Below are 72,089 nucleotides of genomic sequence, written 5' to 3'. Positions count from 1 at the left end.
TCCTCTGCAATATTTTGGAAGAGTTTCAGAAGGGTGTGTTAACTCTCCTCTAAATGTTTGCTAGAATTCACCTGTGAAGTCATCTTGTCCTGGACTTTTGTTTGTTGGGAGTTTTTAATCACAGTTTCAATTTCATTACTTGTGATTGGTCTGTTCATATTTTCTATTTCTTCCTGGTTAAGTCTTGGAAGGTTGTACCTTACTAGTAATTTGTCCATTTCTTTTAGGTTGTCCATTTTATTGGCACATAGTTGAGTGTAGCAGTCCCTTAATGATCCTTTGTAATTCTGAGGTGTCCATTGTAACTTCTCTTTTTTCATTTCTAATTTTATTGATTTGAGTCCTCTCCATTGTTTTCTTGATGAGTCTGACTAAATGTTTATCAATTTTGTTTATCTTCTCAAAGAACCAGCTTTTAGTTTCATTGAACTTTGCTATTGTTTTCTTCATCTCTATTTCATTTATTTCTGCTCTGATTGCTATGATTTCTTTCCTTCTACTAACTTTGGGTTTTGTTTGTTCTTCTTTCTCTAGTTGCTTTAAGTGTGAGTTAGGTTGATTATTTGAGATTTTTCTAGTTTCTTGAGATAAGATTGTATTTCTATAAACTTCCCTTTTAGAACTCCTTTTGCTGAGTCCTGTAGGTTTTGGATCAATGTGTTTTCACTGTCATTTGTCTTTAGGTTTTTGTTTTTTTTTTTTTTTGCGGTATGCGGACCTCTCACTGCTGTGGCCTCTCCCGCTGCAGAGCACAGGCTCTGGACGCACAGGCTCAGTGGCCATGGCTCACGGGCCCAACTGTTCTGTGGCATGTGGGATCCTCCCGGACCGAGGCACGAACCCACGTCCCCTGCATCGGCAGGCAGACTCTCAACCACTGCGCCACCAGGGAAGCCCTAGGTATTTTTTGATTTCCTCTTTGATTTCTCCAGTGACCCATTGGGTATTTAATAACATATTATTTAGCCTCCATGTGTTAGTGATTTTTACAGTTTTTTTCCCCAGTAATTGATTTCTAATCTCATAGCATTGTGGTCAGAAAAGATACTTGATATGATTTCAATTTTCTTAAATTTACTGAGGCTTGATTTGTGACCCAAGATGTGATCTATCCTAGAGAATGTTCTGGGTGCACTTGAGAAGAAAGTGTATTCTGCTGCTTTTGGGGGGAATGCCCTATAAATATCAATTAAGTTTATCTGGTCTAATGTGTCATTTAAGGCTTGTGTTTCATTAATTTTTTGTCTGGATGATCTGTACATTAGTACAAGTGGGGTGCTAAAATCCCCCACTGTTATTGTGTTACTGTTGATTTCCCCTTTTATGGCTGTTAGGATTCACCTTATATATTGAGGTGGTCCTATGTTGGGTACATATATATTTACAATTGTTATATCTTCTTCTTGTATTGATCCCTTGATCATTATGTAGTGACCTTCCTTGTCTCTTGTAACAGTCTTTATTTTTAAGTCTATTCTGTCTGATACGAGCATTGCTACTCCAGCTTTCTTTTGATTTCCAATTGCATAGACTATCTTTTTCCATCCTCTCACTTTCAGTCTGTATGTGTCCCTAGGTCTGAAGTGGGTCTCTTGTAGCCAGCATATATAGTGGTCTTGTTTTTGTATCCATTCACAGCCAGTCTGTATCTTTGGGTTGGAGCATTTAATCCATTTACATTTAAGGTAATTATCGATATATATATTCCTATTACCATTTTCTTAATTGTTTTGGGTTTTTGTTTTGTTTTGTTTTTTTGCAGTACGCGGGCCTCTCACTGTTGTGGCCTCTCCCATTGTGGAGCACAGGCTCCAGACGTGCAGGCTCAGCGGCCATGGTTCACGGGCCCAGCCACTCCGCGGCATGTGGGATCTTCCCAGACCAGGCCATGAACTCGTGTCCCCTGCATCGGCAGGTGGACCCTCAACCACTGCGCCACCAGGGAAGCCCCTAGGGTTTGTTTTTGTAGGTCTTTTTTCCCCTTCCTCTTGTTCTCTTCTCTTGTGGTCTGATGACCATCTTAGTGTTGTGTCTGGATTGCTTTTTCGTTTATGTATGTGTATCTATTGTAGTTTGGTTGGTTTGCATTTCCCAGGAGGTTTTAATAAAACAGTCTATAAATATGCAAATGCAATTCCCGTTTCCTGCATTTGTACTCTTCTCTCCTCAATGTTGCTGGTTTTGCTATCATATTTGTGTATGGATGATTTCCTGCTTTTACTGTTTGTTTGTCTTTACCAGTGAGCTTTCCCATTTCTGATTTTCTTGCTTCTAGTTGTGGTTTATTTTTTTTCTTTTTCCCCTGCCTAGAGAAGTTCCTTTAACATTTGTTGTAGGGTTGCTTTGATGGTGTTGAATTCTCTTAGCTTTTGCTTGTCTGTAAAGCTTTTGATTTCTCCATTGAATCTGAATGAGAGCCTTGCTGGGTAGAGTATTCTTGGTTGTAGGTTTTCCCCTTTCATAACTTTAAATATGTACTGCCACTCCCTTCTGACCTGTAGAGTTCTGCTGAAAAATCAGCTGATAACCTTATGGGGAGTTCCTTGTATGTTATTGGTTGCTTTTCCCTTGTTGCTTTTAATATTTTTTCTTTGTATTTAATTTTTGTTAGTATGATTAATATGTGTCTTTACGTGTTCCTCCTGATCCTGTTGGGACTCTGTGCACTTCCTGGACTTGGGCGACTATTTCCTTTCCCATTTTTGAGAAGTTTTCAACTATAATCTTGTCACATATTTTCTCAGGCCCTTTCTCTTTCTCTTCTTCTTCTGGGACCCCTATAATTCAAATGTTGGTGTTTGTAATGTTGCCCCAGCAGTCTCTGAGACTGTCCTCATTTCTTTTCATTCTTTTTTCTTTATTCTGTTCCACAGCAGTGGTTTCCACCATTCTGTCTTCCAGCTCACTTATCAGTTCTTCTGCCTGTTATTGCATTGTTGATTCCTTATAGAGTATTTTTCATTTCAGTTATTGTATTTTTCATCTCTGTTTGTTTGTTCTTTAGTTCTTCCAGGTCTTTGTTAAACATTTCTTGCATCTTCTCAATCCGTGTCTCCATTCTTTTTCCAAGATCTTGGATCATCTTTATTATCATTACTCTGAATTCTTTTTCAGGTAGATTGCCTTCTCCTCTTCATTTAGTTGTTCTTATAGGTTTTAATCTTGCTCCTTTGTCCACAACAGATTTCTCTGCCGTCTCATTTTGTCTAACTTATTGTGTTCATGGTCTCCTTTCTGCAGGCTGCAGGATCATAGCTCCTCTTCCTTCTGGTGTCTGCCCCAGGTGGGTGAGGTGGGTATTGAGCGAGGCCTCCCCTTTGCTCTCTGGTTGCCACCTCCCTGTCAGAGGCATCGTGTACTCCCTAGTTGTTGAAGTAAATGTCCCAAGATCTGTTTCTTAGCTATGTTTCTGATCTGCAGTGTGAAGTAGGTGGGATTGATAGAGTTTCTTCAGCAGTAATTTTACTGTGGTAACCTGAATTGAAGCTTATGAGATGCTCAAGCTCATTTCCTCATACCTCTTCACACATCACACTTCAGCAAACAGTTGTTCCCATTCAAAGAAAGGAGAAGTTGGGGACAACTGCAGCAGTGGAGGAGGTGATGACCTCTTCGGTCAAGCTGGGGGCAGAGAAGGGAATGGCTAGCCTCAGCCTTGAATCACAGCAAAAGGAAACAGCACACCAATAAGAAGGCAGTGAGGAAGACCTCATAAAACCCCTATTTCTTTTTTTTTTTTCCTTGCCTAATTGCTCTGGCAGGACTTCCAATACTGTGTTGACTAGTAGTGGTAAGAGTGGGCATCCTTTTCTTCTTCCTGATCTTAGAGGAAAAGTTTACAGCTTTTTAACCTTGATTGTGATGTTAGCTGTGGGCTTGTCACATATGACCTTTATTATGTTGAGGTACATGCCCTCTATAACCACTTTGTTGAGAGTTTTTATCATGAATGGATGTTGAATTTAGTCAAATGCTTTTTATGTATCTATTAAATGATTATATGATTTTTATCCTTCGTTTTGTTAATGTGATGTATATAATTGATTCATTTTTGGATGTTAAAACCACTCTTGCAGCCCCAGAATAAATCCCACTTGATTATGGTATATGATCCTTTTAATGTATTGTAGAATTTGGTTTGTTAATATTTTGTTTGGGATTTTTGCATCTAAGTTCATCAGGGATATTGTCTGCTCTTAGTCATAAGTGGTGACCCCAGCATGATTCCTTCCATTGGAAATGAGGAAGAGCCAAGCTAGTCCCATGCAAGGGAGCAACAAACCCAAGCAGCTTCTTTTCAACTCTCCAAGGGCAGAGCTAATTCTTACCTTGCTCCAAAGAGAAATGTGGTCTGAAAAGAGAAGAATCATTTGAAAAATCTAGCAGTTCATGCAGTGAGTGATGTCATGCTGACCACAGTGTGTGAAATGGCCTAATGAGTGTGTGACATGTGATGCAGTGGCCTCCCTGCAAGGATGATGGGCTCCCCAATGGATCAACTTCATCCTTAGATTCCCCCTACAGCCAAAGTGCACAGCTGCAACCATCAGCTTTGCCCATGCAGCCCCCTAGATACAGCCTGTTTGTACAAACTGAACACTAAACAGAGAATTTGGTACTGCAGAGGCATGGCAAAGGCCTGCTGCCTCCTAAACAACTAAAGTGTAAAGTCTCATGGGGTGGATGCCCTGCATTGGCAGGGTTTTTGTTTAACAAAACTAGCCAGCGGAACAAAACTCTCATCAACTAGAAACTTAAGCAAAAAGGCCATCCAGCAGTTTTGTTGCCCGGGACTTTCCTGTAATTAGAGAGGGATGGAGAGGATGAAATGATCTGGGTGGAGGGATTCTCAGACCCAGGATTGAGGGTCAAACGAAAAGCAGAGACATGTGACATTTTCACGCAGCTTTGGGAAGACAGGGAGAAAGGAGAGGAAGAGAAAGAAAGAGGAGGTCAGAGGAGGAGGCAAGAATAAAAGAGGGAAAGGGAAAGGAGAAACTGACCCAAAGGACACCAAGAAATGTGCATGCCTGCCCTGCCTGAGGTCCAAACTCGCCAACCCTATCGACCACTGGCCTATTGATGCGGCTCCCAGGGACCTCTGTCAGGAGCACAGTCTGTGGAGTCAGATCTGGGGCAAGTCACTGAATCTCTCTTTGTCTCCATTTCCTTGTTTTTATCTCAAGGGCAATAATAACAATAACACGCACCTCCTATTATGGTTATGAGATTCATTGAAGTGGTGTATGTTACATGTTTAGCACAGGGACTGGCTTACACTTAAATGCACAAGAACTGCCAACCCTCACCAATGCTGTCTGTCAGATGTGAGATAAAGCCTGGTGTCCCTGGAGTCCTCCACTCTTGCTGGGATGCAGCTCCCTCGGGAAAGCTGGTGTTTCCAAATGGCACCCCTGAACAAATGGCACACAAGCTCAGGCTGCTTTGCCACATCTGTGTGCAAACCTCTAAGCAATTGCTCTCTATAGTAAGGTAGAGGGGCTGGGGTGGAAAGGCCAGAGACCAGAGACTGTGAATCCTGCCCCTTTCCCCCAGTAAAGCCTGCTTTGCACCTGAACCTGCTGGTGACAGGGTGGTTAATGCTTCCTGCCAGGCAAGACAGCTCACTGATCCCTTGCTGTTTTCCTTGAGGTTAGAAGGGGAGCAGAGGTCCTGCTCCCTAGAGGCACTCTGGGAGGAAGACTGGACCCTGGGCCTCCCTGCCCTGCCTGTTTCCCTTTCCTAAATGGTGACACAGAGCCACAGGGTGTCCAGGCATGAAGAGATGTCACAGGCTGGGACAGGGCAGTCATCCTAGAGGTAATCATTGTGAAATCTGGAGCCTTGATGCCATGTGGGACCCAAGGCTTCCTGCATAACTCTTGCAGAATACATGGGAGGCAAGGATAATGTCTGAGGTTGACCGTCTCCTCATCAAGATGGTGGATGCAGGGGCCTGCCAAGGCTAGGTTTAAGTTGATTTCTTTTTTTTTTTTTTTTTTTTCAGTACGCAGACCTCTCACTGTTGTGGCCTCTCCCGTTGTGGAGCACAGGCTCCGGACGCGCAGACTCAGCGGCCATGGCTCACGGGCCCAGCTGCTCCACGGCACGTGGGATCTTCCCGGACTGCAGCACGAACCTGCGTCCCCTGCATCGGCAGGCGGACTCTCAACCACTGCACCACCAGGGAAGCCCTAAGTTGATTTAAAGAAAATAAGAATTGTTATACTTATTGTGAGCTTGCAGTTGTGAACTATGGTTCATAGTGTTACACATCCAACAACTGCCCTCTCCCTCCACAGCCGTCTTCAGTCCAGCATAGTAGGGGCCAGGGCCACCTAGCTCGTCTCCCCACTTCCTCTTTCTCTCCTCCAACCCATCCTCCATGTAACAGCCACAGTGGTACTTAAGAATGCGCATCTGATTGTGCCTCTCCCCTGATAAGAACACGGAGGTCCTTGCTCACCTGGCTCAGAGATCCTCCACTGTCAGCTCTACCTGACACCCTCCCTCTCCACTCACCCCCTCCACCTCCTTTTATTGAGTTCTCACCACGGGCCAGGTACTCTTCTACATGTTGCATCACCTCGTTTAGTCCCCACCACTTATGTGTATCTTCCATTATCATCTTCATTGTGCTGGTAAGCACACCGAGGCACAGGAAAGTTAAATTACTTGTCAGGGGTTACCCAGCCAGGAGCCCCAAATCTGTTCCTTACCCACCTTAGTAAATGGCACCACCAGGCACCCAGAACCTCAAGCCAGAAACCCAGGAAACCCATCCTTGATCTGCTTCTTTCCATCACCCTCCACATGTACTCCAACAGCAAGGCCTGTAGGTACTACCTTCAAAATGCCTCAAACCCACACACTTCCTTCTCCCTTTTCACTGCCCACCAGGCTGATCCAAGCAACAACCACTTCTCACCAGAATGACTCCAACAGCTTCCTCACTGGCTTGCCTGCTCTAACTCATGCCCTTCATGCATTTCATCTCCCTCTTTCTTTCTTTCCTTCCTTTTTTCCCTCCTCCTTATTTTCTCCTTCCTTGTTTTTTCCTGTCTTCCTTTTCTCCCTTTCTCCCTCCAATCCTTTATTCTTTCTTTCTTTCTGTTTTAAAATGTATATTTTATTATTATTCAGGTACATGAGGCCAACATATCTGATGATTGCCGTTAAAATAACAGTCGGTTACATTTCCCAAGAGGAGAGGGCATGTCATACCATGCAGGGCCACACGGGGAAGCAGTAAGGTCAGTCAGGAGGCAGGGTGAGTGAGGGAATAATGTGAACAAGAGCCTTTATTGTGAAATCCATGGAAAAGAACAGAAGAGGCAGGGTAAGCAGGTTTGGGGTTGGCTAGTTTTAATAATTTCGGTGGGCTCTGGAGTGTAGAGGCTGTCCCTAGTTTCCTGGAAGCTGGCCCTGGGTGATGAGGGCAGGGTGATAGTGGCCCAGAATATGAAAGCCTGATAGAGGAGGAGGTTGGGCTCTGGACTGAGGAACTAGCAGTCTCTCCAGCGTCAGCAAAGCCCCCAAATATCAAAGTATCAGAAATATAGAAAATGTAGAAAATTTAAAAGTCTTGATTAATACTCTTGCCTTTCTTCCTTTCTTCTTTATTTTTTGCTTCAGAGCTTTTTAAATGCAAATAACCTTCCCCAGGTACAGTTGAAGCCCATGCTCTACCCTTCCACTACAAAATTACTTTCCTTCTCCATAAAAATATCCAGATGTTTATAAAGTTTGCATAAATGATGTCATAGTATATGATATAAATGTGTGTATAGAGAGTCTCCAAAATATACCGAAAGTACCAAAACACAAAAATAAAGAGAATATGAGTAAAACAGTGTTTCACTGAAGAGAGTTTCCAAAATTGAAGAAAGTGCATCTTGAAGGAATAGCAGCATAAACAAAAATAAATCCACACCTGGACACCTCATAGTGAAGCCAGAGGGTGCCACAGGCAGGGAGAAATATTTTAAAGGGCATCTGAAGGTAAATATTAACCACAAATGAGTGACCATTGATCAGAGACTGCTGACTAGTCTGGAAATATTTACCATAGACAGTGTGATAATGTCAGCATAGACATAAAGGACACCTTAACGTCAGCTTAGAGTTCTATGCCCAACTAAACTTTCCAGACCTTTGCTTAAAAAGGAAAAACAAAAAACTGCTGAAGGATATGCTTCAACCCAAGGAAACATGAATCTAGAGAGAAGACCGGGAAGGGAAAAACAGTAGTGAACATAAAAATTGATAGAATATGTATGATGGTTAATTGCATGTGTCAACTTGACTGGCTCCTGGGGTGTCCAGATATGAGGTTAAACATGATTTCTGGGTGTGTCTGTGAGGGTGTTTCTGGATGAGATTAACATTTGAATATTAGACTGAGTGGCCCACACTGGGGAGGGGTGGGGCTCATCCAATCCATCCAGGGCCTGAATAGAACAAAAAGCCAGAGGAGGGGAGAGTGTACACTCTCTGATTGATTGCTTGAGCTGGGACATCAGTCTTCTCCTGCCCTCAGGCTTGGGGCTTATACTACTGGCTCCCCCGTTCTCAGACCGGGCTTTTCTAGGCCTCCAGCTTGCAGACTGCAGATCGTGGGATTTCTCTGCCTTCTTTACTGTGTGAGTCCGTTCCTTATAATAAATACCTGGATGTAGATCTAGATGTGGCTACAGATGTGTATCCTATTGGTTCTGTTTCTCTGGAGAACCCTGACTAGTATAATATGTTTAATTTATCAGTGACTGTTGTAAAAAATCTATTTTCCCTAAATTAGGAAAAGATAAAACTAAAACATGGACAAGGGGAAGGGATGTTCCATGAAGAGTTAAAGCACATTAAGGTCTGTTTAAGAAGAGGATGAAAACACACAAAATAGCTTCAGGAAATTTATAGAAATAAAGAACAGGTGAGCGCTTTCCAATTTTCACCATATAAGCCATGTTTTAAAAAACATCCTTGTACATGTGTTCATGTTTTGGAGACACAGATTCCAGTCACATTCACAGTGAGGTTTGCCTATAGAGGACCACACAGTATGTGAGCATATCTAGTCATCAGCAACAAAACATCCTTAGGGATTTAGGGTTTTCTGCTCTCTGTAAAATATACCTTCCATGGGGGAAATTAGATGCATGCTAGTTAAGGGCACTCCTAAATTGGATCCCTCCTGAATGCATAGGTTCTATGGCAATGGTCAGAAACATCAGACAACAAGGTCCTACTGTATGGAACATGGGATTATATTCAATATCCTATAATAAACCATAATGGAAAAGAATATAAAAAAAGAATGCGTATATATATATATATATATATATACACACACACCTATACATATATATATAACTGAATCACTTTGCTGTACAGCAGAAATTAACACAACATTGTAAATCAACTATTCAATAAAAAAAAAAGAAACATCAGCCTAGCGGTTATATATGGCCCACAGAGAAATTTTGTTTAGCTCATTCAGTTTAATCTTTTAAAAAATTATTTGCCAACACATAAAACAAAGGAAATTCCACATAGAAATCCATATTGCCATCTTCCCTTGGAAAACTGTGCTATTATATTTAGCAACCCTGATTCCCTGAGAGTCACCCGCCACAGGGCAAGGCTGACGGAAGCCAACCCTGGGGAAGGACTTGCACGCTTTTCTTTGTTTCAATCCATTTCTTAGCAGCCAGGCCCAGAGGGCATCTGAGTGCGCCAGTGCTGTGGGGTCTATTGTATTCATAACCATTTTTATTTGAGTATTTCCAAGCCTCCTCTCTGGATCTAGTTACTGTAAAGCAATGGTTAAGAGCTGCTATTCTGTCTTCTTTGGGAAGAAGTTCACCATCTTCATGGTCTTTGTGGATACTCCCCATTCCGGGAGCGAACAGCTGCTTGGAAAACACCGCCTCCCGCCCCTCCCCCCCCCCCCCCCCCCCCCCGTGCCCCAGTTACATTGTGTTCTATGGCAGCTACGGGGCCCACATTCTCCCCCAGGGCTGAGAGAGACACTTCACTTTTCTGAAAATTACTGACTCACTTTGTTCAACCTTTGGAGGCTGGGTTAATATTAGAATTATTTAATTATTTGAAAAGGTAGTATATTTGCCTGGTTGAAAATTTTAAAAATTATAAAATGATATTTAAAGAATTTTCTTTCTCCCATCTTTTCTACCATCTACCCAGGTTCTACACACCTCTTCCCCCACCAAATAAATGGACAGTTATTACTTTTTGATGTATCTTTGTAGAGAATTTTTTATTCCGTATACATACAAAAGCAATGTACGGTCTCCCTCCATCTTTAACTCAAACGGTAACATGCCTCCATCTTTAACTCAAATGGTAACCTGCCTCACTTGTTTTCACATTTTTTTAAAGTATACGTGGAGAATTTTTCACGTGGCTAAAGAGAGGACTCCTCATTGTTTTTCATAGTCACTGAAGATTCTGTTGCATGGATGTTCACAATTATTCAACCCGACCCCAATTGATGAACTTTTAGGTTGTTCCATATGTTTGCTCTTACAAACATTGCTGCAACAAATAACCTTGAGCATACTGAATAATATAGTTGACATCTCATCAACTAGCAACTCTCCTGCAGAATCTAAACCAGCACAAATTCCCTGACCTTGTACAGTAAATAAGCCTCATCTCCTCTGTTGGTCATCTGCTCCTCCGCATTCACAGAAACGCCACCACACCACCACGGAATATCCAGACGCTTGAAGTCTAAACAACGTACAGACCTCTCGCCTTTTATGCTCTCCAGTGACTCTTGCAGATTAAAAAAGCAAAACGATTTAATCCGTCTCTCTCACTCCCTGGCAGTGTTATAAAATGTGGGTTCAGGAGAACATGGAAAATTAGATGATTTTCTTATGTTAGTTGTCTTTTGAGTTATTAAGCAGTATTAATATAGTACAATATGCACATAATTAACAAGCCTTCTGAATTTATTACATATGCTTTTTCTTGTTCCTTTTAATTAGCCAGCACTCTAGTTGGAGGTGGCATAGTGATTCAAATGATGGCTAAATGTGTCAGATGGTGACAAAATGCACTAACCTGCAGAAGGGAGAGAAGAAAATTCTAGAAATACCATAAGATATTTTTATCCCATTAAATGCATAAAAGTTTCTCAATGTATTATTCATAGTATAACCATAGCACAAACAAAGCATGACTTATTGAGTATTTTAATACAGCCTGTTAATGCTATGCAATAAAGTCTATTTTAATATTTAATATGATCTGTGAATTTTGAACTTTTTTCAAGAATGATCTTGTAGTTTTAAACTAAATTAAATATAGTAGGTGACAAATGAGTCCCTTTGAGCTTCCTTGCAGGCAGTCTGGGCCTGTCAGAGCGGGCAGGTTCAGAAGATGGCTTCAGCTTTGGTGTTCAGACTGTTGTGGAGAAAAGGGTGATATAGCTGTTATTCTGAGAAGTGTGCTGACTCTGGCAGCTCGTCTATTCACATTCCAGGCAACTGTGAAGTCAAGGTCTTGGGCTCAGTTCCTGGATGGGTCCTGTAGCCACCATCATGAACAATTATCTTTTGGTTGCCAGCGTTCATTCTTGTTGTTTTGGTAACAGTACATCCATGTAATTAAACCTCTCCCATTAGATGGAGCTTGGTGGGACTACCGATGTCCTGCTCTCATCTAGGGGTGAGCATGTGACCCAAGTTAGGCAGTGGGAGCCCTCCTGTATCAGTCTGGCTAGGTTTGATGATGCTACAGTAAAAAGCAATTCCAAATTCTCAGAGGATGAATGTAACAAAGTTGATTTCTTTCTCAGGCCACATACCTGTCCCAGGTCAAAAGCGGGGCTTTGCTAACTGCCGTCCCTCAGTCCAGGTTAATTCAGCCTGCCTTTCAATACCTGGTCCTATGATGACAAAGGAACAAAAGAAAACTCTGCAGGGCCTTGTCTCAGTATAAATGCTCCAGGCTGGCACATGTCATTTCTGCTCTAAACCCATTGGCAAGAACAACACATACAGCCCCAACCAACCACAAAGCGTCGAGAAGTAAAATGCTGTCACAATCATCCCAGGGATAGAAAAGGAATATGTGGGCAATAGAACTGATGGCTGACTGCCACACTTTCTCTGTGCATTCTGAATTGTGAGCAGCGAGATAAAAAGAATACTTCTTTTTGGAATCTATTTATCCCATAGAGCTGCCTGGACCACCCTCCAGAGCAGTCTCTGCCATTGAAACTCCCTGGTGCTGCCCTTTCCTCTAAATCCATGCCCTTCAAATGGATTCCCCTTATTCCTGAGTAAGTCTCAGTTGGCATCTGTTTCTCACAACAAACGAACCCCAAGATATCCAGCTAAAAGTGCACTGTGGCTCCAGCCAGCCAACTTGTCATCATGGCTTGGTGTGGTCCTTCTGCCCCTCCCTCCAAAGCTGGTGCCACAGCCATCTGAGAGCAGCAGCCAGGGCACTAACTGAGCAGGGGGACACCAGGGATGACAGGGTTTGCCTGCAGGACACTGTTAGAATCTGTCCAAACCACTAAGATCTACCTCCCACAGCTGCTGAGAAAATACCTTTCAGACACAGGGAGGTCCCTGCACAGACCTTGCTATAGAAATTGAAGAATCTTTGAGCCAAAAGGGACCTCAGAAGTGAGCTTACCTGATCCCTGCCTGGTGGGTGAAGAGGGAAAACACTTACCCAAGGTCACATGATTATTTAGTAGCAGAATCCCTAGCTCACATCCTCAGTGGGCGTCCCATAGAGAAAAGTAGAAAACCAACAACAGGGACTTCCCTGGTGGTCTAGTGGCTAAGACTCCATGCTCCAGCAACGAAGTTCCCACGTGCCGCAACTAAGACCCAGCACAGCCAAATAAAAAGAAAAAAAAGAAAACAACATCACCCATCTGACCATACCTGGGCTGCCCAGTGCCCAGGCAAGGGCCGAACAGGGTCCCTTGTGTTGTGCCCCCCTCTGGGTGAGCTGGTCCTACTTTGTTTTTTGCTTTCCCAAGAGAAGATCCAACGTGCGGCCACACAGACCACCGGGCAGAACCTCTGTGCTAGGGAGCACCCCTGCTCCTGGAGGAGATACAGCGTGGCCCCCAGGGCAGTGCAGGCAACCCTTCAGCCCTTCTCTGCTCTGGCTGGCTTTCTGCTGGGGGCATTTACACACCTCTTGTCATCCCTTTGCTTATCCAAATTGCTCCCCTCCAAGAAGCCCTAGGGCACTTGTCTACCTTACACTCATTTTAACTTCCCGAGTTTTCCAAAGTGCACCCCTTGAAGTACTCCTCAGAAAAGGGTTCCTGTGTAGGGTTGTCAGATAAAATATAGGCTGCCCAGTGAAACTTGATTTCAGATAAACAATAATTAACTTTTGTAAATATGTTTATTTTCTGTAGGACTTTTCAGAGGCATTAAATGACAATGAGCATTGCAAATTCCTGAGAAAGTTTATGGTCTGCAGCATTACTTCAGTTTACTGCATCACAGGGCTAAGTGTCTCAGATTAAGCAAATAAAAATACAAATAAAAGTTTGAATTTCTGACAAATTATTTTTTGGAAAAGTATGCCCTAAACTTTGCATGAGACATACTTATACTAAAATAATATCAGTTGTTTACCTGAAATTCAAATTTCACTGGCTATCTTGAATTTTATCTGGCAACCCTACTTAGAGGTTATACAGATGCCTGGTGTTTTGATAGGTGTGGGTTAGAGGCTCAGAAAATACATTTGTAAGAAAGACCCCAGGTGGGTAGACCTGATCAGTCTAAGAGTAATGAAGTAGAAGAGGAGTATGTGTGTGTGTGGTAGAGGTGGGGGAGGCAGGGTCTGAAGTGAGGGATTGCCCAGAAATCCAGAGCTTTGAATCCACATCTCCTAACTACTTTAGAATTACTGAAATCTCAGGCTCCTTTTCCCAATAATTTATTCCATGCAGACTTGGGCACAGTGCGTCTTTTAGGAGGCTGTTTGACAGCGCTTAACCGCTATCCACATTGTACCTGCTCATAACAAAAAGACAAGTCCCATCTATCATTCTGTAACTCAGAAATGCACAAGTTATACAATATCTGGAATCCACCCAAGAAAAAAATGTCAGTCTACAAATCTAGAATGCTGGAGGCAGAAACCATGTGCTCGGAATCTTTAAAATCACATTTCACTTTGCTACAATGCAGTTCTGTTCCCCTGTGGACGGCCAGATATGTTGGCTGGGAGAGATCCACGTTTGCGGTGCTGAGCCAAGGGGCCACACACCTTTTGGTTAGTACCTATCCAGGTTTAATACCTAATTACTGTCCTCAGATTGCCTCTCAACACTCATTACCAGCACTCAGCAGTTCCTGCTAAGGTGATGGGATCTACGATTAGGACAAAAGAATAGTCGTTTTTTTTTTCAAGTGCTGGTCTCCTTGGAACATTATCATTCAGCAGGATTGGGAGGCACAATTTCCCTTTCCTACTGAAGGCTCCTGAAGAATCAGACAAAGCATTAAGCATTTATAAATAAATTAAACTCTCCCTATGTGAGCAGAGGGCTTCAGCCTGCTTGGTCTCTGTTTCATGCCTATGATGAATTTAGCTGTTCCTCTCCAACACCCAGGCCCAAAGCTGTCCTGACAAATGCACTCTAAGCTACAGTAATGCTGGATCCCAGAAGTGACAGGCTTCTTTGGATGACCAGATAAAAGCTGCGTTCCTGTTGGTCTGTCCGGTGCCCCAGGCCTATCCTGGGACTCCATGGGAGGACTCTGTCACCTCTGGTCCCACCCAGGATCGAGTGAAGAGACTTTTCTTACTCATGATGATGGTCATTGTGGGTAAACCAGGTGGGACTATCTCCCCTGTCTGCCTCCTGAGTTACCTGCTTCCCAGGCAAGCAGAAAGGGAAGGATAGGGGAGAGAGGAAGGGGAAAGGGAGAAAGGAAAGGGAAGGGAAGAGAGAGAGAGAGAGCGAGATAGAGGGTGGGAAGAAGGAGAGAAAGACCACAAGGAAAGTAGGGGAGTGAGAAGAGGAAGGGCACAAGCTAGAATATAATGGATAAGCGAGAATTTAGTCATTATCAACTTACCGTGAATTCCAGATAGAGTGTTTGGACGCTACAATCATATTTCTTACTAGGAATTCATTCATGTAACAAATGTTCTACTCTCTGGGACACCTGCTAGGGATAGGGCACTGTTCTAGGGGCAACAGTTTGCATTCCAGTGGAGAGAGGAGAGGCAAACAATGACAAACAAACAAGACAATTTCAGACAGCGTCAGTGTTGGAAGGAAACAGCATGGTCATGTCATAGAGAACCAAGAGGGCAGGGAGATTTTAGATGGTAACAGAAGACAGGGGAGGCCACTTTAAGGAGGTGCCAGTGAGGGGAGAGCAGAATGATGGGAAAGAGCTAGCCATGCGAGGCAGGAAGGGAGAGGCTCACATAAAGCCCCACCCCCCCATCCCACTAGCTTCGTAAGTAGGACAGCGGGACAGAGACCAACATGGCCAGAGAGTGATGAGCAAAAGGACACATTACAAGGCAGGAGTCCAACCTTATGTAGGCTTTTAGGGGCTGACAAGGAGTTGGGATTGCATTAATTTGGGAAAATCTGTAAAATGCTCTTGTGATCAGACATATATCGTTGGCCCTTCTTGACAGGAAAACATGGGGCTGTACAACGCATCCCCCAATCCAGGATTTGCTTCTGAATGGCCGTCATGGAGCAGAGAAGAGAGGCTCAGGGTAGCCCCAACATGTGTCTCTCCTCTGAGCTCCAACATCATCCTTGTGGAAGAGGGAAGGCTGATCTGAGTCATGTGTTATAGGAGGTGAAACCCACACTTTTCCTTGCCTACATGACTGCTTTCAAATGGACATCAGGGGGCTGACTAGCTGCCCCAGCAAGACCTCAGAGATGAGACAAAGAGGGTCCATCCCTGTTGGGGTCATGATGACTGGACCAAGTTCTAATTCTCATCTCGGGGGTCCTCATGCCTGGTGAAATCCTTCAGCTTTAGGGCACCAGGCCCCAAATGTTTGGTTCTCTTGGATCAATTCATAGGAGGCTGATTGAGATCAGAATACCATTGTCTAGCATCCAGGACAACCCCACCTACTCTAAGGGTAGCTGGGAAACCATGTGGGGATTGGAAGGCTGCCAGACAGCCCAGAGCCAGCCAAGAACTGGCAGCCTCACATGATTCAGTCAGGTCCAAATGGGCAAGAACCTACTCACCAGTAGTGTCCATCCCCTTCGTGGATGTGCCATCTCTACCCCAAACTGTGCTTCATAAATACCTACATATCCACGTTGCCCAACCTCCTTTTTTATCATCCACCACAGGCACCATATCCTCCTAGAAAATATGTCCTGATGAGGAAAACACTGAATGTGGAGTCAGAAGCCTTGGGGTTACTTTTGATATTCACCTCTTACTTGCCGTGTGATCTCAGACAAACAATTCACTCGCTCTGAGCCTCATTTTCCTCAATGATAGGTTGGGTCCAGCAATATCCACCTCACAGAACTGAGTATAAAGATTAGCACCAAATACAGCGTTTGGTGTCACAGAGAGTATTTTCTAAGTAACTGCAGTGCTCTGCTTCGATATGGCGCCCGTATTGCAGAGCCCCGAGAACACCCAGCCAAGGAGGCTCTAGGGTGCTGAGGATGAAACAAAGGGTGTGCTCTTCTCCAGTAGAATTTATGAGTCCAGCAGGCCCCTGGCCAATACAGGCAACTCATTCTGGGGGAAATTAAGTGTCAAATGCATTCGGGCACCCACTGGCAGAATTTTACAGTCATTCTGGCTCTTGGTCTTAGCTTGCTTGTCAAAACATTGACTTTCTTCTGCAGCTCCTAACAAGGCAAGAATCAGGCAATGCTCATAAGTAATGCATCTCTCAACACCTCTGCTTGAAAAGATGAGACACCTCAAACTCCGGCTCTATTGGAGTTTGGGGGCAGTAATATGACACTGAAGTCATTTGCTCCTTGTCACATCAGGAGAACTTTACGGCTTTTCAGTCTGGCCAAAGACTTTCCCCAGATGAATCAAGCTTCCAGAGTTGAGATGTCTAATATCATACTCTGGAAGAGAGAAGAGATATATGGGCAGATCCATTACATGAGTCACATGTCCCTGCAGAAACAGGAGCAAGAAAGTCAGGGAATTGTTAGCAAAGCTGTGCAGAATGGCTCCGAACCAGTGGGCAGCCACAGATCCCAGTTCAGCACCATAGGTAATTACTGAAGGTCATAGAACACACAGCCTTTGAGTAACTGCTCTCATCTGGGTCCCCTCAAAGCAGACCCCAGACAAAGACTTAGGTGCTGGTAGTTGATTTGGGAGGTGATCCCAGGGAACAGGAGGGGAGCAGATAAGAGGGGACACTAGGGAGCTGGTCATCACTGTGGGCGCTGAGGGCGCGGTCCTGCTGGGACCTTCTGAAGAATTTGCAGGAATGGACTTCAGAAGTGCTCATTTGAAGGATGAGAGGTTGGGGCATGTATTCCCTACACCTGTCCCCTGCTGGAAGAGGTTTGTCCCTGAGTGTGTCAACCCTCCTGCCTTTGCAGGCTGTGCCTATGCTTGGTCTGATCGCCCCCATAGCTTCAATGAGAGCTGTATGTCAGAAAAACAGAGATTCCACAAGGCTTGCTTGAGGAGGGATCCTGGTGTTGGAACCCTGGCCATGTGCCTGGCACTGCACACTACAGCTGTGTTGATGTCAGCTGGGCCCAAGAATGTGGCACAGGGCACAAGTCACCTGTGGTAGTACCTGTACTCCCCACCATACTGAGCATCATATGAGGGCAGGGGACAAAGAGAAAACCATTGCACAGCTGCATCAACTTCCAGGAAAATTTGAGATAGATGGGTGACCCACAGAACCCCAGCTCAGCAGCCCAAGTTCTAATGGAGTAACAAGAAGAGAAGATGCTGTTACTGAAAACAAAAACTGACTGTAGTGGCTACGCTACTCTAAGAAATAGGTCAAGTTCTTCTTAGGGGTGGATGGCCTTTCAGCTTAGGGAAATACTTCAGAGAATCTTTCTGTGTGCGCGAAAATATAGGCCCCAGGGCACAGCGGGGAGGAGAAAGAGAGAACGAAGCTCTGTTGTGAGTGGAATTTTTGTCTCATTTGTTTGAAAAGGCTTTGGGATGGGGAGACGAGAAAAGACAGGGCTAAGGAGATAAAGGGGGGCTCCAGGCAAATGGCAGAGAGGGATTCTACCTGGAAAGGAAGACAGCCAGAGAGACACAACCTGCAGAGGAGCTGTCAGGGACGGTACGGCAGCCACAGCTAACGAAATACCACTTGATGCTGTTGCCCGTTCCGTAAGATGCTGGTATTCCTTTCTCATGTCACTAAACCTTCAGCATGAAACATCTCAGCCTCTTGTCAGTAGTGCTTTGGAGAAGAAAGAAAGAACATTTGGGGTGATCTAAGGTAGAGAGAGAACAAGAGCTGTGGGAAAGAGATAGAATGTAGAACAAAACTCAGCACGGATGAGTGTCCAGGGATTGTCCCTGAAGAATTCTTGGAGAAGTTGGGAAGGCACAAGACATCTCACAGTATGGGGAATGGTTTGAAGTTAAAGAAAACTATGCCCCATACGCCCAAAGAACATGATTTGAATGAGGTTGGCACTCAGTTACCATGACCAAACACCCAGCTGTGCCAGGTACCCTGCTGGACAGAGGGAGTTCAGAGGTGACAGGGTGTGGCCCCTGCCCTCAGATGGCTCCAACGTCCCGGGGTGTCCCAGTTGTCAGCAACCAACCTGGCTGGGCAATGCCCTGAGGGCCAGGCGGAAGGCTCAATAAACCCTGACAAGAGAGCTCACAGAAGATCCCTAGGAGAGGGAGAACTAGTACGCTGACTGGAATAAAGAGAAACATTTTGATAGGTGGAGAGTGGGACAGAAGAAACTGCGTGGGCAAAGGAATGAGAATGTTGTCTGCGGTGGAAATTCTCTTATGGGGTTCTTCCACGGTCACCAGTGACACACAGATGTCTCCTTCCGAATCAGTCAGGGACCTGGGGGCAGAGGCATATCCAAAGAGTCCTTGAGGAGAGCTTAATGAAGGGCCTGCTTATGGAGGGGAGGGTTAAAGGGAACCACGAGGGACGTGGGAACACACACTAGGTGACAACAGTGTCACCACTTGCTCTGCTGTGGAAGAGGTCTCAGGAAGGAGCTGCAGTTTTTCCACAGAGGAACTCAGCCTGCTGGGGAGGAAGCAAACACCGGATCTCTCCCATCCCTTCTAGTGCTGCCAAACCCAGCTGGAAGCCAGAGGCCACGAGAGCCTGGCCCGTGCTGTCCTACAGACCGAGACTATGGTCAAGTGCGGGGCCAGAGGGCCTTACTAACAAATTGGCCACCTGTCTTCTCCAAGTTGTCCAAAGTGGGCTGGCCTCACACACTGGCGTTTCAGAGAGGTGCTCAGCAGACTCGTAGAGTCAGGAGAGACTGTGTCGGCCAGCTCACGCTGCTATGGCTTTGCCTGACTCCGGATCACTCAGGAGGGCTCAGCAATGAACCCATAGATTGTGCTTGTAGACAGAAAACTGGGTCTATGACAGGAAAATAAACCTGTGACACGCACGGATCCCAGACGGCCTGGCACTGTAGAAGTCAAAGCAGTATTTTAAAATCAACCGGACGTTCTAGTGGAAGCCAACACAGCAGCCCACTAGCTGGGAGGCTGCACCTGAGGAGCTAAGCTTGTGAGCAAACTGGGGGCCGTCTCACACCCAGAATCAGCTCAGGGCTTACCTCGGGTTAGGCTCTCCTAGAAGAAGTCTCTGAGATGGCAACTTGTGGCGGCTGATTTGTCAAGGAAGGAGAAACAAGTGAGGGTGAGAGAGAGGAGGGCAGGGAAAGGGGGAGAAGCCGAGCCTGTGTGAGGTCCTGGCCACAGCCTGAACCCCTGGGGAGCTCTGTGTGACTTGCCAGGCCACAACAGCGAAAGGCGGTGCTGATGCTAAGATTTCCTGACTTCTTTGACTGCAAGGGAATCCATTGCAAGAGACTGGAGTTTGTCCTAGAAAGTCATCTCCCTCCCCTCCCCCCCCCCACCATCATCACTCAGGAGAGGTTACCAGAAGTATTTTGTTACAACACAATCTTTACTCAGGGATTCACTCAAAAATGCACATTGCAATCACTCAAAATTTGCTGAATTAGAAAAAGAGAATGACTTAGTAGGACATCCCTAAAATATAAAGTGACTTCTTGAATACCTAAATACAGATGATGTCTACAAAGACAAAAATGTGTGAAAATTCTACCAAAACTGGGCTGAAGTTTGCTTCTGTGTTTTGCATTTAAAAAGGATTTGCTAAGAAAATTGATGGTTTAACAAAGACAGCAGGATGACAGTTAACCCACTTAAAAGAGAAGCTCATTTCCTGGCCCTGGGGCTGATCTCATTCAGCAGACATCTCCTACTCAGGACAGAGCTACAGGGGGCTAGTGGATCAATGACCTTGTGGAGCATTGCAGAGTGACTGAAGAGTTCAAGGCTGCCTCTTAGAATGGCTGGTACATAAAGGCCACTCTGACTAAAGTTGAGCACTCAAAACTGTGAATAATGAGGGAGATTTGCTGGTTCAGCAGCAGGAACCAGAGGTATTTAGGATCTGGTGGCCAACAGCCCACTAATGACGGTGATCAGAAGAGCAGTTTTACTGATAGGTCCTACTTAGGATTTTACTTAATCTCAAGATATGGGACAGCCTCGGGCATGTGTTGAAGTGAAATGGGCAGAAGGGCACCCCTACTGCAATCTTTCTGCATGTTGTCAATGAAGTAAAAAAAAGGAATATGTGCATTTCTATTTAGCTCATCAGATTGGCTGTATTAAACTGCACATTTACTGTAGTCAGGCCTTGGATATTGCCTACTAATTAAAATGAATTGCTACCAAAATGTTCAGAGAAGACCATAGATTAAGCATATTGACTGTGTTTCTTCTTTAAGTAATAGTTAAGGGCAATAACAATGACAGAGCAGTCAAGTAGATATTTTCCCACCTATTATTAATAACAGCCCCTCAACCGACCGATGGATGGCCATCTCTGTGATGCAGTGCCGGCAGCACTCGCTCTGCAGCAGATCTGTTACTGGGAGGGCTTGCGAGATATTTGATTTGAGAGGTGTCTGCCTGCTGATTGTTGTGGAGGGCCTGGGAGAAACACAGCAGTGTGAACACCAGGACCATAAAAAGAGAAGAAGAATACAATTCTTTTGTACTTCCCCTTCCTTCTCCCACTCCTGGTAGAGCCAGAGAGAGGCAAGCAGAGAAGGACCATGGGGGTCACACCATCTGCATGCAGGTTCCTAGTCACTAAAGCCACAGAGAAACATGGACTCAGGAGATGGTGCTCTATGCACCTGTCAGTTTCAGGTAAGGAGGCTCTGTTCCACACAGTCACTCAGGATCCAGTCTGATGGAGCCTCCACCATCTTGCAGCTGTTTCATCTGGAAGGGCAGCCTCCAGGGGCTGCCAGAATGGAAGGAGAAAGTAAGAAAGCAGTCCAAGGGTTTTCACTGCCTCAGCCCATGAATGGCATGTGCTCCTTTGCTCACATTTCTGGCCAAAACTAGTCACATAGCTCTGCCCGAGGAAACTGGGAAGTGTTACCCAGAGTAAAGTGGTTTGCACAGGTTGCCCCACTTCCTCACCTCCCATTCCATCTTCGGTTGCTCCAATGTGGGCTGGTCTCCACCACTCACACCACCACAGCCTCCTTATTCCCAAGGCCAGTGGTAATTTTCACATTCCTCAGTCTCTGAGCAGCATTAGTCCCCCATATTCTAGCCTGCTCTGAGCTCCCACGATGCCTCCTTCTCTTGGTCCCTCTCCTCTCTCACACTGCTCTGTGAGTTTCTCTTCACCCAGCCCACCTCTAAATGTTGATGTTTTCTCAGGACAGGTCTTGGCCCTACTGTTTTCTCACAGCTTTAGATGCATCTATATGCTACAGCTCAGACATGGACCCCAGCACAGCCATCTTGAGAGATCCCTCTACACTTTTGGATTCAGCTCCTTACTTGACATCACACAAGGACATTGCACAAGAGACGCAAGTCTCCTACATCTGAGTCAAAGGGTCCAAATCAGAAATTTAGGAGTGGTGCATTCTTTTTTTCTTTACATATCATTTAGGTTTATTCACAGCTATTCACATAACATTTACCTTACTTAATTGTAAGTAATTTTTTTAACATCTTTACTGGAGTATAATTGCTTAACAATGCTGTGTTAGTTTCTGCTTTATAACAAAGTGAATCAGTTATACATATACATATGTCCCCATATGTCTTCCCTCTTGCGGCTCCTTCCCTCCCACCCTCCCTATCCCATCCCTCTAGGTGGTCACAAAGCAACGAGCTGATCTCCCTGTGCTATGCGGCTGCTTCCCACTAGCTATCTGTTTTATGTTTGGTAGTGTATATATGTCCGTGCCACTGTCTCACCTTGTCCCAACTTACCCTTCCCCATCCCCGTGTCCTCAAGTCCATTCTCTAGTAGGTCTGTGTCTTTATTCCCGTCTTGCCCCTAGGTTCTTCATGACCTTTTTTTTTTTTTTTAGATTCCATATATATGTGTTAGCATATGGTATTTGTTTTTCTCTTTCTGACTTACTTCACTCTGTATGACAGACTCTAGATCCGTCCACCTCACTAAAAATAGCTCAATTTCGTTTCTTTTTATGGCTGAGTAATATTCCATTGTATATATGTGCCACATCTTCTTTATCCATTCATCTATTGATGGACACTTAGGTTGCTTCCATGTCCTGGCTATTGTAAATAGTGCTGCAATGAATATTTTGGTACATGTCTCTTTTTGAATTATGGTTTTCTCAGGGTATATGCCCAGTAGTGGGATTGCTGGGTCATATGGTAGTTCTATTTGTAGTTTTTTAAGGAACCCCCATACTGTTCTCCATAGTGGCTGTATCAATTTACATTCCCACCAACAGTGCAAGAGTGTTCCCTTTTCTCCACACCCTCTCCAGCATTTATTGTTTCTAGATTTTTTGATGATGGCCATTCTGACCGGTGTGAGATGATATCTCATTGTAGTTTTGATTTGCATTTCTCTAATGATTAATGATGTTGAGCATTCTTTCATGTGTTTGTTGGCAATCTGTATATCTTCTCTGGAGAAATGTCTATTTAGGTCTTCTGCCCATTTTTGGATTGGGTTGTTTGTGTTTTTGTTATTGAGCTGCATGAGCTGCTTGTAAATTTTGGAGATTAATCCTTTGTCAGTTGTTTTATTTGCAAATATTTTCTCCCATTCTGAAGGTTGTCTTTTGGTCTTCTTTATGGTTTCTTTTGCTGTGCAAAAGCTTTTAAGTTTCAGTAGGTCCCATTTGTTTATTTTTGTTTTTATTTCCATTCCTCTAGAGGTGGGTCAGAAAGGATCTTGCTGTGATTTATGTCATAGAGTGTTCTGCCTATGTTGTCCTCTAAGAGTTTGATAGTGTCTGGCCTTACATTTAGGTCTTTAATCCATTTTGAGTTTATTTTGTGTATGGTGTTATGGAGTGTTCTAATTTCATTCTCTTACATGTAGCTGTCCAGTTTTCCCAGAAGGAGTGGTGCATTCTTAATAGCTCCCTTTTTCTCAGCCCTAAATATAAACCATCCATATGTCCTGTCAGTTCAACCTCCAAAATAGATCTTGTATCCATAGACCTTGTCCTGTCCGTACCGCTGCTCTCTCAGCACCTACACCCAGGCCTGGAGGCACAGGTGGCACACTGGCTCCTCACCAAGCACTCTCCCAGCAGCACCCAGGTTTCTCTTTAAAAGGCAAACCAGATCACGTCACTCCCTGCTTAAATCCCTCACCTGCTTTTTATCGCTTCCCACTTCACAAGAATCAAGCCAGAGGTCCTCACCACAGCCCGCGTGGCCCATGTGGCCTGGTCCCTGCCGCCCTCCCCTGCCCACACACGTGGGGGCCTGACCCATGTTTGGACACAGTCCCTTTCCCTGCACGCATTGTTCTGTCCTTGGGTGTGGCTGGCTCCTCTGGCCTTCAGATCTTGGCTGAGATGTCGCCCCCTCAGTGACACACAGGGAAATTAAGGAGGATGGCTGTGTCTTCCCACAGCTGCAAAGCGCATGGCACCGGCAACACTCACTCCACCCGGAGACGCAGCATCTTGTCACGTGGTGGTGGCCTCACAGCCACCAGCCTCTACCACCAGAGCAGGGCAGTGAGCCAGAGTCCCTGGGCGCCTCTCTGACATGAAAAAAGGGTCTTTGACTGCCCTCCTGCAATCCACCTGCCAAGTCACATAATGTCCCTGTGCCCTGATTCCTCCCAGGACCTGCCTGCCCTGTGTTTGAAACTGAACGCTTGCCCCTAGTGCCAAGAATTGCTTTTCTCTCAGGACTGCAAGACCTGGTTTCCCACTGACTGGAAAGGCCAGGATTTGGAAATTGAGGTAAAAAATAAATTTCACCTTTTACTCAGCTTTTAGGTGGTCCGAAGAGAAACTCTGTGTTGGGATAAACATCTTGTTTGTAACAGTGTGGCAACCTTTGGTATGTAGGGCATTTCTAAGTACATAAATCAAATGTTCACGCAGAAAGATGCCCAAAACCTGTTCCCAGGGATATCCTGGGCTCCCCGTCCATACCTGCAGATGCGAGGCAGCTGCCACATGGTCACAAGAACACTGTCCACTTGCTGCCAGCCTAGCCTGCAGACTAGATGTCAGTTCCCCGTGTCAGGAAGCTTCCCCAGAAGCTTAGACTTGCTTCCTGAGATGGGCCAGCAGGGGCTGCAGCTCCGCCCCAGAAGGCCTCAGGCCAACTGGCATTCCCAGGACTCAGCTCCCCAGGGACAATGCATCTCCAAAGCCAACAGCGGCGCTACCAGCAGGGTGAGAGTCCTCGGAGCTGCGCAGACGCCACCCTTTGTTCTTCCCTGCTACACATGGAGAAGCAGATGGTGCAGACCAAGGGCCCCGAGCCTGGAGCACAGGGCACTAGGCGCAGAGCGTCTGAGGGCTCCAGCCCTTGAGGGCGTTAGCCCCTGCCAGCTTCCTGGCTCCCACCTTCCGGTCCTCTAGAAAAAGCACTGGTTTCCCTTGCGAACCTCCCCTCCCTTACTCCCCTAGGGTGGGCACATGTCCCAAGACAGGTCATCAAGGCTAGTCATCCCTTGACCACCAACACTCAAAGGATAGGTACTTGCTCTCAGGACAAAAATTTTCTCTTAATTGAAATCTCTAGCAGGTGGCAATTAAGGCTGGAACTGCCAGCATATGTCACATGGAGGGAGCTCACCTGCACAGGGAGCCAGCAGAGAAGGGGTGTGAGCCAACAGATAGGAAGAACCGAGTCCTGACCCATCACTCAGGTCCCCGGAGCCAGCCAAGCCTGGCAGTATTTTGGTGACATGTGCCAACACACTCCTCCCTTCTGCTGAGTATCCAGACCCCTTCTACCCAAAGAGCACTTCTTGTATGCAGGGCAAAGCCGGTCTTACACCAAGGCAAGCAGGAGCGTGAGCTGGGCAGCCAGGGGAGTCTAGGTGTGAGGCCTTGGGCCTGGTGTAAGAAAGACCCACAGAGAGTGAAGCCAGGGCAGGCAGGCAGGATCTTGTGGTGGGAGCAACAGCCTGAATCCCCGGCTGGGGCCTCAGGTGTGTGGCCAGGACCTTGCATCCTGGCTGGGGCTGGATGACCTGACTTTGAAGGGCACTGAGGCTGCTCAGACCACCTGCCCATCCTCTGGCCTCTGAGCTGCAGGAACTGGTGGTTCCTGAGCACCACTGGGAGTGACACAGGCAGAGCTGCCTCTAGGTACCCAAACCATCTCCCAAATCCCCCTAACCCCAGACGCGCATTCTTCCCTTTATCCCCTTGCTCACGCTGGACTCCTGCCAAGTGCCTCCATCCTCTTTCCATCCATCTCATGGTCCCCCATCCCTCAAGGCCTGGCTGGAGTGCCCGCTTTTCCGGGAAGCCTCCTCTGACTGGCACGGCCCAGAGAGTCCTTACGATCTAAGTCACTGGGTCACTGGAATGATCACCAGAAAGTGCATAGTCCACATGGATTAGAGTCTCTCCTAAGCTGGTTTAGGCTAGCCACCCTTTCCCCACAGCAAGTGCCCATTGCTAGCCAGCCAGGACCAGAGAGGATTTGTGTTTAAAGGAGGAATAGTTCTGATCATTCAGGGAGAAGTCAGTAGGCAGGTCTAGAATCATTCCCAGGCTTTTCATTCTGTAAAATATTATGTCCTGGAAGCAAGTTGCACTGAGTGAGGCAGGGCAGAGAGGAAAGAATATACCCACTGGAGTCAGGCAGGCCTGCATTTGAACCCTGGTTCTGCCACTAGCTACCCGTGTGACCTGGGCAGGTCACTTGGCATCTCTGAGCCCAGTTTCTCATCTGTGAAATGAGGATAATAGTGACTTTATCATAGGCTGAAATGAGAGAGCACGGCATGAACATGGTAGGTACCGAATAAATGCTCAGGTTTTACTACTACTACTGGGAAACAGTATGGGATAGTGAGTAAAACAATAATAACCACACCTAACCATCACTGAATAGATTCTATGTGCCTGGCACTATGTTAAATGTTTTACATTGTAGCCCCACTTAATCCCCACTGCAATCTTATAATCAATTTCTTATTATCTCCAGGATGCAGATGAGAGACCTGAAGCTGAGAGTCAGGCCCAAATTCAAACCCCTAACAATGGCAGAGCTGGCTCCAACCCTGAGCCAGTACCCCACCCATCCTCTATTCGGTGGCCAAGTGTAACCACAGGGCCACCACTGCAGTGGTGCGGTGGTTAAGAACCTTAAGTCCACATTGCAGATCTGACATTTACTAGTGAATTCCTTAATCTGTCTGTGCCTCAGATGTTTTCATTTTCCATCTATAAACTGGGGATAATAATACTGCATTTCATTGAATTTAAGATACAAATTGAATGTAAGATGCAACATTATTTACATACCACTAGAAAAGAAAACAATGCCTAACATGGGGTCTTCAGTAGGAGCCCCCACATAAAGCCAGAACATCAAAGGTCAGCCCTTCTGTATTAGTCAGGGTTCTACAGAGAAGCAGGATATATAGAGAGATTTGTTTGTTTGTTTGTTTTCTGGAACTGGTACAAATGCTTATGGAAACTGAGAAGTCCCATGATCTGCCGTTTGCAAGCTGGAAACCCCGGAAAGCCGGTGATGTAATCTGGTCTGAGTCCTAAAGCCTGAGAGTGGGCGGCCAGGGGTATAAATCCTGGTCTGAGCCTGAACACCTGAGAGCTAGGGGTGCCAATGTCCAAGGGCAGAAAATGGATGTCCTAGCTCCAGCAGAGGGAAGGAATTCGCCCTTCCTCCACCTTTTTGTTCTATTCAGACCCTCAATAGATTGGATTATGCCCACCCACACTGGTGAAGGTGATCTTCTTTACTCAGTCTACCTATTCAGACGCTAATCTCTTCCGGAGACATCCTCACAGACACACCCAGAAATAATGTTCTACGAGCTATCTGGACACTCCTTAGCCCAGTTGAGCTGACAGGTAGAGTCATACCCTCCACGTGTGAATACATGAGAAATAAACCCACTCAATAGAAAGAGTGGCAAACAAACTTGCTTGTCTCAACCTCGGCACCATATAAAGGTAGGAAAAAAATCCTCTCCTGAGAGTTTGAACCATAAGCTGGTCTTCAGGCAGGTCTGAAGTTTGAATTGTCACTACCCGGTGTAGTCCAGAAAAGCTGAAACAGAGAGCTTCATTTAAAGAGAACTCGATCTACTTAATACTCTGTAATGGCCTATATGGGAAAAGATTCTAAAAAGGAGTGGATATATGTATTTGTATAACAGATTCACCTTGCTATACACCTGAAAGTAACACAACATTGTAAATCAATTATACCCCAATAAAATTATTTTTTAAAAATTAAAAAAATAAATAAATAAAGAGAACTCGAGCTTGTAGTGGCCCCAGCCAGTGGAAGAAACAAATGCAAATTCATTCTCTTGGAATTAGACCTCATCCCAGGACAACAGCAAGTGTAAGTGTTGGGAAGAGTTAACATCCAGCCTAATAATTTCAGAAATGTCCAAAGGTAGAAAGAATATGTGTTGTACAGTCATTAAAAGGTGGTAATAGCTAGCTATAAAACAATGCTAGCCATTGTAACAAAGTATCCTCAAGTCTCAATGGATTAACATAATAGACGTTTGTCTCTTTCTCAAGTAAAGCCCAAGGCAAGAGTTCTGAATGATGGGTGTTCACCTCCACTTCTGACTCAGGGAGCCAGGCTCAATCCATCCTGTGGCTCCACCTGGCTTCCATGGTCTCCAGGAAGGGGTGAGAGGTGGGGGAAAGTGCCTGGGTGATACCTGTCACCTTCACCCACTGTGCATTGAGCAGAATTCAGTCACATGGTCATGCCTAATTGCAGGGGGGCTGGGAAATGTGAGCTAGCTGTGTGCCTGGGAGGAAGCAAAAAGAGATTTAGTGAGTAGGCAGCTGACCCCTGCCATCCCTCCTCATGGGACCATTTGAATACTCTTAGGAAAGAGCTGTTAGCCGCAGTAGATTAGAATCATGCCTGACACCACATAGGAACTCAGTCAATGACTGCTCCAGTTATGATTAATAAAAACATCTTTGATTTATCAAAGCAATGTAGTTTTGAAGATAGTGCTCACTTAACAAAAGAAGGCCCCCTTGGTGTTCCCTTGTGACTTCCTAGAGTCAGTTTCAAATAGGGATTTGAATTTCAAAAAAAATGATCTGTTTGCAGGAACGTACTTATGGTAGGAGGCTAATATTTGTATTCACAAATATTGCATTCTTTAAAACCAGTCATCCTCCAATTCTGTTTCAGCAGAAAGCATGATGCTTATAAGTGGGAGTTCTAGAATTAATGTCAGGCTGGGTTTGACGTTTACCACTCCACCGTTTACCACTTCTGTGACCTTGAGCTAACCCCATGGCTCTCATTAAGCTTTGGTTTCTGTAACCACGACCTAGTAACGGTGCAGCTACCTCAGAGATTGTTGTTGAGAATTACCACAGACAGTAAAAGTGATGCGCACGGCACAGTGCGGGACACGCAGGGGCTCAGCAAGTGTAGCTGTGCTTTTTCTTGTTGACACTGGTACTAATGCCCTGGACGCCTTCTATTTAAGCCCCATCTCAGCAGCCATGGTTAGAGTCAGGTAGAGGCCTGTGCACTCCCCAAAGGCTCAATACAAATATACACTGAATAACTGAGCAAACAGAAAATAAATGAGGCTCTCATTTGGACATCCTCGCCAAATGGGGGTCCACACATTTAAATCTCCACTTTTAACAACTCTATGAATAGTTTTATGATGAAAAATCATTCAAAGGGTTATAGAAGCCTTCATGTGAAACCTCACATCACTCCTAATTCTCACTGGCCACTGGGGCCAGCGTTGGCCAAGTCCATCCTGTCACTTTTTCTTAGTGTCTAGCTGAGGCCCACAGAGATGAAAAAATGCCTCATATTTATAACCAGATGTAAAATGAAGCTCCATCCTCTCTGAATGCAAAACCCACAGCTTAATAGATGGACGACCACACATTGCAATAGCATCAGGAACAATTTTTGAGCTCTGAACATTCAGTGTTCAGTTATGGCTCCAGAAGACGTTTCAGCCATAGATCCTGGGACAGGAGCCAGAAGTGCTGCCCTGCAGAACCCAACAGGAAAGAGTCACTGGCAGCTGGTAGCCCTTCTTTATTCTCAGAGCTTTGTTGGAGGCAGTGGGGCTGATTCCACCCCTAGTTCCAGACAGGCTCAAGCCACCCACACGCACCCCACCATGATGATTGGTCAGGGGTGGGTGCAGGACCCAATTAGAACCAAGCTGTGCTAATCCCGGAAACTGGCTGGAGCAGTCAGGAGAGAGAACCTTGCTCTGCCCTGCTGGAGGGGCTGCATCTGTGGCAGCCATCTCTTCTCCTGTCCAGAGCAGTGACAGAATGGCTCCCATACAGAGTGAGTCAAATCCAGAGATGAAGGAATGAGGGATGGAGGCGGGGAGAGAGAATGGGAGAGACAGAAAGAGAGACAGATAGACCTGGTCCAAATAACACTGAGTCCCTCATCCAGATGAGCCTGGGCTATGTGGACTTCCCTGTTAAGTGACCCAGTAAGTTTTCTTAGAGGCATCTGTTGAGTTTTCTGCCCCTTGCCTGGAAGGAGTCTTGCCTGGTCTGGTGCAGGGATTTTGCTGGTTACATTGGCTCTTGCACCTTCAGCAGTCCTGAGCCCCCATCCTATCCAAACACCTGCCCATCTCTCTACTCACATCAACAGAACCAAGTATAAGGCATGTACTGTGAGCCTGGCACTGTGCAAGTTCTGGAGGATTCAGAGTTCTCATTACCCCTGCTCTGGAGGAGCTCAATACACTGACTAAAAGACAAGTACAAGCAGTGCACTGAAAGCAGAGCCAGAGCTGTGCACAGGATACTGCTGGGACAGAGGAGGCCCTTGGAATCCAGACTGGGGGTCAGGGAAGGCTTCCTAAAGGAGGTGACACTGACCTACATTTAAGAATATATGGGAGTTGTGCTGGGAGATGGCAGAAGCCCAGGACAGAGGCACACCGGTGAGCGCCATCCCACAGGGGGCCCCTCTTCTGGCTGAGCGTCTGCAACTGATGCCCCACTCCTGTAGGCATCCTGTTTGATTCCCTCTGAGTTTCTTGGAGCCTGCCTGGTCTCCCCAGATACGTCCTCTGAGCTTCCTGAGCCTAGGTGCACATAGTATATTTGAGAGATAGAAAGGCAGCCTCAGGCCCAGATGTCCAAGCTGTGGGCTCTCCGGCACTCCACAGACACCAGCTCTGAGATTTAGGAGTTCAGTCCCCAGTGAGGGGCAGCCTTTCCCTGCCTGCTTCACAACTCTGACTCTTTTCCTCTCTTTCAATCAGAAATCCAAAATGTATCGAGTTAATGGAATAAACAACCATGTGCCTGCCATCCATGATTAACAAAAGAAAACGTGCTCTCGATTTTACTAAAAATAATGTTCTGTGAAAGGAATAAAACTTTACGGTTTTCATTAAAATGCCTCCCCCTGCAACCATTTTTACATTTTTATAACTATTTTAATTTTACTTTGGTGAAGATTATGAGAGATGCCTAGGCCTAATTTTAAAGGGATGGATGGATGGACAGATAGATTGATAGATAGATGATAGATAGGTAGATAGATAGATAGATAGACAGATAGATAGACAGTCAACAAATACATTGCCTTGTGCGTCTTTTAATTTATATAAATGCTATCACAACTTATTTCTCAACCTACTTCTTCTGTCAACATTAATTTTTTAAGATAGGTTCATGCTGCCACACCTGCTGTATGTCCAATACTTGAATATACCATAATTCCTGAGTCCATTCTCGCACCAAGAGCCATTAGGTGGTTTCTTTTCTTTTCACCGTCACAAACAATGCTACAAACAATGCCCTTCTGCATGTGTATGGGAGACACTCTGAGACACAGTATGAAAAGCAAATGTCTGGGTAATAGAGGACGCACATTTTCAATTTTATCAGATGTTGCCGGAGTACTGCTGAAAGTTTTCCTTCTCACCAGATGTGCAAGTTTTCCTGCTTCTCTACTTCTCCATACTTGGGATGAATCATCAGACTTTTTGAGCTTTGCCAACTGGATGTGTATAAAAACAGAATACAACATTTTTATTTTACTTTGTGTTCCACTGATAAGCAATGTGGCTAAGCAGTTTTCATTTACCTTTGGCCATTAATGGTTTCTCTTTGTTGAAACTCCAGGTCTTAACCTTTCCCCACTTTTCTACTGGGTTATTTGTCCTTTGCCAACACAATTCACATGCAGGACTTCTTGACCTGTATCGGGCACAACTCCCTCATCTGTGTAGCAATTGTCTTCCTCTATTCTGGCTGTAAACTTGGTTTATGCTGTCTCTTGCCAAAGAGATTGTGTGCATGTATATGAGCGTGCGTGCGTGTGCATGTGTGTAACAGTAATAGTAATAGTAGTAGTTGTCACAGAGTAATCTTTTCCTTTATAAGCTGTGCTTTTTGTGCCTCACCTAAAAAGCCTTTTTCTAGCCTGAGATGATGAAGACCTGATCCTCTATTACCTTCTCAAGGTTATAAAGTTCTGCTTTTCATATTTGGACCTTAATCCATCTGGAGTTTATTTATAGGATGAGGTAAGAATCTAATTTTAATTTTTTTTCCTCTAGGAAAGCTAAGTCCCTCCTTTTCCCCTGATCTGTCATACCATCTCCATCATACACCAAGTTCTCATAAATGCTTGGATCTGTTTCTAGGCCAGGGATTGGTAAATGTTTTCTATAAAGAGCCAAAGCCTAAATATTTTAGGCTTTGCTGGCCCTATGGTCTCAGTCACAAAGACTCACCTATGCCATTGCAGGGTGAACACTGCCATGAACAATACAGAAGTGAATGAGCATGGCTGCTCATCTAGTCAACTGATATATTTATCTTGGAGGCAATATCACACTCTCAACACTTATTATAACTTCATAATATGTCTTGATGTCTGATAGAAAAAGTACCACCCCTTTTCTCTTCATTTTTAGATTTATCGTGATTATTCTTGGGCTTTAATTCTTCCAAGTAGATTTTGGAAGTGATTTTGACAAATTACACAGAATTTTGTATTGGATTTTTTATTAGAGTTACATTGAATTTCTAGATTAATGGTAGGGGGGCGTCCATCTTTACCACATATGTTTGCGCATTCAACAAACCTTTGCTTAGGGACACACAGCATTCCTCTACCTGGCATGTGTGGTTCAGGTGGTGTCACCACCTTCCCCATCACGTAAGCCTGAAAACTCAGTTATCCTCCATCCTTCCCTCTCCCTTCACCCAACCAGTCAGGTAGGTTTCTTGTTTCTGGCGTCTTCTCTGCTTCTTCCTTTGATAACTGCCATCACCTCAGTGGGTCTTCCTCCAGGCTTCCCCTGTCCATTTCATCTCCACTATGCCCCGCACAGCTCTCTCTTGTCACCCACATGCCATTTGCCAGGACAAAGGGCGCCGTCCTTAGCATGACTCATAGGACCTTCTTCTGCTTTCTGTTTCATTCCACCCCTCATCACCCCTACCTACCACCTCTACGGCACCTGATGCCCCAGCCATGCTGTCCCATCAGCTCCCCAAGTACCCCACCCTCTCTCACCTGGAAACTCCTCCTCCACTTTCACCCTTCGATTTCTAGTCAGGAGCCAGCTCAAGTATCCTCATCTTTACGAGCCCCACCCTAACCTCACCCCATCGCTCTGCACCCAGCACTGACTTCAGTCACTATACATGTTAGGGAACCACTGACTGAAACTGCCTGCCCTGACCAGGCACAATAATAACCACTTGCATGAGGTGTCTCACAACAGGAGATTCCGATAAGGAACATGGAACTGACAAGCTGCTGCCAACTAGAAGAATTTGGGAGAGGCCAGAAGGAGGGAGGAAATGCCAGCCCATAATATGTCCTGCCAAACTCCCAGAAACCCTTGCTCTGGAATCCATCTTGGCTGAGAGATGCAAGCCACCAGGAAGTTCCCTGAGTCAGACCAAGTATGGGCCAAGCAAGATGACTGGCCAGAAACAACCCAGAAGGCTAACCCCACCACCATAAAACCTGAGACTTCTAGTCACGTGGCAGAGTTCTCCTGGGTTCCCATACCCTGCTGCTCCCCACTCAAGCACCCCTTTCCAATAAAGTCTTTTGCTTTGTCAGCACATGTGTCTCCTCGGACAATTCATTTCTGAGTGTTAGACAAGAGCCCATTCTTGGGTCCTGGAAGGGGACCCCACTTCTGGTAACATACACACCCCCCCAGAAGAGAGTGGACTCTATGAGGGCAGGCAGCCATCCTATCTGACTTAATCACGGCAGAACCCACAGCAGGAGCCCCAAGACCTGGCATGCTGAAGGCACTGATCAGCACTGGTCGCATAAATGAATGAAAGGACAGACGTCGTGAGTGGGCAGATCAGGCCCAGAGAGCAGGTGTCCACGTGCCAGGTGCAAACATGCATTCCCCCAGGGATGAGGCTGCAGGAGGGTGCAGCCCCGCCTTCTGTGCAACCCGCCTTCTGTGCAACCCGCCGACCTCTCCCTCGAGCCCTTGAGTGAGGGCACTGCCCAGGGAGCTGACGGGGCAGAGATGAAGCAGCCATCAAAGGAGAAGCCAGACACAAATGCAAACGCACGCCGTCCTCCCCTCCCTCTGCTTTCACAGCTTTCATACCTCCCTCTCAGACAGATAAAAAGGAAAAGTGCCAGTGAGGACTGAGCCCCTCTGGGTAAAAAAGCAACAGCAAAGTGACAAATGCCATGTGGATTTAAGCAAAGTCCCCCACGATTACAAACCCACAGGGAAATAAGGCTGACAAATGCGCGGCCCTGCTCCTTGCAACCTTTTCCTTTGAGATAACTTCACCCTGAAAAGGGAGAAAGAAGGAAAAGATTTTAAAAGCAAAGTTTCTGTCTGCAAACAAAATGGGCTGAATTTTTATAGGCTCGTTTGGAAAAGCATAAAAAATCAAGTTGTCAACGAGCCTCTCCCTCCTAGAGCCTCAGAGAGGTGTGAAGGGACTGCTTGGAATCTAAGCTCCTCTGCTTTCCTCTCCCACCCCAGAGCTGAGCCTGTCCACCTCTGCCCCCTCCCCTGCCCTGGGGCTGCTGAGCCCAGGAGGGAGGGTTCCTGTCACAGGACGAAGGCGTCTGGGAGCCTGTGGAGGGCACTGGGGGAAGACAGGGAGCACCCCACCTCTAAGGAAGCTCCTGAGCATTAAGTGCACTAATCATAGCCTCCTCCACTGAGCCTTCACTATGTGCCAGCACTGCCCAAAACCCTCTGAGGGAGGCATTATTATCATGCCCCGTTTTCCAGACGAGGAAACTGAGGCAGAGAGACATTAAGATCGCACAGCCTAGAAGTGGAGGATTCCAGCACGGGCAGTCTGGCTCCAAAGCCCACTGCAGTAGATGCTGTGGGTCTCACTCAGCTTCTCTTTGCCAGACCTGACACTGGTCCCCCGCTGCTGGCTGCTGTGATCATGAGCTGCTAAAGGCTCACAGCTACCCCTTTCCCAGAGAATCCACCTTGCCCCGAGATGCCTGGGAGATCATGGGCCACTCCCCAGGGGGGCTCAGAGGGGCCAAAGATAGGGGGTTACAAAGCTCAGCCCCCTTACAGGTGCAGAAAACTGTGGAGACATTCACCCTCCTGAGCTCCCCATGAGATCAGGCATGTTGCAACTCCAGCTGAACCCATATCTTAGCCTGGCTTCCCACCTGCCCTATCCTGCTTCCCTCACTCCCCCTCAGGTTTCTTCTGAAAGTAGTCCCTCGAAAAACCCCTCCGCAAGAATCCTTGTCTCGGTTCTGCTTCTAGAGAACCCGACATATGTCACGTAATCAATCACACATTTTCATGGTAAAGTGAGACCGCTCCACAATCATGTCCACACCAGTGGTGACAACCACTTTTATTCTGCTCACTCCTTCGCTGGTGCAGTGTGGGATCCAGCTCAGCACACCTCCAGTGACTGGATGCATGGACACAAAACCCACCAACCATGTCCATGGCATCCCCTTTAGTGCCTTCAGGAAGTTGGGAATGAGAAGTAGGAAAGAAAAATAGAGGTTGAGGATATTATATTTTCCCACAAATTCTTCACAATTGATAGATAAGTTTGTGCTTCTGAGAGCCACAAGTCTGTAATGGTTCTCTCCTCATCATCCCAGATGAAGGACCTCCTCACCTTCCCAGAGGAGACCTTTCCCTTATTACCAGCCCTGACTACAGGTGAGGGTTTGGAGCAGGCCGAGAACAGGGTGGCCGAACAGTGAGGCATCAGCCGACTGAGGCTTCAAAAGTGAATGTCAGAGACCCTGCTGCAATTCCTTTTTTTTTTCCCCCACATCTTTATTGGAGTATAATTCCTTTACACTGGTGTGTTAGTTTCTGCTGTATAACAAAGTGAATCAGCTATACATATACATATATCCCCATATCTCCTCCCTCTTGCATCTCCCTCCAACCCTCCCTATCCCACCCCTCTAGGTGGTCACAAAGCACTGAGCTGATCTCCCTGTGCTATGCGGCTGCTTCCCACTAGCTATCTATTTTACATTTGGTAGTGTATATATGTCCATGCTACTCTCTTACTTCGTCCCAGCTTACCCTTCCCCCTCCCGACAGATGAATGGATAAAGAAGATGTGGCACATATATACAACAGAATATTACTCAGCCATAAAAAGAAATAAAATTGAGTTATTTGTAGTGAGATGGATGGACCTAGAGTCTGTCATACAGAGTGAAGTAAATCAGAAAGAGAAAAACAAATACCGTATGCTAACACATATATATGGAATCTAAAAAAATGGTTATGCAATTCCTTTTTGATCAAGTCTGTGCACAGAAAAGAGAGAGGGGAAAGTCTCAAACCCACTCCTCCCTGCATTCTGGGTGCTTGACTAGAGTCAAGGCATGGAGAGGGGTATTCAAGAAAATATTATTTATGATACTTGTTAAAGAACTTATTTTATTCAGGACCATAGTGATAGATGTAGGGACTGTTACAATGGGATTTTTCAGTGGGGGAGAGAGATTGGCCTCAACTCCAAATACAACAAGGGAAAGTGGGAATTTATAGCCAAGGAGCTGGTGGGGGTCAGTGGATGGAATATGGTTAAGAGGAAACATCAGAGGTAAGGGGAATTTGGGTTAAACCAACTTAACAGGAGTCTTGCTAAAGGCAGCCCATGGCAATCAGACATCACTGGGGGAAGATAGGGGATGAGGAACCAGATCAGATATCAAGGGTACAAGATTCTGGCTTAAGCAGGATTTTTACTAAAATTGGTCAATACAAAGATGAACACAGAAGCCTGAAAGTCAGGGCCTAGTTGAGAAGAGAGTTCAGAGGAGCCTGACTGGAGTTTAGTGAAGGAGAAAATCTTTGTCAGAGGTCAGCCCCTCCCAAACACCTGGGCTGAGAGTGAGGGACATGTGACTCCAAGAAAAGTCACCAAAAAGAGAAGAAATGGGTGCTGAGCGAGAAGGGAAATGAGGTGCTTACTGCTGGCACACAGGAGGAGGCTGCTTCAGAGGATGCATGAAGAGGCAGAAGGGGAATCTGAGAGAATCCCAGAGCAGCTCCACCACCTTCTCTTCAGCCAAGGAGAGAGCCTTGTTCCCAAGTCACACCTGATCTTTCTGAAATCACCGACCAGCCCAGCGGCCAAGCTACGTGCTTCCTTGATGGTAAAACTGAGTGCTTGAACATCTTTATCTGAGCTGGTTGGAGGAAGGAAACCGTACTCTCAATTCAGCTGGATTTCTCTTTATTCGGCAATTCTGTCTGCTATGCCACTATGTCCAGGCACTGGCCAGAGGCACTGGCCAGAGGACACAAAAGTGGCTTTTAGGAGATGGAGCCACAAAGACCTGAGGCTGAGTGTTGACCTCAGAGAGCCCAGAACCCAGGAGGAGAATGGAGCTGGGATCAAATGCGCATAGCTAGAGGAAGCATGAGCCACTCCAGGGAGACTCAGACACAGACAGGTGGGGCACAGATAAGTGCAACTCTAACAAGAAAGGTAAGACAGTTTTGAAAGGTCTAGTTGCCCAGCCGGAGAGTCTAGACTTGGCCCTGTAAGCATAGGGAGTCTTGAAGGTTATGGAGTGTGAGAAAGGCTTGATCAAAACTCTGCTTTAGGAACATGAATTTGACATTGACCTATAGAATGGAGTTGTGTAACTGGGGTGTGTGTGGTATGTGTGTGTGTGTGTGTGTGTGTGTGTGTGTGTGTGCGCGTGTGTGCTGTGGAATGGGGGTAGCACCAGGAGAAAGAATTGGGAAGCAAAAAGAGTGGTCTGGAAGCTGTTCCAATGTCCAGAAACAATAAGGTCTGTTTTAGAGCCCTTGGAGTGGGAGAGGGGGAAGGGGAAACATGCTGTAATATGGTCTGAATGTTCTAGAAATGCTTCTGCATCCATTCTTATCTCCAATGATGCAAAAGCCCTGGGAAGGAAGAAAAGAGTAGTATATAGAAATCCCATTTTACAGACAAAAAATTGAGACCAAGAGGATAAAAGTAACATACATTTGCAAGGGACAGAACTGGAACACATCCAGGCCACCATCCTCTTGCCACCCCGTGGACTTGTGCAGGTGCACCTGAGCCCCAGTGGATCACTGCTGTCCTCACATCAGGTAAGAGTGGGGAGCCCACCCTAACACTGCTGAAGTGCTACCAAAAAAACACTCTGTGCTGCTAATACTCAGTATTGATTATCTCCCTACAGGAATCCTGAGACCGTTGTCTATGGGCTGCTAAGGCTGGTGACAGCAGCTACTAAATTGTTTTTATGGGGAGCTTTTTACCTGAAGGGGTCATAAATCACTCTTGATCAATAACTGATCAATCCACCTGCTCTGCACATTGAAAATCCTTCAGATCTGTCCACTGAAAGGAAAGAGAGAGGAAGGTCATCTGTTCATCAGATAAAAATGACAGAATAACAGGTTAATGCAACTACTTAGGCTGGCGATTACCTAGGTTTCTTTTTTTTAAAATTTAAGTGAAGTATTTTGAGTGATTTGCTGAGTCAATTAAAGTGAAAAAACGAATGGTCTTGGCTTGAAAGGGTCAGGTAAGAAGAAGATCTGGTATCCATTGAGCACCTACTGAGTGCCTTGCACTGTACCCCTTCATTTACCCTCACAGCCCTGTGAAGGAAGTATCATTACTCCCACTTCCAAGAAAAAACCTGCAGCTCAGTGAGGTTAAGTAGCTAGCTCTAGGTTGGTGGTGCAGCTGGTAACGAAAAACAGTCTCTGCCAGTAAGAAACAAGAAGAGTCCAAGGGCAGCTGGGCTTAGAGAAGCTGAGTCCCATTTCAAGATGAGGCTGTGTTGTACAGGAACTGCACCTGGTTGCAGGGCACACTCCTGAGAGGCTAGTCTGGGGCCCTGCTCACTAATTGCTGATGGAGTTGCAGTGTCTGTTTTGGATCTGACCTCCAAGATGAATTAGATAGTCAGCCATCCAGAGGCACCGCAGATTTCCTCGGGCCATGCCCTGCTCACCAGCCCCCAGTAGCCTCCCAGGGTCAAGAGGATGATGTCACTGAGTACCCCAAGCTTCTTTGCCAACCTCTAGGAACTTCCCTGCACAGATTCACAGGAGTCAGCTGAGTCCCTCCCCAGGAAACCCTGCCTGGCCTCAAAGCCTGAGCCCTCCCAACATGCTCTCTCTTGTCTCCTGCCAAGGGCCAAGCTCCCCATCTCCAAGGCAACCTTTGGAGCAACCCACATGAGGAGCGTCTGCTGGGTGCTTCACCTCAGTATGTCTCGTCTGAGCTCCAGCGCCTGCTCTCTTGGGGCTCTGCCTGGCAGGGTGGAGTGGAGAAGGCTGGACCAGGGCTGGTCGGTGCTGAGGGCACCTGCACCCTGGTCCTCATGGATGGGGGTGCCCAGCAGAGCTCCTGGAGGCCAGCATCTCCTTCTGTCTTTGGGCCTCATGGCACATATGAAGAGGCATCTCTCCCTAAAGTGACTGACACTCTCATGGACCAGGCAGTTGCGGTGCACTCCCCAGATGCAGCTTCCTGCCCCACTCCACTCTCAGCCACCACAGGCAGAGCGTCAGTTCTCAGAGACAGGATGGTGAAACAAAGGATGAAGCCTGGGCTCTTTTAAAAACTAGGAGTTTCACTCGAGATGAAGCTGATGATCTCAGCTGATAACCATCTTGGAAGAACAGCATTCTCGTAGGCCTGGGAAGGCCGCTGCGATTGGAGGCTGCCAGGGCTCCAACCTTTCTGTTGTCAGAATGCGACAAAGGAAAACAGTTTCCCATTAACAACTCATTCTTCTTTTTTATTTGCTAATTTGGTGAAAATTATTTTCCCCCTACCATTTCGCAGATGACTACTCTAATTTGGGAGGCTGTGACTAGAATTGGCTAATCAGCCTTTCTAGAAAATGTCCCTATTTGGATCTCTCTCTAAATAAGCACTTGCATGTGGCATTGATCATCAAGAAATCCCACAGCATTGCTCAATGAGCAAACAGTTTAAGGTGACATATTGTACCTAAGTAGTCTCCCTTGGAGTGACAGATGTCTGCAGTAAACATAGGGAAATTACATCCAAAGAGCGGCCAGGGATGGCCCTGGAGGTCAGAGCAAAGGCCAGTGGACCCTTCTGCACGGGGACGGGCTGCCAGCTCCAGTTCCCAGGGAGTGCTGTCCCTCCCAGCCCCCCAGGGAGTTTCGGTGATGAGGAAAGCACAGTTTGCCCCAATAGCACCAGGCCAATTGGAGAAAACCCTTCCTGCAGAAGGCCAGGGGCAAGCGCGGCCACAGAGTCTAGTCCAATGGCCTTTGTCTCTGGACCTTGCACACTTTCCTGTGATGACACTGTTAATGCTTTCCTGGTTAATTAACTACATACACACTCCATCTGTAGCCTCAGAGCAAGTAGATTTCAGGAGGAAAAGTGCCAATTTTCCCACATTTATGTGTCCAAACTGCTTTCCTTAGCAGCTCTCACCCTCTCTCTTCTCTTCTAAATCGAGTAAATGTGTGGTTCTGCTGAAATGCTCAGAATGACAGGGACATGGAACCACTCATTTAGATAAATGCCAGAATTCCTGCATCCTGGAGCACACTGCTCAGCACCTTGCCAGGGCCTGGGGGGACGTGGAGGGAGGGGCGCCCGGCCGCTTCTGTATAGGACAAATTAAGTGCATTTATCTGTGGCACACTCCTCAGAGCCCGTTTAACGTTGACATGTTGAGGGGATCTGTCTTGCAGGAACAAACTGAGGGGCCTAATGGTTCCAGCATGGGAAATGTTATGGTCATCTTGTTCGCTCCTTCCTCCCGTATCCAACCTCCCCTCCCGGCTTTGTTCCTTGAGGCTGACCTCCTGGGACGCCTTCATCAGGGTTCCCTTGCTGGCTATCCCTGACTCCCGCACGGGAGGTCCCAAGAGCAGCCAAAGACAGAAGACTGTGGTCACCAAAGCCGCCTATCCAGACAGAGTTTGCATGTATTACAGGAGCACAGGAAACACTGGGGTAAGTGTTGCAGATGGGAAGACCGGGTCCTGGGAAGCAAGAGGGTTGGGAGTGTGGGCAAGGAATGTTGTCTGCCATTCCAGTAAACACAGGGACTGTTGCACACCATTCCAGTTCTACAAGGCTCAAGCCCTTAGCCACTGCAGCCACAAAACAGTTGTGGTGCGCCCTGAGGGGGAGTTCAGGATGGAGAAAAACAGGACGTGTTTTGTGCTTTGGATACTGGTCCTAGATAGTTAAGATACATATCTAAGGAATAATTTTAAAGAGCCCAGAGTCTTACATCTTCCCATACATGGAAAAGCACTAAAATCATTAACCTGAGATGTCTAGGTTTGTTGTTAGCTGTAATCTTTTGATGTTCGACTGCACGGTTTTTTGTTTTTCTTGTTTCTGGCTCCTCCCTTACCTCTTGGGAGCAGTTGCTCAGAGCTCTCTGAGAGGCTGTCTCCCGACCTAAAATCCTAAGTCCTCACTGAATAAAACTCAAGCCCCAACTTTTAGGTTGTGTGTTTTTCTTCAGTTGACAGGAGGAAGATTCTGAATTAGGATTAAGATCACCACACTGTAGAAGGAAGACCATCCTCACCGCTCTTTCTCTTTCTCTCCCGCCTTCGGCATTTCCTCCCTAAAGTGGCATCACCTCCTAGAGGACCATTAGCAGCTTCAACACTTTTCTCTTCCTTTTTAAAAAATTAATGTTCATACTTTTTATTACTTCATCAAGGATTTCTTTTATTCCTAGCTTTATTGAGACATAATTGAAATGTAACATTGTGTAGTATTGATTTGATATACTTATATGTTGCAAAATGAGTATCACCATAGCCTTAGCTGACACCTCCTCACATCACATGATCACCATTTCTTTTTTGTGGAGAGAACATTTAAGGTCTGCTCTCTTGACAACTTTCAAGTATATAATATAGCACTGTTAGCTATAATCACCAGGCCGTACATTTGATCCCCAGAATTTATCCATCTTGAAACTGGAAGTTTTTACCCTTTGACCAACATCTACCTATTAACACACACACCACCACCACCCCTTCCCCCCTCCTACCCCTGGTAACCACCATTCTACTCTCTCTTTTCATGAGTTTGGCTTTCTGTAGCTTCCACATATGAGCGATAACATACAGTATTTGTCTTTCTCTGTCTGACTTATTTCACTTAACATAATGCCCTCAAGGTCCATCCATGTTGTCACAAATGGCAGGATTTTCTTTTTCCTAATGCCTGAATAATACTCCATTGTGTATGTGTACCACATCTTCTTTATCCATTCATCCACTGACAAACACATAGGTTTTCTTCCATATATTAGCTATTGTGAATAATGATACAATGAAGCTTTTCTCTTTCAATTTCTCTCCCCCTCAGACTGTGATTTCATTCATATCTAAGGCAAGGGAAGCCCAAGCCCAGTCCCTCGTGGGCAGCAAAATGTAGAAAAATGGTGACTGTAGGAGCTCAGATGCCTTCCCAAGGTTAGAAATTACACACCAAGGAGGCCCTATCCCAGTTCTGAAGAAACAGAAAGTATCAGAGGGAGCAGAGGGGAGAACTTTTTAAGAGAAAAAATTAAATGTATTTATCTGCTACACACTCACCAGAGCCTGGTGAATGTCAAGATGTTTAGAGGATCTGTCAGGATTTAGCCCAATCCCCGCCCTTGTAGCTTTGTTGTTAAATCTAAAAACATAAGCAAGACACTCCAAGTCGCCATATAAAAAGCCCTCCTACGAACCATCCCTTGTGGGGTTGCTCTAAACCCTGATGTTGGTACAGATGCAGTGAGTTACTTCCAGCCTCACATAATGGGGATGAAAGCTCTGTAAATCCAGCCACAGTTGTACAGGGGAAGCCTCGACCCAAGAACTCTTTGTGTTTGTGTGGAGGGCCTCCAGAGTCTGGCTGCTGGGTGAGGATGGGGTGTGACATGAAGCAGTTTGTATTTTGTGTATCTACAGGGAGATGTGGGGCATGATTCAGGAGCCTGCACAGAGGGCCAGGCTGCTAAGCTTTGTGCAGACTTGAGAATGAGCCCCTAGGAGGTAAAAGCAGGAGACACAGTGAGCTGGCAAGGGCGGGGCACCTGGCCCTTCCCCGGAAGGCTGGGCGAGATGGCAGGAGGTGCTCTGCTCAGCGAAGGGGAAACCACTTCTGCACCAAGGATCTGAGCAGTCACATCACAAAGGCCAGCCGTGGGTTTACAGAGCCAGGTCATAATCTTAGTTCTGCCACTTATCTGATGTGTGACCCCGACCAAGCAGCGGCCCTGCTTAGAACCTCTGTTCATTAACCTGTGAGGGCAGTATACCATGACCCAACATTCTCTTCAGGGAGAGACCGTGGGTCTCCTTCCCTTAGTGGGTCTTAAGCCTCACCTGCACCCTGACCTCCCAAAACCCAAGGGTTCCACCGTGTGAGTTTCGACCTTGAATGCCTAGTCAGAGCATCTGGCTTCCAGCTCTAAAGGACGGTGCGTCTGCATAGAGCTCAGCGTGAGGGAGCCCAGACTTGATTTCCCTGGCGCCGCAGCAGCTCACTGGCTCAGCCTAACCTCCAGGCTAGGACGGATGCAGTCATTTAAATGGAAGAGTTATAAGAGCTCCTTTATTGATGACTTACCATGAACCAGACACTGCTCTAAGTGCTTCACACTGTTAGCTTCACAACCTCTGAGTATCTGCAGGTGACGGTGAGAAAGCCAAGCAGAGTGTAGAGCCCCCTCCTGAGTGCATGCAGCCGGCGGGGCTGGAGCTCTGGCAGTCCCTTTGAGCACTGTGGTTCAGGATCTGACAAGGGCCCTGTGAGGCAGCAGTTTTCATTCTCATTTCACGGATGAGGAAGCTCAGCCCTGGAAAGGACAGGTCACTTACCTGAGGTGGCACATTGCCCAAAGCCAGAGCCAAAGGCAGCGGAAGGCTTACCCACCAACTGAGGTTTGGCGTGTGTCCTGATCACAGCCATGTAGCAATGCTGTCCTGAGGGGAGATGCCAGAGCAAACACCAGGTCACTCAACCCCACCGGTCAGGCCAAGACGCTGCTCAATCAGTGCCCTTTGCCTGATGTGCCTGACTGAAGCCCAAGTGCCGGGGTTGTCGATCCTGCTCCAGGTGCCCAGGCACTTGCCTCTAGCCTGTTCTTCCCTGAGGTGTTGTGAACTGAGGTGGAGCTTCCTCGGATGCTGTTTGACCAAGTCCAACCCTTTGGTTTGGGGTGGAGCCTCTTCTGCTTCTTACAGGTGCCACCTTGACCATCACACGTGTCTTCTCTAACAGATAATCCATCACTAGAGAATACACAGTGGAGGCAGCCAAGCAGGCCCCCCTGCCACCTTCCCCAGCAAGAATCCTGCTTCCATCCCTGACCCTGGGTCAGAGTTGGGGCAACCAAATAACATGATAGCTAATATGCATTGGGTGCCTGCCAAGTGGCTGGCACTGTGCCCAGCTTTATTACATGTCACCTCCTGTTACCTGTGCCAACCCTGAGAGGAAGACATGATTGCTTTCAGCTTATGGATAGAGAAACTGAAGAACAGAGAAGTTCAACCATTCGCCGCAGGTGTTGCGAAGGAAGAGGCGAACCTGGGAGAGACAAGGGCCAAGAGGCTCCAACCACACACAGCAAACTCCGAGTCACCAGGTGTGTTTGGAACCTGGTTACATTGCAGGCAGGTGCAGGATGGTGGATGGACAAATGTCAGAAAGGCCCCCGTCTCTAAGGAGCTGACGGCCCAGGATAGGGGACAACATATACACAAAACCACAGTGCAAGGCAGGGTGTTTCTAAGCATCCTCACTGGAGAGCAGCTGATGGGAGCCCTTGATTTCCCCCATGGACCATCCAAAGAGGTCCCTGCTGCAATTTCCATGGTGCCCACCCAGCAAACTGACCCCGTCACTTCAGTTCAGACTGGCACCTGTAGCAGGAGCTGTAGCCCCAAAACTTCCACAAGAGGGAGAGCCAGACACCTGCTTGACATGGGTCTCATTCCCAAAAGAAAGCTGCAGTCAATTTCAGGGGCCTATTTATAGACCACACATGATACATGACACTTCACACATGGTCTGGACTTGCTTCAACACATGAAGAAGGTGATGCCTATTTCAGTCACTGCAGACCTGTTTCTCTCTGATGCATTTCAAAGGTTTGGCTGTCTAAAAAACTGCTTGGTTGCTGGTGTGGGTGGGGATGGGCGCATGCCACCATCATGAGAACAGGCAGCTCTCATCTGAACTTGCTCTCAAGGCTGGCACCACAGCACTTTGATCCTGGCTCCTTGAAATTGTGTCCACACGCAATAAGAGAAAGTGGAGAACTGAATGCAATACCTTACCTGCACTGTCCACAGCTAACACCCAAACCTTCTACTGTGTACCGAATGTCTGTGTCCTCCCAGACTTCATGTGTAGCAATTCTAATCCCGAAGGTAGTATATTGACAGGCTGTGCCTTCATGAATGGGATTAGTGATCCTATAAAAGAGACCCCAGAGAGCTCCCTCACCCCTTCCATGACATGTGAGGACACAGAGAGAAGACAGCCATCTGTGAAACAGGAAGCAGGTCCTTACCAGAACCGACCATGCTGGCACCCTGATCTCCAACTTCCAGCCTCCAGAACTGTGAGGAATAAATTTCTGTTTTTTTAAGCCACCCAGAATATCGTCCTTTGTTATAGCAACCTGAGTGGACTAAGACACCTTCTGATGGAAATTTCCAAATAATGAAAAACAAAGGTTTGCAGTGAAAAAATTTTCCCATTTGGATCAAAATTCAATTATTCTCCCCCCCAACCCTGCCCAAGTCACATATCTTTTTGGATTCCAAGGACTGGACGTTACATCACAGACCCCAAATTATGAGCATTTCACCTCCATGTGAGTTATCATTGTATTGCCTGAGATGGTTGCATTTGAAAATAAAGCAGTCATTTTGGGGGGCCTTTCGGAAAGCATTCACAACCACGTCTCAAAGCTGAGAGAAACTCAAAGATAGAAAATGGTGAAAATGTCTGTGTGATGTCTTCAGTGCCCCTCATACACATGTACACACACAGCTGTAGACTTGTTCCTCTTTTTTTATCGTAAGGACAATTTCCCTGAAGTATTTTTAAGCTGGAGAGATTCACTACAAGCTGGGGAAAAATTGCTCGCTACAAGAGATCCAATTTAGTGGCAGAAATCCAGCAACCCAATGTATTGGTAACTAGCTTGGTAATGAGTCTCTTCCATGTAAATTGGCTTATTATTATCAATTTTTGTCAGCTCTCGAGTGAGTCTTGATCTACTTCCCCACTTCGGCTCTGGTGCAAGGTGACTGGGAGCGTACGGCCTCCTCCCCACGCCAGGTGCTGGAAACCTGTGCCTGGAGGGAGGGAGAGAGTGGGGTGACAGACTCCTTGTTGTTAGAGCTCTGAATTTAATGTTCAGAACAGAGCGATGTTAAGGAGACTTGCAATGAGGTATTATAAAAACAGAGTTTGATTGAAAGAGCTGACACATAATGCAAATGAACACTTTGTCCCATTATTCATTGCTATCAGGAGAACTAAATTTGTTTGGCCCAGAGGAGAGATGACTAAAGGGAGGCATAATAATCATCAATTTATACTTGCAAAGAATTAATCAAGAGGCCCAGAGGAGACAGCGCTCTGTAGCCACTCTCGGTGTATGTGCTGGGGGAAGACAGTGTGGGAAGAGCTGGGGAAATTAGACTAAATAGTAGGAATGGCTGTAATAACACTGGGGGCTATTAGGCAGAGATATCACCTCCATAGCAGGATGCCATGGAATTATTACATCCAGAAATCTGCACAGATGGAACCTCAGTAACGGATGGCAATTTTTGCAAAGACCTGTTGATTTGATGGTGCATCTGGAAGGCTCTGGGGCTCAATTTCCTCCTCCTGGGGCTCCGTCTCAGGCAACCCTGAGACACCTCCTTTGCTTTTTTCAGACAAACATTCCTCCACTAACTCAACCCACCTTAGAGCACTGACTTCAGAAAAATCCCTCTGTCCAGTGCGATACTGGGGCAGAGAGGGTATTTCATCCTTATATTTGGCAAATATTTATTGAGCATATACTAGGTGTCAGGTGGTGAACAGGGAAACGTCTTTGTCATCATGAGCTCTCATTCTGAGCAAGGGGAGAGGAGGGGGACACCGGAGGCAGGCACGCCGGTGAGAGATGCTGGCATCACCAGGTTTTACATGATGCCCAAGGACAACCAAAATCCAGTAAGCAGCTCTAGTCCAGGTTTGCAGAGTCGGCCCAAATAAATCAATCCCCTTTCCTGTAATAGCCCGGCAGTTGCCCAAAGGTCATTTGAGGATTCTGACTCTGGAAGTGAAGGCTTAAGAGACCTGTCACCTCCTTCAAGTACCTCTTCATTCTCAGGTCAGTCACTACACGCTGGTGGCCCAGAAGCCAATGGGTTGAATCACTCAGTAACATTTTCAATTAGTCACCAATGTCTAAAAGTTGGGAGATGTCATGCACATTCAGAGTTCCAATGTTACATTTTTTAAAATGTAATCTAACTACACTGTACCTGCATCCCCACGGGACAGCTGTGGCTGAGTCAGGGCTGCCCCTTTGAGCTCTCTAGTTTACCACAGTCCCCACTGCTCCCTTTTCAGTCTCTTATTTCATCCTGTTTCAGTCTCTCGTTTTTCCAGCCCAGCTTCTGTGGGAATTTAATATTTCTGCTCCTAGGCTAAACGACCAGAAATACAAGGTGGCTGGACTATATTAGCTTAGGTTCTGCAGAAATGTCTCTAGCCAGTTCTAACTCAGTGTTTTAGTTTGATTAATATCGTCACAATAATTAGTCAGAATACACTTCTCTCTTTTGTAAAGCAGTGGTCAAGTATACAGTTATCCTTTCTTTCGGCCCCAGGCCTTGAATTTTTCCTCTGGTTCACTGGCAACCTAAAGTCAGTAACTCTAGATGAGCTTGTTTCCTCCCTCCTCTTTTCAGGAGACGTATACCACTCAACCCACTTGTCCCTCAGCGTGGCTATAAGTAGGCTAGGACCTGGTGTAGGAGTAAGAGGCAGCAGGTAATAATTCAGCTCAAGGGTTTGTTGCGTCTATCCCTTTCCTCCCCCGATTGATTTTTGGCCTGTATTTCTGACAAGTGTGTTTTCCATGTCTTTTTCAAAAAAATATACATGCTTCACCCAGTCCTTTTTGAAAGAAGCAAAAGGAAGACCTGTAGCAGCAATGCAGTGTAGGAGCATGCCAGAATAAGAGACGCTGGTGGTGGTCCCTGCCCTAGAGCCGGGGGGCAATTAGAGGGAGACACAAGGCAAAATGTAGGCAGCTGGCAAATGCGTGGCGAGGCAGCTCAGGGGCGCAAAGCACATTAGACAGAGTGGATGGAAGCACATTTGATGTTATTCATCCAATGTATCAACATGGTGATGCCCAGTGGGGGCCTGCATGTGGTGGGTACTGGAGGATACAGGGAGGAATCAGACCAGGTTTCCATTTCCAGGAGTCCAGTGGAAGAAACATCCTTCACAAAGAAAGCCTATCACTGCTGCCACGAGGCATGGTGCATCCCCTTGTCCCCTGGATTTCAGCACAGTTGCAATGGATGACACCCTGTGCTTGCCAGGGTTCCAGGTCAAGTGTGAGGGCTCCCCCATCCCTAGGGCAGCCCCAGTCACTGGGAACAGAGCCTCACCCTTCTGCTGTTCCACTGAGATGGTTCTGAGGCACATTCTGCATGGCTTCTCAGTGGGCCCGGAAGGTTGAGCCCCCGGTGCCCTGAGAGGCAACCTGCTGCTCAACACAAACTCCACTGACTTTTCTCCCTCCCCCATCTCACTTCCCCACTCCTTGGATCACCTCTGAAAAAACTACCTGCACTTGAGTCTTTATTCCAGGATCTACATTTTGGAGGACTCAAACTAAGACAGTGCCAGAGGGGTGTAACGGATTGGATTATGAGCTAAGGAGCCAGGAAAGGCTTTAGGGACCAGGAGACATTTGAACTGGGCAAGCCTTTGGTGTACAAGTAGAGAGGGAAGTGGAGGAGAGATCCATTCCAAGTGGTGGGCACAGCATGGGCTGTAGAAAGAAGGAACACAGCTGCGAGAGAATAGTATGCCATTAATTCACAGGCTGCGTGAAGAACCATGGAAAATGCGATTGGAAAAACAGAGTGGGCCTGGATCACCAGTAGGTTTGAATGTCCCTTTGTGGAGTGCAAATTTCATTTTGTAAATGTTGATGTGATGTGACTTGATGTTGAAATGGTGTGATTTGGGGAAGGCAGTTGTGGAGGCAAGAAGGGGTGGGGTGAGGATGAGGTCAAAGGCTGTCCTCTGGGCGGCCGCTGGCGAAATGTGCATTCTCACACTGTGGTCAGATGGCGCTTGTGGAGGCCTTAACCCTATGTGTGGTGGTCTCTTGCCGGGCACTCAGGGGGTGCCTCATGGATGGCAGGCATGGCGCAGCTCTGGCAGAGTCCATGGCTGACACAGAGCTGTTGCCTTCAGGCCGGCCAGGGGAGCAGACTTAGGGTCCCCAGGTGGGTGGGCAGTGGTGTGAACAGGCCCCAAATGTCAGTCCCACCGCCTGCCAGCCAGCTGGGCACCCTGATGGCTCCTTAGCGGGGTCCTACATGCTTGCGGTGGGAGCAGAGCTGCCCTCCTTGTCTGAAGGTCCAGGACGCCAGAATAACGGATGCAAAAAATGGTTTAAGAGTAAAACAAATAACAGAACTGTAAAAGTAAATCCACCATTTATACTTTAGTTGCCCACATGACACCAGATGACCATCCTGACTCTTTACTTTTACAGTGACCACATTTTTGAGCAGCCTGACCAAGTGTGTGGCAAAGACAGGGAGCAGGGATGGAAATGTAGCCTTGGATCTGATTACTAGGTCAGCTTTTCTGACTCTGCCCAAATCCCCCGGCCCCACTTCCAGGCGAGCCCTGGTTCCCACGGGATCAGTGTTCCAGAAGAACTGGAGATTAACTTTAGAAAATTACATCTTCCTGTATTCACACATGCCCATTTCTGAGCTGCTTTCTCTGCAGGAGACTGTTTCTTGCTTTAGGGTGACCTTTTATGAAGTGTCTTCTAAGGGATACAAATTCCACAGGTTGTTAACAGACAGTCTTTTAAAGTAATGTTTCAAATTCAAACAACTTTGGGAAATGATGTGTTGAGCAAAATTAAACAGGTTTCTTTACTGTAGGACATCAGAGCCTTCAATGTGCTCAGAAGTAGCTACACAATTTGTGGGGCTTGGTGAAAAATGAAAACACAAGGCCCCTGGTTCAAAGATTATGAAGAATTGCAAGACGACAACTGCAGAGCATTACGCCAAGCATGGGACCTTTCTGAGCGCAAGCCCAGTGAGGCTGCAGGAGTCCCATGGCTGTGAAGCTGCCCACACCTGTGCTGCCATCACTGCAGATCTCTGAGGGTAGAACGGGGGGCAGGCAAGGTCACCATGTGTTCGAAAGTGTTCAACCCTGGAATTGCAGTTCCACACTCAGGGAACTCCTGCTTTAAGCTGATGATTTCTCATTTTCCTCTTATCTCTGGGCTCCAATACTCAAATATTGTAAACAGGAACCCCATGGGACAACCATACACAGCAAGGGAAGACCCTCTTGAACTGCTAGGTCCCTCCTCTGTTAGTTTCTGTATTTTGGGATTTTTTTGGAGGGGTAAAGTAGGGTCCACCAATTATTTCTGCTAATTACTTATTTTGCTCCATCCTTTTAAAGGAGGCCCAACACCCCTGAATTACCAAAACGAATTTCTGGCAGTAATAGCAGGCAATTTACAGTGGTAGATGAATATAACACAAAATAGTACCCCTTGGCCAGGGACAGTGCATAATTTTGTACCTAGAATACCAGCATTATTAAAGTGCTGTCAGTCCACTTGCTTTGTTCTGCTTTCCCAGGTGGCCCCATGACGCTGCCTGGGGCCTGGCTTCCCTGAACTCCTCTCTGGGTTATTTACGGCTGGGGAGGGTGTGGGGTAGGAGGTGGGAAACCCAGCCCTCAGCTCTGTGGGTCACAAGTGGACAGAGAAGTGAAGGCAGTGACCGCCCATTAACTCTCACTTCCCTTGGGGCCCTGCTCATGGAGGGCCCCAGGCCCAGCCACATCTGTTGCTCTGACTCCCTGACATTTCTGGGCTCCCACTCCTGTGGTCTTCCAGGCCCCAGAGTTAATCTGTTCATCACGCCTCTCCACACCCCACTTCCTCCCACTTCCTTTGTTAGGATGTCCTGGCTGAAGGCAGCTTACCTCCTCCTGCAGGCAGTCAACTGTCCAGCTCTGAGCAGGCTGACTGCTGGCTCTGCCCTGGCCAGCTGCCTGCATCTGGAGCCCACACTTTATTCCTGGACGTGCACTGTCACCTACTGAATGCATATGGCTGTGCTTTTATTGAGGGCCACCCACATACCAGGGTTCTGTGGACAATTTTCACATGAGGCTCACAGCTCCCATCCTTGAGAAGCTCCACTCTGGCTGGGAGGGAGGGGCTAGTTCCCATAGAGCCAGAACAAAGAACTGACATGCAAATCTGCCCACATCACACCTCTGTTTAACTCCCTTCAGTGGATCCCCACCATGTGTTGTTCAAGTCCTCAACTCTCAGATGGTCCCTTCCAGGCCCTTCGATCTGTCCTGCTCTATAGCCTTGTCAGTCGTTGCCTCCTCTCGGTCTCAGCCATTTCACTCCACCCTGCCAACACTCAATAGCTCCACGTTCCCGGGCTTTCGCTCAAGCTGCCCCCTCCACAGTAATGCTCTTCCCCTCACTGCCCACCTGGAGGACACCCACTCATCTCTCAAGGCTCACTTCAAGTGTCAACTCCTCTAGGAAGCTTTTCACAGTCCCTGCCTCCCAGCCACTTCCTCCCACCTTTGTACCACTACTGGTCCCAGCAGTGTTTTCCAACACAGGCCAGGTAGCATCTCCTTGTCAGAAGTCTACCTCTCCTGCCAGAACATGAGCAACCTGAGAGCAGGGTCTGGTACATGATAGCTACTCAACGAATAACCACTCAGTGAATCTCTGAATTAATAGTACAGATCCAAGCACCTGAAGAGCTCCAAGCCCCCATCCCAAGGGGTTGGAGCAAGCTCCCCAAGCTTGACCCCAGGACAAGGAGTGGTGACTATGGCCCTCTTTCTCCCCACTCTCATGCCATCTCAGCATTTTTGTTTCTTTCCTCTCCCTTCCCTGCTTTGTTTTCATGATGGGAATCTCAGTCAACAGCAGTATGTGAGAAGGCAGAGAAGAGAAAAAGAAAATTGCAGTCTTAAGGGTGACAGCCCTGAAATGTTGAGCTTGAAAACTGCCTGGGGATTCAATTTCATATTCTTGGAAAAGTAGATGCAAATACGTATTCAAATTCAATGCAAATGCACTGGTGAGTCTCCTGGCTAATTACTGGTGCCTGGTGAGACTGGCAGTCCTTGGTGACAGGATCTGCCTCCTCTTCTCAGCTCCCTCCACAGTGCCTGTCCCAGAGCTGAGTTCCAGACAGGAAGAGATCCATAAAGATAGCTCCCAGAGGAGAGGTGTCCTCAGGGAAATCCTCCGGAGACCCTGCCTAGTGTGAAGTCTTCTGGGGATGATCCCCACAAGAGGAGGGCTTCCTGCAGGAAGGAGATGGGCCCAGAGTGAGCTCCATGAGGGGAGCGAAGGAGCTGAGAAAGCAGAGAGAAGGACCCTGGCACACTGAGGGCACAGTGGTCACCTCAGGGAGAAGACACTGCAGGCACATTTCAGAGGCAAAAATTACAAAGGATGAGAAAGCCAGACTGGCTGTGGGTGATAGGGAAAGTCCGGATGCACTTAGGGCTCCTCCTTTCTAAGGGGCCTAGATACCTGTGAGGCTGGGAGAACTTTGCCTCAGCCCCAAGCACAGGGATAGAGGACATTACTCCAGGACTTCTTTCCTGGAGGCTGTGTCCCAGAGTCCCAGAACTTGTGTTTGGACAGAGAGCCTAAACTGACTACCAACAGCTTGGCAGACATATTGTTCTCTCCTGATGACTTGGCACAGCAGGGTCACTCATCTGGGCTCACAAAAGAGTCAAGTTACTAGCAAAATGGATCAGTCAGAAGGCAAGTGCATGGTTCGCTTCGGTGGCCTGGCTTGTGTCAGTACCTGGGACAACTCCTTCCTTGACTTGTAAGCGGTGAGGAAGTGACCCTGGGACAGCAGAGCCAGAGCGTGCCAGCTGGACCAGGGGCAGTTCTCTGATTAAGAGTACAGATAACGGGGAAAGGAGCACCACTCAGCTGGAATATCCCTCCACCCAACATCCTACCAATGCAGGGCAAACATGGCTATCACCTACTGAAAACCAGCTATACACCAGTCATTTTACACACATTACATTAACCATTGCCACAGCCCTACAAGTTAGGCATCATGATTATTCTTATTTCACAAACAAGGAAACCAAAGCTCAGAGTGGTAAAGAGACCTGCCTAAGGTCACACAACAAGGAAGAGGTCCTGCAGATCTGCCCAAATATCATTGTCTAGAGAATGTGGGGATCCTCCCTGTCCTCTCTCAGGGTGGTAAACAGCCCTGCCCCAAGTGAAGTCTTAGTGCCCTCTTTACAAATCCACGGGAAGGGAAGGCTTCCCATGTCAGTGGTGGGAGGAAGTTTTTACTGCAGCTGGGCACAGTGGCTGTGGTTTTAGGAGGCCATTGTGAAGACTTGTTAAGGCACAATATTCCTGACAGGATGCAGTGAAAGACCTGGCCATTTTCATGTTCATAGAGAGAATAAAAGGGAAGAATGACACCTAATGAATTTAGTGCCTTATCATAATACCTTACTGAAAACTCCAGCTACCCGCAGAGCCCACCCCTCTCTACCGTGAGTGCGTCTTCCCTTCATACCCCCTTCCTTGAGGCTTCAAGGAGCTGTTCATCGTCTGCTGTGGCCCAACAAATCCAGCCCTTCTTCTGACATCAGATTCTCTGATGAAGAATCACCCTCCCCATGCTCATCCCACATGGCTTGAGGAGTCTGACCCCACTGTGGACCCCACAGTAGGCATGTGGTCAGGCTGGTCAATTCAGTCACCATGTTCCCCTGCCAAGATCACTGGTTCAAGATGGACCAACGGCCTGAGTGGGCCAAAGGAGCCAATGGACTTTGGCCCTCAGATTCTGGAACCATTAGAAAAGAAATCACATTTCCCCTGAGTAGTACTGAGGAATACCACAGGGGTACACCAATCCAGAAGCGAAGGAGGCCTGAAGGAAAGCATAACAGGAAGGGGTCCTGGTGACACTCTTTGAGTACCTGGATCCAGCTGCTCCAAAGCCACATACTCTGGGCTTCTGGTGAATGTGAACCAATAAAATCTCCTTGCTCACCAGCTCAGGCTCTCAAGCCCAGGTCCTGGCAAGTACAGGCAAAGCATTTTGACAAATTCCCTCTCCAGGCTTTTGGTCCTGCTGTCCACTCTAAAGTCAACTTTCTAGGCTACAGAGGCCCTGTTACTTCCACAGCACATCTCCTAACGTCTCTCCTCTTTGACTTGCTACAGCTCTGGGTGCCAGCAAGTCTGAGTCTCCATCTGTGAATCCTGCTCCCCAGCCTAAGACCCAGCACCTGCCCGCTCCACACTGACCACAGCACTCAGCCCAGTGGCAGTCACAGCAGGGGCCCAAAAGTGGCTTCAATGTGTGCTCCCAGCCTCTAGAAATCCTCTCTCTCTCAGTTAAACTACCAGCATATGAATCTGAAGGTCAAGTAATATGGACTCAGTTTTCAGGACATGAGACTTCCTCCAGACCGACCTGATCTTACCTTCACACCACACGTGTCTTCAGAAGAGACGCTGGTGGTCAGACATATTTCATAAGAGCAACTATTCTACCCTCTTTGCCAACAGAATGAGAGGGCATCTCTGAAGACCCATAGAGGAAGCCTTCATTCAAAGACCCCAAACATATATATTAAAAATAACCTATCTTCATCTGTAACGAACAACGATTCCCCTGGGGCTTTGCCAGCTACTGGCCTTGCCATTCTTTCTGTAGGCAAAAGATAGTTGGGGAGGGGGTAGAGGAGGAAAGGGAGAATGAGACAAAATTAGAGAATGTATACACCTGAAGATCCATCCACATTACATTCAGAGTTGCCAATCCTTGGCAAATTATACCAGTTTCCACTACAATAGAATATAATTATATTCCATTATAATACAAATGTATTCCTTTTTGCATACATTTGATTTAATGAAAATACTATTTAAATAACAGCACAGGGTGAAGTAAGTCAGAAAGAGAAAAAAAATACCATATGCTAACACATATATATGGAATCTAAAAAAAAAAAAGTACTGATGAACCTAGTTGCAGGGCAGGAATAAAAATAAATAGGTAGACATAGAGAATGGACTTGAGGACTTGGGGTGGGAGGGGGAAGCTGGGGCGAAGTGAGAGTAGCATTGACATATATACACTACCGAATGTAAAATAGTTGGCTGGTGGGAAACAGCAGCATAGCACAGGGAGATCAGCTCGGTGCTTTGCTATGACCTAGAGGGGTGGGATGGGGAGGATGGGAGGGAGGCTCAAGAGGGAGGGGATGTGGGGACATGTGTATGCATATGGCTGATTTACTTTGTTGTGCAACAGAAACTAACACAGTATTGTGAAGCAATTATACTCCAATAAAGATCTATTAAAATAAATAAATAACAGCACAGGTCATAGAGTGATCGTGATGAAGAGAGAAACCTGGACACTGAGATCTACAGATGACTGTTATTACCTTGCTGGGTGACCTTGGGTAAGTAATTTAACCTCTTTAAGCTTCAGTTTCTTCATCTGTAAAACAAGGATAAAGCATCTGCCCCACTTACCTCTGAACTAACAAAATAGCCTAGGCTCTGAGCAGCTAGAGGTGCTGTGAGATGATTTCTGAGCCTTGGCCATAGGCCACTACTATCAATCCTCTCATTGTAGTGCAACTTTTTTTTTTTTTAAGTTTACAGTATTGTTCTTTTCCCAATCTTATCTGCTTTTTTTTTCTTCATTTTTTACATATTTAATGGAGTATAATTGCTTTACAATGGTGTGTTAGTTTCTGCTTTATAACAAAGTGAATCAGTTATACATACACATATGTTCCTATATCTCCTCCCTCTTCGGTCTCCCTCCCTCCCACCCTCCCTATCCCACCCCTCCAGGTGGTCACAAAGCACCGAGCTCATCTCCCTGTGCTTTGTGGCTGCTTCCCACTAGCTATCTACCTTACATTTGGTAGTGTATATATGTCCATGCCACTCTCTCACTTTGTCACAGCTTACCCTTCCCCCTCCCCATATCCTCAAGTCCATTCTCTAGTAGGTCTGTGTCTTTATTCCTATCTTACCCCTAGGTTCTTCATGACATTTTTTTTCTTAGGTTCCATATATATGTGTTAGCATATGGTATTTGTCTTTCTCTTTCTGACTTACTTCACTCTGTATGACAGACTCTAGGTCCATCCACCTCACTACAAATAACTGAATTTTGTTTCCTTTTATGGCTGAGTAATATTCCATTGTATATATGTGTCACATCTTCTTTACCCATTCATCCGATGATGGACACTTAGGTTGTTTCCATCTCCTGGCTATTGTAAATAGAGCTGCAATGAACATTTTGGTACATGACTCTTTTTGAATTATGGTTTTCTCAGGGTATATGCCCAGTAGTGGGATTGCTGGGTCATATGGTAGTTCTATTTGTAGCTTTTTAAGGAACCTCCATACTGTTCTCCACAGTGGCTGTATCAATTTACATTCCCACCAACAGTGCAAGAGGGTTCCCTTTTCTCCACACCCTCTCCAGCATTTATTGTTTGTAGATTTTTTGATGATGGCCATTCTGACTGGTGTGAGATGATATCTCATTGTAGTTTTGATTTGCATTTCTCTAATGATTAATGAGGTTGAGCATTCTTTCATGTGTTTGTTGGCAATCTGTATGTGTTCTTTGGAGAAATGTCTATTTAGGTCTTCTGCCCATTTTTGGATTGGGTTGTTTGTTTTTCGGTTATTGAGCTGCATGAGCTGCTTTAATCCTCTGTCAGTTGCTTCATTTGCAAATATTTTCTCCCATTCTGAGGGTTGTCTTTTGGTCTTGTTTATGGTTTCCTTTGTTGTGCAAAAGCTTTGAAGTTTCATTAGGTCCCATTTGTTTATTTTTGGGTTTTTTTTACATTTCTCTAGGAGGTGGGTCAAAAAGGATCTTGCTGTGATTTATGTCATAGAGTGTTCTGCCTATGTTTTCCTCTAAGAGTTTGATAGTTTCTGGCCTTACATTTAGGTCTTTAATGCATGTTGAGCTTATTTTTGTGTATGGTGTTAGGGAGTGATCTAATCTCATACTTTAACATGTACCTGTCCAGTTTTCCCAGCACCACTTATTGAAGAGGCTGTCCTTTCTCCACTGTACATTCCTGCCTCCTTTATCAAAGATAAGGTGACCATATGTGCATGGGTTTATCTCTGGGCTTTCTATCCTGTTCCATTGATCACTATTTCTGTTTTTGTGCCAGTACCATACTGTCTTGATTACTGTAGATTTTTAGTATAGTCTGACGTCAGGGAGCCTGATTCCTCCAGCTCTGTTTTTCGTTCTCAAGATTGCTTTGGCTATTCGGGGTCTTTTGTGTTTCCATACAAATTTTGAAATTTTTTGTTCTAGTTCTGTGAAAAATGCCAGTGGTAGTTTGATAGGGATTGCATTGAATCTGTACATTGCTTTGGGTAGTAGAGTCATTTTCACAAGTTGATTCTTCCAATCCAAGAACATGGTATATCTCTCCATCTATTTGTATCATCTTTAATTTCTTTCATCAGTGTCTTATAGTTTTCTGCATACAGGTCTTTTATCTCCTTAGGTAGGTTTTTTACGAGATATTTTATTCTTTTTGTTGCAATGGTAAATGGGAGTGTTTTCTTGATTTCACCTTCAGATTTTTCATCATTAGTGTATAGGAGTGCCAGAGATTTCTGTGCATTTATTTTGTATCCTGGTACTTTACCAAATTCATTAAATAGCTCTTGTAGTTTTCTGGTAGCATCTTTAGGATTCTCTATGTATAGTATCATGTCATCTGCAAACAATGACAGCTTTACTTCTTCTTTACCAGTTTGGATTCTTTTTATTTCCTTTTCTTCTCTGATTGCTGTGGCTAAAACTTCCAAAACTATGTTGAATAAGAGTGGTGAGAGTGGGCAACCTTGTTTTGTTCCTGATCTTAGTGGAAATGCTTTCAGTTTTTCACCATTGTGGACGACGTTGGCTGTGGGTTTGTCATATATGGCCTTTATTATGTTAAGGAAAGTTCCCTCTATGCCTACTTTCTGCAGAGTTTTTATCATGAATGGGTGTTGAATTTTGTCGAAAGCTTTCTCTGCATCTATTGAGATGATCATATGGTTTTTCTCCTTCAATTTGTTAATGTGGTGTATCACGTTGATTGATTTGCATATATTGAAGAATCCTTGCATTCCTGGAATAAACCCCACTTGATCATGGTGTATGATCCTTTTAATGTGCTGTTGGATTCTGTTTGCTAGTATTTTGTTGAGGATTTTTGCATCTATGTTCATCAGTGATATTGGCCTGTAGTTTTCTTTCTTTGTGACATCCTTGTCTGGTTTTGGTATCAGGGTGATGGTGGCCTCGTAGAATGAGTTTGGGAGTGTTCCTCCCTCTGCTATATTTTGGAAGAGTTCGAGAAGGATAGGTGTTAGCTCTTCTGTAAATGTTTGATAGAATTCGCCTGTGAAGCTATCTGGTCCTGGGCTTTTGTTTCTTGGAAGATTTTTAATCACAGTTTCAATTTCAATGCTGGTGATTGGTCTGTTCATATTTTCTACTTCTTCCTGATTCAGTCTTGGCAGGTTGTGTATTTCTAAGAATTTGTCCATTTCTTCCACGTTGTCCATTTTATTGGCATAGAGTTGCTTGTAGTAATCTCTCATGATCTTTTGTATTTCTGCAGTGTCAGTTGTTACTTCTCCTTTTTCATTTGTAATTCTATTGATTTGAGTCTTTTCCCTTTTTTTCTTGATGAGTCTGGCTAATGGTTTATCAATTTTGTTTATCTCCTCAGAAAACCAGCTTTTAATTTTATTGATCTTTGCTATTGTTTCCTTCATTTCTTTTTCATTTATTTCTAATCTGATCTTTATGATTTCTTTCCTTCTGCTAACTTTGGGGTTTTTTTTGTTCTTCTTTCTCTAATTGCTTTAGGTGCAATGTTAGGTTGTTTATTTGAGATGTTTCCTGTTTCTTAAGGTAGGATTGTATTGCTATAAACTTCCCTCTTAGAACTGCTTTTGTTGCATCCCATAGGTTTTGGGTCGTCATGTCTCCATTGTCATTTGTTTCAAGGTATTTTTTGATTTCCTCTTTGATTTCTTCAGTGATCACTTCGTTATTAAGTAGTGTATTGTTTAGCGTCCATGTGTTTGTATTTTTTTCAGATCTTTTCCTGTAATTGATATCTAGTCTCATAGCATTGTGGTTGGAAAAGATACTTGATACAATTTCAATTTTCTTAAATTTACCAAGGCTTGATTTGTGACCCAATATATGATCTATCCTGGAAGATGTTCCATGAGCACTTGAGAAAAATCTATATTCTGTTGGTTTTGGATGGAATGTCCTATAAATATCAATTAAGTCCATCTTGTTTAGTGTTTCATTTAAAGCTTGTGTTTCCTTATTTATTTTCATTTTGGATGAACTGTCCATTGGTGAGAGTGGGGTGTTAAAGTTCCCTACTATGAATGTGTTACTGTCGATTTCCCTTTTATGGCTGTTAGAATTTGCCTTATGTATTGAGGTGCTCCTATGTTGGGTGCATAAATATTTACAATTGTTATATCTTCTTCTTGGATCAATCCCTTGATCATTATGTAGCATCCTTCTTTGTCTCTTTTAATAGTCTTTATTTTAAAGTCTATTTTGTCTGATATGAGAATTGCTACTCCAGCTTTCTTTTGGTTTCCATTTGCATGGAATATCTTTTTCCATCCCCTTACTTTCAGTCTGTATGTGTCTCTAGGTCTGAAGTGGCTCTCTTGTAGACAGCATATATATGGGTCTTGTTTTTGTATCCATTCAGCCAGTCTGTGTCTTTTTGTGGGAGCATTTAATCCATTTACATTTAAGGTAATTATCAATATGTATGTTCCTATTCCCATTTTCTTAACAGTTTTGGGTTTGTTATTGTAGGTCTTTTCCTTCTCTTGTGTTTCACCTAGAGAAGTTCCTTTAGCATTTGTTGTAAAGCTGGTTTGGTGGTGCTGAATTCTCTCAGCTTTTGCTTGTCTGTAAAGGTTTTAATTTCTCCATCAAATCTGAATGAAAGCCTTGCTGGGTAGAGTAATCTTGGTTTTAGGTTTTTCTCCTTCATCACTTTTAATATGTCCTGCCAGTCCCTTCTGCTTGCAGAGTTTCTGCTGAAAGATCAGCTGTTCACATTATGGGGATTCCCTTGTGTGTTATTTTTCCCTTGCTGCTTTTAATATGTTTTCTTTGTATGTAATTTTTGACAGCTTGATTAATATGTGTCTTGATGTGTTTCTCCTTGGATTTATCCTATATGGGACTCTCTGTGCTTCCTGGACTTGATTAACTATTTCCTTTCCCATATTAGGGACGTTTTTAACTATAATCTCTTCAAATATTTTCTCAGTCCCTTTCTTTTTCTCTTCTTCTTCTGGCACCCCTATAATTCGAATGTTGGTGCATTTAATGTTGTCCCAGAGGTCTCTGAGACTGTCCTCAGTTCTTTTCATTCTTTTTTCTTTATTCTGCTCTGCAGTAGTTATTTCCACTATTTTATCTTCCAGGTCACTTATTCGTTCTTCTGCCTCAGTTATTCTGCTATTGATCCCTTCTAGAGTATTTTTAATTTCATTTATTGTGTTGTTCATCATTGCCTGTTTCATCTTTAGTTCGTGTAGGTCCTTCTTAAATGTTTCTTGCATTTTCTCTATTCTGTTTCCAAGATTTTGGATCATCTTTACTATCATTATTCTGAATTCTTTTTCAGGTAGACTGCCTATTTCCTCTTCATTTGTTAAGTCTAGTGGGTTTTTATCTTGCTTCTTCATCTGCTGTGTGTTTTTCTGTCTTCTCATTTTGATTATCTTACTGTGTTTGAGGTCTCCTTTTTGCAGGCTGCCGGTTCGGTTTTTCCGCTGTTTTTGGTGTCTGTACCCAGTGACTAAGGTTGGTTCAGTGGGTTGTGTAGGCTTCCTGGTGGAGGGGACTAGTGCCTGTGTTCTGGTGGATGAGGCTGGGTCTTGTCTTTATGGTGGGCAGGTCAACGTCTGGTGGTGTGTTTTGGGGTGTCTGTGGACGTATTATGATTTTAGGCAGCCTCTCTGCTAATGGGTGGCGTCGTGTTCCTCTCTTGCTCGTTGTTTGGCATAGGTTGTCCAGCACTGTAGCTTGCTGGTCGTTGAGTGGAGCTGGGTCTTGGTGTTGAGATGGGGATCTCTGGGAGATTTTCACCGTTTGATATTACGTGGAGCTGGGAGGTCTCTTGTGGACCAGTGTCCTGAACTTGGCTCTCCCAACTCAGAGGCACAGCACTGACTCCTGGCTGGAGCACCAAGAGCCTTTCATCCACATGGCTCAGAATAAAAGGGAGAAAAAGTAGAAAGAAAGAAAAAAAGAAAGAGGGTAAAATAAAATATAATAAAATAAAGTTATTAAAATAAAAAAAATTATTAAGAAGAAAAAATTTTTTAAGTAAAATAAAACAAACAAACAAAAATAACATACGGCTAGAACCCTAGGACAAATGGTGATGCAAAGCTATACAGACAAAATCTCACACAGAAGCCTACGCATACATACTCACAAAAAGAGGAAAAGGGGAAAAAATAATAAATCTTGCTCTCAAAGTCCACCTCCTCAATTTGGGATGATTGGTTGTCTATTCATGTAGTCCACAGATGCAGGGTACATCAAGTTGATTGTGGAGATTTAATCCGCTGCTCCTGAGGCTGCTGGGAGAGATTCCCCTTTCTCTTCTTTGTTCGAACAGCTCCCAGGGCTAGCTTTGGATTTGGCTCTGCCTCTGCATGTAGGTTACCGGAGGGTTGTCTGTTCTTCAATCAGACAGGACAGAGTTAAAGGAGCAGCTGCTTCGGGGGCTCTGGCTCACTCAGGCCAGGGGGAGGGAGGGGTGTGGATGCGGGGCGAGCCTGCTGTGGCAGAGGCCGGCGTGACGTTGCACCAGCCTGCGGCGTGCCATGCATTCTCCCAGGGGAGTTGTCCCTGGATCCCAGGACCCTGGCAGTGGCGGTCTGCATACGCTCCCGGGAGGGGCAGCGTGGACAGTGACCTGTGCTTGCACACAGGCTTCTTGGTGCCTGCAGCAGCAGCCTTAGCGTCTCATGCCCGTCTCTGGGGTCCGTGCTGTTAGCCGCGGCTCGCACCCGTCTCTGGAGCTCCTTTAAGCAGCGCTCTTAATCCCCTCTCCTGGCGCACCAGGAAACAAAGCAGCAAGAAAAAGTCTCTTGCCTCTTCGGCAGGTCCAGACTTTTTTCCGGACTCCCTCCCGGCTAGCCGTGGTGCACTAACCCGCTGCTGGCTGTGTTCACGCTGCCAACCCCAATCCTCTCCCAGCACTCCGACCGAAGCCCGAGCCTCAGCTCCCAGCCCTGCCCGCCCCGGCGGGTGAGCAGACAGGCCTCTCGGGCTGGTGAGTGCCGGTCGGCACCGATCCTCTGTGCGGGAATCTCGCCGCTTTGCCTTCCGCACCCCTGTTGCTGTGCTCTCCTCCGCGGCTCTGAAGCTTTCCCCCTCCGCCACCTGCAGTCTCCACCCGCGAGGGGCTTCCTAGTGTGTGGAAACCTTTCCTCCTTCACAGCTCTCTCCCGCTGGTGCGGGTCCCATCCCTACTCTTTTGTCTCTGTTTATTCTTTTTTCTTTTGCCCTACCCAGGTACGTGGGGAGTTTCTTGCCTTTTGGGAGGTCTGAGGTCTTCTGCCAGCGTTCAGTAGGTGTTCTGTAGTTGTTGTTCCACGTGTAGATGTATTTCTGGTGTATCTGCGGGGAGGAAGGTGATCTCCGCGTCTTACTCTTCTGCCATCTTCTCAGGAGACCCCTCTTTTTTTTTAAATGAGTATCTTAGCTTGGGTTCCCTGCTAGTGTTGGAGGGTCTCCTGCAGAGGCGGGGGGTGGCTCTGTTTCACCATGGGGACAAGAACACTGGCAGCAGAAGTACTGGGTAGTACTCCTTGGTGTGAGCCCTCCCAGAGTCTGTCTGTAGTGGAACTTTTATTAACATGGCTTGGTGGCCTACTTGGGGTCTGTCCCAAAGGGTTGAAATTAATTAGCCATCAGCTCCTGTTGCTTCTAAAACACCTTTAATCTGTATCACTGCTTACTGACAGGGAACGAAATCTCAGATGCCCACAGGGCTAGATGGTACAATAAATGAGTGAAGATGGCAGGGTGTAAACAATAGGGAGGGGTTAAGGCTGTGGCAAATTTCAGAGTGTGTTTCCCTGTCCTGTCTGAGGGGCAAGCAACCACTGAGCACCAGTAACAGGCTGCCATGTGAGACTAACTCAACATTGACAGAAATCCCAATTTGTTTAGTAGAAGCCAGGAATGTTGATTTTTTAAAATTGAAGTATAGTCGATTTATAATATTATATTAGTTTCAGGTGTACAACATAATGATGCAGTATTTTTATAGATTATTCCCCATTAAAAGTTATTACAAGATGGTGACTATAATCCCTGTGCTGTACAATATATCCTTGTTGCTTATCTATTTTATACATAGTAGTGTATCTATGTATAAAATTAAGAGTATTTGTATCTCTTAATCCCATACCCCTAATTTCCTCTTCCCCTTCACTCTCCCCTTTGGTAACCACTAGCTTGTTTTCTACATCTGTGCATCTGTTTCTATTTCTGGGGTTTGTTTTTAACATCTTTATTGGAGTATAATTGCTTTACAATGGGTTTCTGCTTTATAACAAAGTGAATCAGCTATACATATAATATATCCCCATATACCCTCCCTCTTGTATCTCCCTCCCACCCTCCCTATCCCAGCCCTCTAGGTGGACACAAAGTACTGAGCTGATCTCCCTGTGCTATGAGGCTGCTTCCCACTAGCTATCTACCTTACGTTTGGTAGTGTATATATGTCCATGCCACTCTCTCACTTTGTCACAGCTTACCCTTCCCCCTCCCCATATCCTCAAGTCCATTCTCTACACCTGCATCTTTATTCCTGTCCTGCTCCTAGGTTCTTCAGAACCTTTTTTTTTTTTAGATTCCATATATATGTGTTAACCATATGGTATTTGTTTTTCTCTTTCTGACTTACTTCACTCTGTATGGCAGACTCTAGGTCCATCCACCTCACGACAAATAACTCAATTTCGTTTCTTTTTATGGCTGAGTAATATTCCATTGTATATATGTGCCACATCTTCTTTATCCATTCATCTGTGGATGAACATTTAGGTGGCTTCCATGTCCTGGCTGTTGTAAATAGTGCTGCAGTGAACATTGTGGTACATGACTCTTTTTGAATTATGGTTTTCTCAGGGTATATGCCCAGTAGTGGGATTGCTGTGTCGTATGGTAGTTCTATTTTTAGTTTTTTAAGGAACCTCCATACTGTTCCCCATAGTGGCTGTATCAATTTATATTCCCACCAACAGTGCAAGAGTGTTCCCTTTTCTCTACACCCTCTCCAGCATTTATTGTTTATAAATTTTTTGATGATGGCTGTTTCTGTTTTGCATTATACATTCATTTGTATTATTTTTTAGATTCCACACATAAGTGATATAATACAGCATTTGTCTTTGTCTGACTTATTTCACTTAGCAAAATGCTCTCCTAATCCATCCATGTTGCTGCAAATGGCAGAATATCATTCGTTTTTATAGCTCAGTAGTATTCCATTATATATATATATATATATATATATATATATATATATATATACCAAATGTTCTTTTTCCATTCATCTGCTGATGGCACTTGGGTTACTTCCATATCTTGGCAATTGTAAATAATGATGCTATGAACATTGGGGTGTATGTATCTTTTCAAATTAGAGTTTTCATTTTTTTCTGAATATATGCCAAGGAGTGGAATTCCTGGATCATATCGTAGAACTATTTTTTAGTTTTCTGAGGAGCCTCCAAACCATTTTCCATAGTGGCTGCACCAATTTACATTCCCACCAGTGTACAAGGGTTTCCTTTTCTTCACATCCTCTCCAACATTTATTTATAGACTTTTTGATGATAGCCATCCTGGCAGATGTGAGGTGATATCTCATTGTGGTTTTGATTTGCATTTCTCTGATGATTAGCAATATTGAGCATCTTTTCATGTGCCTGTTTGCCATCTGCATGTCTTTTTGGGAAAATGTCTAACCAGGTCTTCTGCCCATTTTTGATTGGGTTGTTTAGGGGTTTTCTGATATTGAGTTGTATGAGCTGTTTAAATAGTTTGGATATTAACCCCTTGTTGGTCATATTATTTGCAAATATTTTCTCCCAAGGAATGTTGATTTTTATGCATAATCTCCTGTAACTTTTTAAGTTGGCAACTAATTTAAAAACTTGTGAAACACTTTGTGAGATCCAATAGTGTATCTCCAAACTGGATTTGACCACAGCCAGCCAAACTCTGTCTAGTAATATTTCATTGTTCCCACTTTTATTTCTTTTTTGAAAGTTTATAGGTCATGCTAATTTTAAGCCCCCCCCCCCCGCAAAATGCAACAAGTACCCCTGATTTGAGCAGGACAGGATGCCTGCACCATGGAAAGGCAGCAGCATTCACTAATTTCCAGCCCAGTAACCACAGCTGGCTGGGAGGCTCCCACCGCCTCTCCTCCTCTCCAGCTCTGCTGCATCACCTATAGCCCTTTTAGCAAAGGTCTTTGGAGATGAAAAGCAACAGTGGAGTATAATTTACGTGTTGTCCTGAGGCAAAATTGGACATTTCTGTCAATTCTTGTTTCCTGAATCTTACAAGCTCTGCAAATTAAATGCAGCTTGCACTGTTACTGCTTGTCTTGTTCTGTGCCAAGGAAGCCAGAACTGATGGACTCAATATGCCACTGGGAAAAAAAATTTTCATTGAAGCCACAAGCATTATTGTGTCCAAGCCCCCCACCTCCACACACGCAAACCAGTGCACCCCGCCATCACTTGCAGCATCATCATCAAAAATCCCTTCACATATGTATTGTATACTTAAAATTTTGCTAAGACCATGCACCTCGAGCCCGTGCTCCACGACAAGAGAAGCCACCGCAATGAGAAGCCCACACACCACAATGAAGAGTAGCCCCCACTCGCTGCAACTAGAGAAAGCCTGCACTCAGCAACGAAGACCCAATGCAGCCAAAAATAAATAAATAAATGCATTTATTAAAAAAAAAATTTTGCTAAGAGGATAGATCTTATCACAAAATAATAATAAATAAGAAGGTGGGAGGAAGCTTTTCGAGGTGATGGATATGTTTATAGCATAGATTATAGTGATGGTTTCACAGATGTATACTGATCTTCAAATCCATCAAGTTGTATGTATTAAATATGTACAGCTTTTTGTATGTCGATCCTACTTCAAAGCGGTTTTTAAAAAAAAATATTCCTTCATGTGGATGGGTCTCTTTAGTTTCAAAGGTGCTGGTCCTTTCCCTCATTTTCCAGGACCCATGGTTGACCTGTGGCCACAAGACTGCTCTTTCAGCATCTCTGGATGGGGGGAAGGCCCCTTAGAACCTGCCTGCTTGAGTATTAACATCCAGAGACGTGTTTGTCCACCAGGTGATAACAAGAGGATTACAGGTCAGAATTCTGGATTTTTACTTGTTCACTAAGTGTCAGCAAGAACAACAAAAATCATCTTATGGAACAAAAGAGGAAACAAACCCTTGACAGAAATGCACACACCTGGATGCAAAGCTGATACAGCTGATGACTCTTGGCACAGTAAACAGCACTGGATGGCAGCCTCCGCAGCACCTGCACCCTTGGTACCCAACACAGTCTGGTGCCCCTCGTAGCAAGGACTCAACCAACATTGGAAAAATGATTGATCCATGGAGTAATAGGATTTCTGAGAGCACCATGCCCAGCTTACATGCCTCTTTAGAGATTAATGATTTTAGGGCTGTGTTTGAACAAAAGAATATATTAAATAACTTCTATGAAATTTCACAAGATAAGATTTTCTACCTGTTAGACAGGACAAAATTAGGACATTTTGCTGAGACACTGTGTTGGTGAGGGTGTGTCCTCACTCATTGTCTGGACTAACTTGAGGTGGTCTCTGAGGGGCAGTGCTTGCTAGGGCTGCTCACTCTGCTTCCGGGCACCTGGGGAGATTGCACTGATCTGCCCCCATGTGACTTGCTTTGACCAATAAAATATGAAGGTGTCACTTCTGAACAGAAACTTTAAGAACAGTGTGTGATTCAGCACATTCCCTTTTATGATCCCACTGCTGTCCTTGGGATTGCCCCATTTTGACTGTGCTGTCAAACCTGGGTCTCAGCAAGAAGTTAATACAGAACAGAATCCTCCGAATCCATGATGGACAAGAAACATTAACAAGGAATTAACTTTTGTTATTTTAAACGGGGGAGATCTGGGGTTGTTTATGACCACAGCATGATCTAGCTTATCCTGAGTGGTAAGAAGACCTATCTGGCAATATCTATCAGAATTTAAACTATTAATTAATACCTTTGACCCTTCAATTTCAGTTTAATTAAATTTTATTAAATTTTTTTTCTACAACTTCACTTTCATACACGTGCAAAGTGATATATGTATAAGGATATTCACGGCTGTAATGTTTATACAGCAAATGTTGGAAACAACCTAAGAATATATCAACAGAATTCTTAATATGCTTTAATGTTTAATAAATCATGGAATATCCAGATTGAGGAAGAGTATACAGACCAAAAAGGGAATAAGTCAGATTTTTATAAACTGATAGGAAACACTTCCCAAGATGTATTGTGAAGTTAAAAAAAAAAAAGTCAAGATACAGAACAGTGTGTGTAGGATGCTACTATTCTTGTACAGAATATGCAAATGTTTCATAAGCATATTTATATCTATATGCTTTTTTATACATAGCATATCTCTGGACATAGACACAGGAGAAAGGGTCTGGTGATGGGGTCCCTCTGGGAAGGGGTAGTGAAGCAGTGGTGGTGGGAGGGAAACCTCTGCCCACGGCACACCATTATCTTGTGCCTGAATTTTTTTTGCTAAGCACAGGTATTATTTCTTCTTTAAATAAATAGGACACTGGACACATTCCCAAGAAATGGATAACGGAATTACCTGTAGGGGCAGAGGCTTCATAGGAGGTGGCTAGAGACAGGAATAAGATCACAGCTTCTTTATGTATACCTTCTACAGAGTTTTCATTTTCAAACCATAAGAATATATCATCTTTAATTTTTTAAGTACAAAGAATTTTTTTAAAGAAATCCACTCTTCTATGTGAAAGCAAATTCATGTAGAAACCCTTGCGGGCCCGGGGCCTCTCATGGGGGCAGCAGGCAGCCATCCAGGAAATTCCCTGAAGCATTTCTCCATCTGTTAGACAGTGTCAAGCTGTGCCTTTTACATGAAGCCTGTCTCATTTTATCCAAATCATTAAGGGCTTCAGTGTGCAAGGCCTTCTGGGTTCTGGCCCTGTGCTGTGTGCTCTTTTTATATAAACTCTAATTCTCACAGCCTGCCAGGGTGGGTGAGCTTGTGTAAAGAGTACTTTAGCAGAGAAAGCAGAGAGCGGCCGGTGGGCTACTGAGAGGAAACTGGCCAGAGGAAAAAACTCTTCGCTCCCCAGTGAGAGTGGTGCCTGCAGAAAGGACCCTGGGCATGTTGGGCACATGAAGGAATCTTCCACAAGGCCGGAGGGAACGGTGGGCAAGGGAAGATGAGAGGGCCATGAGAGAGGAGGGAGAGGGCTATTCGTGTAAGAAAGAGTAGGAGTATCCACAGTCCCAGGGGAAGAGTGGGGGGGAGACGGGAATTTTTATTGAGCTGGATGGAAATGTAATTGGAACCCTTGAAATCTTTGGAAAGATGGGAGCAAAGGTTTCAGTTTCTGTTTGAGCTGTGATTCTTCAAAATGAGACCTTGCTTCAGTTCTGGTCAACGCGGGTCCTTACATTACCCGGGGATTTTGAGTTCCTTTTACCAACGAGGAATCAGAGACTTGGAATGGTTAAGAAACTTGCTCAAGGTCTCAAGCTTCTTTGTAAAAGAAACATAACTGTATCCCAGCTCTATCTGATTGTAAGCACATACACTTCTACTTCTTACACTATCTACCTCTAAGTCTCTAGGTGAAATCCCTCAGCCAACCCTTACAGCCAACCAGCATAGAATGGGGTTCACTTCTTTCTTGTTGTTCTATCCAACTTTTATCTTACCATGTTTGATGGATGAATGGAGAGATGGAGATATGGCTAAATGGAGGGTGGGATGGATGGATGAATGGATGGATGGATTCATGAGTAGATCAAGTGATTTAACTTTCATTGTGATTTGAAAACAGCCAATGACCAAGAAAGTTTCAGGTTACATTCTTTATCAGAGGAAAGCACAAAATATTTATTTAACACTGACTGTAAATAGAGAGGTGAACAAAATGTAATCCATCTCAGAGAGCCTGGTTTAGCAGGGTGGGAAAAGCAAGAATTTGAGTAACCATTATCCAAGGTGGAAAGTGAGAGGTTGTTTAATAAATTTCCTGACCCTTCCATTCCATATGGAGGTTCAGTGAAACTAGACCTTCTACCTTGAGGCAGAGAAGGAAGGAGAGTGGGGACTGGGGAGGAGGTCAGGGAAGGTTCTGGAAGGAGGTAGCAATTTTGATTTGAATCTTAAAGGGTACATAGGATTTTGATCTAGGAGGAGGGCAGAGGATTGGAGGAAGGGGTGAGAATTAATTCCAGGCAGAGAGACCAGCATAAGCAAACACACGGAGGTAGGAATATTTGAGATAGACTTAGCCTTGCTGAGGTGAAGAATGACTTGTGGGTAAAAATACTAGAAGGTAAGATTGGAAAGGGGCCAGATAATGAGGGGCCTGGAAACTCAGACTGAAGGTATGAGACCTTGGTTAATGAGAATGCATTGAAGATTTCAGAATAGGGTAATTGAGCTGGTGTACACATACAAACAATCTGAAAGTGAGGCAGTGTGGTGCAGTAGTGAACACTTGGGCTCTTGAGTCAGACACCTGGGCTAGAATACCAGGTCCTTCTCATCTAAGATGTGTGACCATTAGCAAGTCCGTTGGCCTTTCTGAGCTTCCATCTCCCTATCTCTAACATGGGAATAATAATAATAATAATCCTCATAGAGTCATGGGGATTAATTACGAAGAAGTATATAAAATGTTTCGCTCAGTCCCTGACATATGCTAAGTGTTCAGTATATGTTAGCTATTTGTTGTCATCATCACCACCGCCAGCTGCAGCAGCAGCTTCACTACCACCATTGTCATCGTCAATGTCACCACCCCCATGGTCTTTGCCTTTGTCAGCATCTTCAGCCTCTTCACCTCTCTCTAAGTATAAAGACTTGTGTAGCCCAGTGACCTGCCCAGAAGCACAGTCATTTATTCCAAACACATTTGCTGAGTGCTACTGTGATGGAGGGTTTCTGTTTGCCCAGCAGATTCACTCTCTACCCTTTTCATGTTGCTCTGTGCCTGGCAAGGCCAACCTGTTCCATCCAATGGGCAGTCCCTGTGGGAGACTGAAGGGAGGAAGAAAAGCCAGGTATTGTTCTTTGGCTCTCTCCCTGCTTGTCATCATGGCTGGCTGCATCCTTGGATGGGTCTCAGCTCTTTCCAGGTTTCCTCTCCACACCTTCCTCCCTGCCCCAGTTCCAGATGTGGTCGCCATGGAGCCCTGCTCTTCCCAGATGAAGGCTCCTGCACTATTTCTTGTGACTCCTCTACACCATACCTTTGTAAATGGTTCCTGTCCTAATATCTACAAATTGCCCTGACTTGAGTTTTCCATCTGTTTTTGCTAAGCTCTGATTGATAGACTTTTGTGTGTCAGCCCCAGTCATGGGAACGCAGGCTACAAAAATAGGAAAGAGATCACCACCTCATCCTCTTCAAGGCTTCCCTATTTCTTGGGGGAATGGAAACGCCTCAGGAAACTACAACACCATCTTCTATGTGCCACAATAGCATATGTATTCAGAGTTGTGATAACATCGAAGGACAGGTACCCTTGTGGGGTTGAGTTTGCATGAAAGCCAGCAGAGAAGGCTTCTTAGAGGAAGTGACACTCTATCTGAGTCTTGAAGGATGAATACATACCCCCTGCACAGGCATGGTAAATTGCTCAGTTGCCTGGCAGCCACGTTGGACACACGTGAGGCAGGGGAGAGGACTGGAATAGTTTAGGGACTGGTATCAAGTTGCTTACTTCTTTTATTTTGCAAATCAAAGACATTTTTTGCTTTGCCATCTATTATCACTCACCACCAGAATATAATATTGGAATAAAGGGAAGTCCTTTGTAGCAAATAAATTTAGCTTATATACACAAGTACTGCCTGTCCTTGTTTTTCTCACTTTGTAGCAGTCAAGGAACCAGTGCATGGGCTGATTTGGAAACCACTAATCTTATCTGACCTTTTTATTTTACCCTTGAGGAAGCTGTGTATTTAAGAAATAAATAGAATTTTAAAACAGTATCAACTCTTTTAAGTGTTTATTGCCAATCATGTGACTGTTCCCCACAAAAGGACCCTTGACTAGCCCTAGGTCCCTTCAGGCATTTGGAGTCAGTCAAC

Source organism: Delphinapterus leucas, chromosome 20 (assembly GCF_059928025.1).
Source record: "Delphinapterus leucas isolate spDelLeu-1000000601 "Yukka" chromosome 20, BTC_Dleu_Yukka2, whole genome shotgun sequence".
Lineage (NCBI taxonomy): Eukaryota > Metazoa > Chordata > Mammalia > Artiodactyla > Monodontidae > Delphinapterus > Delphinapterus leucas.
The sequence above is the reverse complement of the archived record's forward strand: the minus strand, read 5'-3'. Positions refer to the sequence as shown.